Genomic DNA, 72,089 nt, shown 5'->3' with positions numbered 1-72,089 from the left:
TTAGCAATTTTTAAATGAAATAGTTAACTAGCAAATGATTGGTCTAAGCGTTAAGGGATTTGAGTCCCTTAAACATGTATGTTCGAATTAGAGCTTATGTTTATGGAAAAATTAAGTTGAAAATGAAGAACTCACATTTTGTACTCATAAATATTCGAATGGAAATTAATCATTATTAAACGGTGGTGGAAATTTTGTATCGTTAGATAACAAATAAATTGTAGTAGTTATTCCCGTAAAATAGAGGGGTACTTGTATTTTCTTACAGAGTGAAATATAGTAGGAATCATAAGCTGCGGGTGACACTTGGGTGACATAGAATTGGGTGACATTACTCAATCACAATGTTTATGTTTCTCTCTCTTTCACAAATATTATGATTGACCAACATCGCCCAACTCTATGTCACCCAAGTATTATCTCTAGTTACTCCTTAATAAGAAAACGTATGGATATATTATTACCCTGGAAGCCTTGCTATGAAGTTTATGTTTATTTTATCTAGTTTTCCTTTGGCAACTGATTATGAAGTTTGAACTCCCTTTTTTGTTGCTCCAACAAATTATTAGTCATGATTGGGACGCATGACATCCTACCAATCATCATGATCCTGAAACTGGAAATATTAAAGTTCAAATACTATATACTATAGTACATGTACAACTATACATGTTCTTTCAAAATAAAGTATAGATACGTAAGGTTTTCTTTTGTATGGAAATGTTCAGACATGTGTTTATACTCGGCAGAAAATGGTAGTATACATATATTAGGGTGTTTAGGAATATAAGTCAATCCGATCTACTCCCTCCATCCTGGATTAACTGAGCCAAACTCATTTCACACGTATTAAGAAAAATGTATAAATGAGAGAGAGAGAGAGAGAGAGAGAGAGAGAGAGAGAGAAATAGTTTTAAGTACACTTGTTAAGTATTGGTGTATTCTCCACTATCATAAATGTAAAGTGGAAATGATGGAAATAGTATTAATTATAGTTATAAAGGGGAAAAAGTAATTAATATTGTATCGAAAAATGAAATGGCTCAGTTATTTTTAGACATTTTTTTTTTGTGTGCAAATGACTCAGTTATTATGGGACGGAGGGAGTATATAATACAACGTGGGATGGATAAAAAAGACTTGCATTTAGTTTTTGGTGATTCGAACAAGACATACTCGAAAGTTTCTAGAGAAATTTAGTGGAAAACCCTAGGATAAACAAAGGAGTTAGGATTTCCTATATTAGAGCTATCAAGAATATGAATGAAGGGACTCGATTAGTGTTTGGATGCAGGGTGGGATAACCGACGATTTTTCCATAATAATAAAATTGTACCCATGGTCAATACTCAAGATTAAGACCTTATCTTTTTACTTTAATTTTGAATGTGAGGTGGAGACTTGGAGATTTAAAAATGATGCATTGAATGTGTAGTAAGACAAAATATAATTAGATAGAGTTAGGAGTAACACATACAATAGAAAAGATAATGAAAACTTGACTTGAATGGTCTGCGCATGTAGAGAGAATACTACTATTAGATTTTGTAGTAAGGGTGTATATCAAATGAAGAATAGTCAAATCATTAGGGTCAATCAAGATCTAGAAAATTTATAAAGGAACTATTCAAAAAGATTTCAAGAATAATGAATTGGATAGAAATATGATATATAATAAAACATTAAGACGTCGTTTGATCTATAGCTAACCCACTTTGTTGAATAAAGTTTGTTGATTGTTGCTTTTGTTTGGATTGAACCCGATCAAACTGAACTTGTAGTATAAATATATTAGGGTTTTTTTTCACATAAAATATCACCCTACAGCATGGGCGGAGTTAGTGTGAAACATGGTGTGGCAGCTGTCACACCAGATTCTAATCTATTTTTTTTTTATATGCATAATTCATAAATATAAGGCCTGACATGGGAGAAGGAAATTGAAAATTGAAAAACATACAGACAAACACCTTTCTTCTCCTCTTCTCACCCATTCTACTCTCCTCTTCTCAAAAATCACAATTCACAATCAATGAATCAAATATCTTATGCCGTTAGTCCGACGTGTTGTGGATGTGTCTTACACCCTCTCGACGATGAATAATATTTGCCGTAAAAAAATGTTATATATTATTTTTAGTATAATTATATTATAGTTTCTTTAAAAAATTTGCCACACTAATATGCAATGTTTAGATCCGTCTCTGCCCTACAATTCTTAAACTTACATAATTTCAAACACACACGCTTTTCTTTTTTAGAAGAAAGAATTTCAAACACACTTAAAATGTCCTTATATTCGATAATTATTGCAAACATATAATTACTCACTCACAAACGACCTGTGCTATGATCTACTTACAGAAAAATGGTAGCCAAATATGACCATTTATTCAAATTCAACTAAAGTCTATTACGTAACCAAAAAAAACTAAAGTCTATTACAGTAGAAATATCTCAATATTTAGCTTCCACTAACCAAAGAAGGTAAGGAATATCGAATCAAGTTGTATATAAGTCTAGGTAACTCCCCCAATATATATGGAAGAAAATAACTTTTAAGCATGTAGGATAATTAAAAACGGTAAAGATAAACATTTATACATTTGGACAAATATTTTCATTTATTTTCTCATACAAAGACTATAATGTGGATTAGCTCCTAGTGTGGTCAAGATTGCCGTAAACGATTAACATGCTCACAAATCTCAATTATCAACTACACAAATTGAATTACAAGTTAATCAACATAATCCTTCACGCGCAAGTCACACATAGCTTAAAATAGGTTATTGATTCTTTTTAAGGAAAATGGTTAGTGATTAAGTTATAAGGTCATTGTCACGAAAAACATACAAAAAGTACGTACGTAACATATTTTTTCTCTACTAGCTAGATTGGAGCACGATGAAATTGAAATTTGACTCCAAATCTATCTATAAGAAATAGAGGTGTTCAAATCTAAACTGTTCTAAAATAAAACCGTAAATCGATTTAAAATAATCAAAAATCGTAAAAAATTGAATATTTTTAAATACGTTTGGATGTTGTTTCTCAAAAACCGATAGGATCGAATTTTGGACAACTTTTTCAAAACTGAACCAAATCGAACCGAATTGCAAAAGTAAATATTAATATTTATTTATTCATTTATTAGTATTATATATTGTATTATTATGTTGCTTGTGGTTTTTAATCTTATATATTGCACTAATTTCATCTATATTACTTCATTCGTCCCATAATAACTGAGTCATTTCACTTTTCAATACAATATTAATTATTTTTTCCCTTTATAACTCTAATTAATACTACTTTTATCGCTCTCAATTCAATATATTTCACTTTACATTTATGATAGTGGAGAATGCATCAATACTTATAACAATAACACTTAAAACTATTTTTCTCTCTTATTTCATTTATACATTTTTCTTAGTATGTGTGAAATGAGCAAATGACTCAGTTAATCCGGAGAGAAAGTATTAGGAAAATGCTAAAGAGTGCCTTTGATGTATTGGTTAAGAGAACAATAATAAAAATATTGTGTTAGAAACCGGTGAAAAGTGATGAATTCAATTTTTCATAAGTTTGAAAATTGTAGTTTTCAATGCAAAACTACTATTTTTGCAAGACCCATATGTTTAAAAAATAATCATAATTTTCATACTATAATTTTAACTTTTTTAATGTATTTTGCATCAAACCTATTATTTCATCATTTATGTAATATTAATATTAATATAAAAAATATTTTTCTAAAAATAAAAATAAAAAACACTCATATATTGCATTTTAGATATCCAAACCAATCCAAATTAAACCGCATATATTTGGATCAAATCAATTCAAATTTTTATTTTAGATTGAATGATATTTTATCTCAAAACAAATCCCTAATAAAAAAAATACTCTATGAATGGAGACAATAACATATCAAATATGTCATGTAAACATAGCTAAATTGATAGAACAATGCATTATTAAATGCAGGAATCGGAGTTCGAACTTTGGATCCCACTTATTCACTTGTAAAGTGAATTCTGTGCTAACTAACCAAAAAAAAAAATATCAAATGTATCTATAGGAAATAGACAAACTCAAAATAAAATGGAGATAATAACATGTGTAATAATTTTAAAATTAAAAAGGTGGTCAAAAAGGGTAGGTTATTTTTTTTTTTTTATTAAAAAATGGTCGGAAGTTGTGATATGAAAATCTGGAAAACGGCGTCTTATAAATACAAGAAAACGACACGTGTCAAAATGATTGATTTTCACCATATTTACTTTGTCGTGTACCGCACGCGTGATGAATGGTCAAACATCAGGCGCTGTGATAAATATACTTTTCAATATTACTACTTTCAATTTTGTTAAAAAAAATACTCCCTCCGTCCCTAATTATAAGACTCTTTTGTTAAAATTACGGGAATTAAGAAAAGTGGATATTTATATTAAAGTTGTTTGTAATCACTATTGTTTTTACAATTTTATCCTTAAGAGAGAGAGAGTTAGTTTATATTTTCCATATGCTATTTATTGCTGATTGAAGAAAAATATGTATAATAAATAGAGGCATGTATGTAAAGAAATAATTAATGTAGTTGGAAATAACAAAAGGGTCTTATAATAAGGGACAAAAAAAATTCTCAAAAGGGTATTATAATTAGGGACGGAGGGAGTAGTATATTTTTTGACAAAAAATAATAACCATAATATTGTTTTCAATAGTTTCACATATATTTTTATTCAAAAAAAAAAAGTTTCACATATATTTAAAAAATTAATTCACCGTTAAAATATAGGTTAATTTTGATAGGTGTATAAAGTTTATAACATCTCTCGACAAAAAAGAAATTATAACATCTAATTCATCAACATTCTAGAAGTTTATTATAACAAGTCTCAAAATAATTTATAAATTTTATGTAGAATTTTTCGTTAGGGAAAGAAAAAATTGAAATGTTGAGCTAATATAAAAATATAAAACGGACTTATAAACAAAATCTTCATAAATGTAACTCAATTTGTAGAACATCTTATTATATATATATGATTTGAGGTTTAAATCCAAAATACTCTACGTATTTATTTTTGGAGATCATTTGATAAAAATAACAAATGAATCAAGTGTACAATGGTATTGTACATTGTGATGCTCTAGCAATTTTGCCAATTGTTGACTATGACGTTAATGGTAGTCTCACCAACTCGCCACATATATCTGCCAATTTTCAGGAGTGCTGCATCATTATTATTTCTCATTTATTTTGTTTTGACTCAAATGATCATTTTTTTTCATTTATTTCATTACATCACATCCATATAAAAGTTAGTTAAGATCCTATACATTTACCCTGCCTTTCTTCATTTCTTCCGTTTAAAAAGATAAAGACACGTAAAATTTAAAAAAAATTAAAATATAATTAATGATGGTGCAATCCACTTAATGATAGGATCCACAATCTACTATCTTTGTTCCTTTTTAATTGTCACATTTTGACATTTTATACAAACCAAGATAATCAACAATTGATACTACTTTTGATGCAATTAACTATACTTTTACTATAATGACCTTATTCATTTAACATTTATTTCATATATTTCTCTCTCCACAATAAATAACTAAGAACAATATTGATAAAACAACATCTAATGTTGCATTGAACTTTGAAAGTGACAGTTAAATAGGAACAAAAATTTTCTCCAAAAGTGACACTTAAAAAGGAATGAAGGGAATATTTTTTGTATCTCCGAATTGCATACTCTATTTATTTTGCCAAATGGATAGGATCTTACCATGAAAGTTGGGTTTAGAGTTTAGTCCAAAACATACTTAAAATGCAGTTTTTGTCCTGATTTTAATTTCTTGATTTGTAAATATAAAAAAATCGGGTGGCATTTCACATGGGAAAGGCCAATCCTTTCCTACCATGGGAAAGTTGGATTCAATGATTGGATCAAGTGAAGAACATATTCTTATCATGCTCTTTCAACATTAGATTTTTCTTCACACTATATACCAACAATTTTAAAAATTAATTTCCAAAAATTAAAAAAATCGAAAAAAATTCAGATATTTTTTTTTAAATTCTGTAATTTATTTATTGAATGTTAGAAAAAAATTTGAAAAATTGAAAATTTATTTATTTATTTTTCAATAAAAATAAAATTCTGGAAACTAAGATAAGTTTTTATTTTAGTAATAAAATGAGATATTCTGAAAAATAAAATAAAAATCCTTTTTTTTTTTTAAATTAAAGTTTTTTATTTTTATAATTAAATAAAATTCTGGAAAATAGTTTTTTTATTTTCAAAAAATATTATCTAATTTTTTGTTTTTATACTAAAAAAAAGTTTTATTTTGGAAAAAAACTTTTTAGAATGTTAGGAAAAAAAAATCTGATCCTTTTTTAATTCGGAATGGTAGTAAAAGTGTGTGCAAAAATCTAGTGTGAAGAGAGTATGATAAAATTGTTTTATTTATTTCATCTAATAGTTAAATACCAACTTTTCCATTTGTGAAATTGTCTTCGTCTCTGCCTCTAAGATCATCTCCAATTAGGATGTATGGATGTTTAAGTTGATAAATCTGCACTTTAATTTTTCAACCATCATGCTGCAAAATCGATAACATATAAATCGTTGAAGTATTTATATAAAATACGATATTATAAAATAACATTGAATATAGTAAAACTACCTGGTTTAGTTTGGATTTTAGAATGTGTTTCTTGTAAAGTCTTGTTTTGATTCTTCTTGTTCTTAGTTTTGGTGGATCGGTTTAGCTTTTTATTATTATTTTTTTTTTAAATAAAACATTGAATATAACTTAAAAAAAAATACTTCATCTGGTCTCGAATATAAGAAAACATTCATTTTTTAAGTTCATTAGATAAAAGATATATGTGATTTATATTATAGTTCAAATATATTATTTATTGAATGAACTTTAGAAAGAATTTTTTCATGTATTTGAGATCAGAGGGAGTATAAAACATGAGTTAATTAAGAGTTGTGTAATTTTTCTTTTTGTATTGGAGCAAAATAAGCATGATCCCATAAGTAAGATGTGCATTGAAGATCCAATTTTTTTAACGATAAAAATTATTTTGACAAATCGCACAATTAAAGATTATTTTAGAAATTCGACAATTTGAATGATTACTCGTTATCATTCAAGAACAAAAATGACAATTGTCTTAAATAAATAAATAGATGAGGTGTTCTTTGGTATCGATGTGATTTTAATAAAATCACAATAAAAGTTACTTCAATCAAATGCGTTATTAAAATTTGAACAATGATATTTGTGCATCATTACTTTCCATAAATCATTAAACACCTTAGGGTCTGTTTGGTAAAGCCATCAAACGAGCTTATAGCTTATAGCTTATAAGCTCGTTTGATAAAAAAAGCTCTGTTTGGTACTGTCTTTTCACCACGAGCTTATAGCTTATTTCACGAGCTTATAAGCTATTTTTCAGAAGCTATTCCAAGTAGCGTTTGAGCTTATAGCTTATAGCTTATCATCTTTTCTTTCATTTTTACCCTTATCATTTTAATTAAAACCCACTTTTACCCTTTATATATTAAAACACATTTATTACGTTTTCTATGTTTTTTTGTTCCTACGTTTCCAGTTTCTATATACTTCCAATTTAATTAGTACAACTCAACTACTCGAGTACTCTTCAAATAAAAAAAAACTACTGGAGCATATTTTTTGAGCATATTTTTCATATATTCATCTACTCGAACTTACTACTTTTAAGCATAGTTCATCATGTATGACGTTGAGATGTATGTTTTCAATGCTTTGTTACGATTTTTTTTTCTCTTGTAACAATTTTTGTTTTAAAATAAAATTATTTTTGAAAGAAATTTTTAAACTTGAATTTTTTTTGAAGTATAAAAATGGAAATGGAGTAAATTTAAAATAAAACTATAACAAAAAATTAATATTTTTTTGAAAGAGAAAAAATAATAATTTAATAATATATAAAATATATATTAAGAACATAATTTAATAATTTTATTAGAAATAAAAATGTCCTTTTATGTCATTTTACATTTATCAGCTAGTTTTACCAAACACTTTAATCAGCTTATCAGCTATCAGCCATCAGCTATAAGCTATCAGCTAGCTTATAAACTATCCGTTATTTTTACCAAACAGAGCCTTATTGTTTGTCTATCTTTCCTTTTCTATCTCGTTAACAATATATCATATCTATCACATCACTTCTTTTTATCTTTTTCACAAGATGTCAAATGGTTTTGGATGTACACCAATATTTTTCCTTCAAATTTTGTGTGATACACCATTATACCAAGTACTCACTCTGGTCACTATTATAAGCAAAACTCAACTTTCTAGATTCATTCAATAAAGGGTTAATATGCCTTTACCCCTGTAATATAGATCACTTTTGGTTTTGCCCCCTGTAAAATTTTCTTTTTGGAAAACCCCATAGGCTAGCTGACTCTGTATTTTCGTAGATGTGGCATGTTGCATCACTTTTTTTGGATGACGTGGCGCGCTGACTGTATAATTTTTTTTATGGGGTACACGTGGCATTTATGATTTTAAAAAAATTCTTAATTTTTTTTTTAAAAATGAAATAAATTCTGGAAAAATTAAAAAAATCTAGAAAATTTAATTTAAAAAATATGGAAAAATTAATATAAAACAAAATTTTCAAAAAAATTATAAAATAAAATCGAAAATATATTATTATAAAATTCTAGAAATTAATTCTGAAAATCAAAATAATTATATAATAATATAATTTCGATTTTTTTATAATTTTAATTTAATTCAGATTTTTTTATAATTTTTTTGAAAATTTCGGTATATATTAATTTTTTCATTTCATATTCTCAAAGGAGTAAAAATATTAATTAATGTATCTTTCTATGACATTTCATATTTTTATGTTACTTCAATTGCAAATTTAATCAGCTAACGTGTTTGTTATATGGTATATATGGTATGATGAAGTACGGACACTGACACGAACATCAGACACGACACGAACACTGACACATTAACACAAATAATAATTTTAAAAATGACATAATTTAGTATAATTATAGACATCATATCTGTGTCAAATATCGACACGTATCCGACATGAGGAGTTAGGACACACCTAATTCAAGAATGTCCCTACCTCATAGGTTATATGTTATAAAATCACCACCAAACCAACCAAAATAAGTTTAATACTTTTATAAGATCATCCATTATAAACTAATTTATAATCTATTCACAATTTTTACTAAATAGAGGTTATACATATACTAACTAGGGGTCCCAATGGTATATTAATTACCCTTGCTATTATATTTTTGTTCAGAAAAATAAATGTACTTGTGTTTATTCAGAGAATAATAAAATAATAATGTTTGTTGCAGTTGCAAGTACTTGATAGCGTGTAAGTATTGTACTGTTTCTGACTTCTTTATAGACACATTACATTACTTTTGCGTATATAGCTCTGCTTTCCCTATTTCAATTTATTAATAATATACTCTATTATTATTCTATACTATAGTACAGTACTATTCTACTAGTACCATTTTCTTTACCTCTTAATTATTTTTTTCATAAATATAAATACTATAATATAATAAAGCTGCAAGGGTTAGAAGTTGTTGTTGGAAGTAGCATGCACACTGCTTCTTGCTGTTTGAAGCAAAGAGAAAAAAGAGAGAGAATAGAAAAAAGTGCTTTGAGAATTGTAAAGAAAAAACAAAGAAAGAAGGCACTGTTTCAGAGTGTGATGTGATGAGTGGTTTCACTCAAAGGTTGGTTTCTTTTTTATATTTAAAGATAAATAAAAAACCACTCATTATGCTTTGATACGCGTGCTTTGATGCAAACTAATGAAAGTTTTTTATTTTTTCTACTTTTCTTTTTGTCAAAAGATTTGCACTTTGACCTTTTTTAGCAGTTTTTGTTCCTTAGTTCACTCTTTTTCACATTACTTGGATTGTTTTGTTTTTCTTAGACAAACAACAAAATGAGATTCTCATGTTAAGAATTTAAGAATATTAATGATGATGATCAAAATGGACCCTTGTTCTTGTTTTGTACTACCCTTTTGTTTCTTCTACTTTTCTCTCTCAAGTCAATACAAGTTTATTCCTCTTTATTGTGTTTGGTGGTGATGTTGCATGTTGTGAATTGAAGACTAAGATAGTGGTGAAAGTGGAACATGGCTTCCTTAGACGAAAAGGCTAAAAGTGTTGGAGGTGTTGTTGGTGGTCAAACTCTTGTTGCTGAAATGAAGTTGCTCAAAGAAATGCAAGAACATTGTGGTAAGTTCATGTTTCCTTCTCTTTTTCTTAATTTTTACAATGTTTATGTTATATGTTTTCTTAGTAGAAATTGAGATTTTGCTTTGATTGATATTTGGTTTTACTAATTTTTGTTTAGGGGTTAGAAAGACATTAAATTCAGAATTATGGCATGCTTGTGCTGGTCCTCTTGTGTCTTTGCCTCAAGTGGGGGGTCTTGTCTATTACTTCCCTCAAGGACATAGTGAACAGGTAACATTCAAACTCAAGAATCTCTTTTTTATGCTTTAACATTTGTAAGTGCTAGAATTAGCATGATTCTAGGTTTCTATTGAATGGTTGAAACATGTGTTGAACTTTTTTTTTTTTTTTTTTGTGTTTTGTCTTTTTAAGGTTGCAGCTTCTACTAGAAGAATAGCAACCTCACAGATTCCAAACTACCCTAGTCTTCCATCTCAGTTGTTGTGTCAAGTACAAAATGTCACACTACATGTAAGTAGTGTTCTCTCTTGATTTACCACTTTTTGCTTAACCACTCATTCAAACTTCAAATTATCATAACCCCTTTAAATTGTATGTTTTGATAACAGGCTGACAAGGAGACAGATGAAATCTATGCTCAAATGACTCTCCAACCACTGAATTCTGTAAGCTATATGAATTAGTTAGTTCTAGAATTATTGTTGTTGTTATTGTACATCTAAATGTTATTGGTTATGATTATTATTGATGTATTATTTTCCATTTTTTTAGGAAAAAGAAGTATTTCCAGTATCTGAGTTTGGACTAAGCAAAAGTAAACATCCAACTGAGTTTTTCTGCAAAACTTTGACTGCCAGTGATACTAGCACACATGGTGGCTTTTCGGTTCCACGCAGAGCTGCGGAAAAGCTATTTCCTCCATTGGTAAGGCTATATTGCACTAGGTGGTTGCAACCTTCTTTTATGGCTGTACAAGAACCCTCATTTGATTAGTGTGTTTTGGTTTTAGGATTACACAATTCAACCCCCAACTCAAGAACTTGTTGTTCGAGATTTGCATGATAATACATGGACATTTCGACATATTTACCGAGGTGAGGATGTTTTCTGCATCTATGTAGCACCTAGCATATACACTTTAGATTAATGGTGTGTCCGGTGTATGATATGTGTGTCAGAATCGGTCACCGACACATGTAGTTACATTCAATTTTTTTCACGTTTTCTAATTATTGTCAGTGTCGGTTTCATGTGTGGTGTTCATATCTGTGTTTCATAGTTCTACCATGTCTATTGGTTTGGTAAAATATATAGGAATAAATGTTTGTGGCCGTGGATTACATATTGTATTATTTTAACTGCAACTTTATACTTCCTCTTGGCTGATCTTAACCTTCAAAATATTTAGTCTTAAAAGAGCCTGATTGGGTTAGATCCTTACATTTCTTTCCTACATTTTTCATGTAGGTCAGCCGAAAAGACACCTTCTCACAACGGGTTGGAGTTTGTTTGTCGGCTCAAAAAGGCTTAGAGCAGGCGATTCTGTTCTTTTTATCAGGTAAAATTTGTTTGCTTCATTTTTGTCAAGTAGCTTCAACATGATACGAAACTCTGTTATTATCTGAATATAGGTAGAATAACTAGTGTGCAGAACAAAGTCTGCATAATCTTTCTAATTAGACTTGTTTTTTCTCCATGGTTACATTGCAATGTAATGGTTTTCAATATTGGGAAAATTGTGGAAGTCGGATTAGCAACTTATTATTTTAAATTCTGACCAATAATCATCTTCACATAATTTAATACTAAGTGTGATGTGTCATTGTTACAAGGGATGAGAAGTCGCAACTGCGAGTTGGTGTAAGGCGTGCTAATCGTCAACAGACAACACTGCCATCATCCGTACTTTCTGCTGATAGCATGCACATTGGTGTGCTTGCTGCTGCAGCTCATGCTGCTGCTAATCGAAGTCCGTTCACGATTTTCTACAATCCAAGGTATACCTAAATATGTTTATACCTCACCTGACATTAAATATTTTTAGATCTAATCTTGGTACTAATATTGTCTGGAGTGTACTATTTGCAGGGCATGCCCTTCAGATTTTGTTATTCCACTAGCCAAATACAGAAAATCTGTCTATGGGACTCAGCTGTCAGCTGGCATGAGATTTGGTATGATGTTTGAGACCGAGGAATCGGGTAAGCGCAGGTAATTTCCTGAATTCTTCTGAACTGTTTTCTGGGATATGTGCAAACTCCTGAACTAACAAGAATAGTTGATATATATATATTTCTTCTTATTCTGCAGATATATGGGTACAATTGTAGGTATCAGTGATGTCGATCCTTTAAGGTGGCCTGGTTCTAAGTGGCGAAATATTCAGGTAGGTTAAGTTCTAGTAACCCCAGTTGTTAAGATCTACCATTAACGACTAATTATATGGTTAAATCTAATATTTCTATAAAACATACTCTACGTTGGACCTTAATCTTAGTGATATAGTTGGCTTAAGTAAATTTCTTTGTAAATAAACAGGCTGAATGGGATGAGCCAGGGTGTGGTGATAAGCAAAATAGGGTTAGTGTTTGGGAGATCGAGACTCCAGAAAGCCTTTTCATCTTTCCTTCTTTGACTTCAAGCCTAAAACGGCCGTTGCAATCTGGATATTTGGGTAAGTTTCACTATTCCCACCTTATCAAAATGTCTTGTACTTGATCACTAGTAGTAATTTTGGTTCTGTGATGCAGAAAATGAGTGGGGAACTTTGATACGAAGACCCTTTATTAAAGTGCCTGAAAATGGAGGAACAGTGGAGATCTCAAGCTCAATGCAAAATCTCTACCAAGAAAACATGAAGATGTTTTATAAACCACAAGTGATCAACAACAGTGGAGCCTTTTTACCTATCATGCAACAAGATTATTCTCCTACAAGAGTTCCCTTTCAAGATATGAAGTCCACACAGGCTCTAGAGAATCCGAAAGTTCACCTTTCAAGCACAGAGAGCATACCTAATAATACCTTTAACATGCATTCATTGTTGAAAAATGACCAACCGGAAAAGTTGCAGCCTTTGGCCAAAACCGATAATTCAAAATTAGAATCCGAGGTGTTACCTGATCATATATTTGACTTCCCTTCTTTTGAAAGCTGCAGCAACATTGAAAAGGTGAATACAGCAAACCAATTAACATATCATAATCAAAACCAAAGTCAAAATCCATTACTCGCTCATACTAGTCCATGGACTATGCAGCAGCCTCAGTTAGAATCATCAATGTCGCATCCTCAACTTATTGACATGGTCCAACCCGATTCTTCTATTGTAAACAGCATGCTTCCTCAGCTAGACGTCGATGAATGGATGATGTATTCTTCTTGTCAGCCTCAAGTAGTGAATCCCTCTATACCCTCGATGAACCAAGAAGTGTGGGATCAATATGTCAAGAATTTTAACTTGAGGGATCTTTCAGCTGAAAGCAATAACCAAAGTGAAATTTGTGTCAACGTTGATGCTAGTAATAGTGTGAGTACCACTGTGGTTGATCCTTCTACTTCAAACACCATTTTTGACGACTTTTGCTCAATGAAGGATAAAGATTTTCAGCACCCTCAAGATTGCATGGTTGGCAACTTAAGTTCTAGTCAAGATGGCCAGTCTCAGATTACTTCTGCTAGTCTAGCTGAGTCCCACGCCTTTTCTCTGCGAGACAATTCTGGTGGTACTTCTTCAAGCCATGTTGATTTTGATGAAAGTAGCTTTCTGCAGAATAATAATTCTTGGAAGCAAGTAGCTGCACCAATCCGAACCTACACAAAGGTAACATTATTTCTGTAACGATGGCATGAAAATTATTGTTTTTTCCAACTTGTTTCAACCTTGTATATCATGATGGTATTTTATTTTGTGCGTGACAGGTGCAAAAAGCAGGTTCTGTAGGAAGATCCATTGATGTGACTACTTTCAAAAACTATGAAGAGTTGATCCGCGCAATTGAATGCATGTTTGGACTGGACGGTCTGCTGAATGACACAAAAGGTTCTGGATGGAAATTAGTATATGTAGATTATGAGAGTGATGTTCTGCTTGTTGGAGATGATCCCTGGGAGTAAGTTTCTTACCCTTCTTTTTGTAATGTTTGATCTTCTGGTTACATTCTTTCGGACAAAAAAAAAAAGACCCTTTATAGATATTAAAACTTTTGGAACAATGTTGTGATCTTGTGTAGGGAATTTGTGGGGTGTGTTCGCTGTATACGAATATTATCTCCTTCAGAAGTTAAAGAGATGAGTGAAGAAGGGATGAAGCTTCTAAATAGTGGAGCATTGCAAGGAATCAATGTGTGAATAACACCATGCTTTGATTTGTTCTTGTAACCTTGTTCTTGAAAAATGTGCTTGTAATGTACGAACTAAAATGACACTCATTTGGGAATGGGTACGCAATATTGGTTATATATGGACCAAACAAACCTTCAGCGGGGATGAGTCTTTAGTTTATGACAGATTAGAAATTATGAATGTTCAATGAATCAAAAGGTTGCATACCTTAACTTGTAATTTAGTATTGCAAGCAAGTAGAAATATTATGCATGCTTATTACTCTTTGGCTACTATTATACTTGTCCAACAATTGAAAATAGCTACCAACTTAGCCTAATATTTGGCTAACTACTAAACTAGTTTACTCTAAAACCAAAGCCAGAACTTACGCAATAGGAAGTGAAGAAAAAAGATATCATGGAATTTGATCTGAATATCCAAAATGAAAGCTGAATATAGTTTCCCTAAAACCAACGGAGACAATTAACATATACAAAATTATTGCCTAAATTCCTAACTCCTAAGTTGCCTCATCCCAAAATGACAACATTTAATACAATGTTTCATACATCTATCCAAACAAACAAATTTTATGGTAAAATCAGTTTATCCAACTCAACTACAAGTCAAGCCAAAAGAGTAGTTGTGAAACAAGAGTCAGCACAAAGTTTGCATAATTTTTCTAATTAGAGTTGATTTTTCTCCATTGTTACATTGCAATGCAATGGTTTTCAATATTGCGAAAATTGTGGAATTCAGATTAGCAACTTATTATTTTAAATTCTGACCAATAATCATCTTTACGTAACTTAATGCTAAATGTGATGTGCCATTGTTATAAGGGATGAGAAATCGCCATTGCGAGTTGGTGTAAGGCGTGCTAATCGTCAACAGACAACACTGCCATCATCCGTGCTTTCTGCTGATAGCATGCACATTGGTGTGCTTGCTGCTGCAGCTCATGCCGCTGCTAATCGAATTCCATTCACGATTTTCTACAATCCAAGGTATACCTAAATATATTTATACCTCACATGACATAATATTTTTAGATCTAATTGTGGTACTAATTTCTTCTTGAGTGTAATATTTGTAGGGCATGTCTTTCAGATTTTGTTATTCCACTGGCCAAATCTGTTTATGGGACACAACTCTCGGTTGGAATGAGATTTGGATGTTTGAGACCGAGGAATCGGGTAAGCGCAGATAATATCCCAAATGCTGCTGAACCTTTTTGCTGTGATATGTGCAAACTCCTGAAACAACAGGAATAGTTTATATACATTTCCTCTTTTCCTGCAGATATATGGGTACAATTGTCGGTATTAGTGATGTCGATCCTTTAAGGTGGCCTGGTTCTAAGTGGCGAAGTACTTAGGTAGCTTAAGTTCTAGTAACCCCGTCATTAAGATCTATCATTAAATATTTCTTAAAACATACTTCTTTGAACCTGATCGTAGTAATATAATTGGCTTAAGTAAATTTCTTTGTAAATAAACAGGCTGAATGGGATGAGCCCGGGTGTGGTGATAAGCAAAATCGGGTTAGTGTTTGGAAGGTCGAAACTCCAGAAAGCCACCTAATAATACCTTAAACAGGCATTCATTATTGAAAAGTGACCAACCGGAAAAGTTGCAGCCTTTGGCCAAAACTGATAATTCAAAATTAGAATCTGAGGTTTTACCTGATCATATGTTTGACTTCCCTTCTTTTGAAAGCTGCAGCAACATTGAAAAGGTGAATACGGCAAACCAATTAACATATCATAATCAAAACCAAAACCAAAGTCGAAATCCATTACTCGCTCATACTAGTCCGTGGACTATGCAGCAGCCATAGTTAGAATCATCAATGTCACATCCTCAACTGATTGATATGGTCCAACCCGATTCTTCTATTGCAAACAGCATGCTTCCTCAGCTAGACGTCGACGAATGGATGATGTATTCTTCTTGTCAGCCTCAAGTTGTGAATCCCTCTATACCTTCAATGAACCAAGAAATGTGGGATCAATATGTCAAGAATTTTAACCTGAGGGATCTTTCAGCTGAAAGCAATAACCAAAGTGAAATTTGTGTCAATGTTGATGCTACTAATAGTGTGAGTACTACTATGGTTGATCCTTCTACCACAAACACCATTTTCGATGAATTTTGCTCAATGAAGGATAAAGATTTTCAGCACCCTCAAGATTGCGCGGTTGGCAACTTAAGTTCTAGTCAAGATGGCCAGTCTCAGATTACTTCTGCTAGTCTAGCTGAGTCGCACGCCTTTTCTCTGCGAGACAACTCTGGTGGTACTTCTTCAAGCCATGTTGATTTTGATGAAAGTATCTTTCTGCAGAATAATAACTCTTGGAAGCAAGTAGCTGCACCAATCCGAACCTACACAAAGGTAACATTATTTCTGTAATGATGGCATGAAAGTTATTGTTTTTTCCAACTTGTTTCAACCTTGTATAATGATGGTATTTTAGTTTTTGTGTAACAGCTGGAAAAAGCAGGTTCTGTAGGAAGATCAATTGATGTGACTACTTTCAAAAACTATGAAGAGTTGATCCGCGCAATTGAATATATGTTTGGACTGGACGGTCTGCTGAATGACACAAAAGGTTCCGAAATTAGTATATGTAGATAACGAGAGTGATGTTTTGCCTGTTGGAGATGATCCTTGGAAGTAAGTTTCTTACCCTTCTTTCTTCAAATGTTTGATCTTCGACACTTAAGCTCAATAGTCTTATTTTGGTTACATTTTTTCGGACCAAAAAAAAGGACCCTTCTTAGATATTAAAACTTTTGGAACAATGTTGTGAACTTGTGTAGGGAATTTGTGGGGTGTGTCCGCCGCATAAGAATATTATCACCTTCAGAAGTTAAAGAGATGAGTGAGGAAGGGATGAAGCTTCTAAACAGTGGAGCATTGCAAGGAATCAATGTGTGAATAACATCATGCTTTTATATGTTCTTGTAACCTTGTCCTTGAAAAAATGTGTTTGTCATGTATGAACTAAAATGACACTCATTTGGGATTGGAATAGTGGCTGGCAGATATGGACCAAACAAACTTTCATGGGGGATGAGTCTTCAGTTTACGACAGATTAGGAATTATGAGTGTTAAATGAACCAAAAGGTTGCATACCTTAACTTGTAATGTATTATTGCGAGCAAGTAGAAATATTAAACGCAATTGAATCTGTATTGAATCTTCGTCAAATAATCTTCGCCAAATAATTAAACATCAGATATTAAATGCAGTTGGGTTATAACTCATAAGCCTGAAATTAGTGACTAATGGGAGAAAATGAAAACAGAAATACAACCAAGAGAAAAAAAAATAAAAAAATTAAGTGTCCATGAGTCTTAATCGATAAAAATGTGTTGAAATTGTTAGGTCAAACATTATGACTTATGAGACATTATGACCAAAGTTCAAACATTATGACTTTATTTCTTTTGTACTTTTGAGAGCATATCTATATCCTTTTCATTGTCAAATTGGGTTGTGACAACAAGTGGCTGAATGACTAACAATTTGACAATGAAAACAAAAGTTAGAAAGTGAAACCTTCTCTTTCAATCAAACATTTCTGCAACAATGGCAGATTTCCCAACAATTAAAAGAGGTACCAACTTTTTATTTGGCTAACTACAGAGATGCTAAACTAGTTCACTCTAATACCAAAATATAAGCAATAGTAATTGACGAAAAAAGATATAAAGGAATTTGAGAACTAATTTTCTTAGTCTTTTATTGAATACTAGGTTCCTTTTAAGGTCCTATCAGAAGTAACATTACATCCCAAGATAAAAGGATATGGAGACAAGTGTCCACATCCTATTAATTTGCATAAAGAAAAATAAAAATAAAAATAGCTAATATAATTTGTCCTTTATTCAGGTACTAAGGCTAGCTCAATGGTCTTATCTTTGGATCCTTCTAGAGACTCTTTAATCCTTGAATTTGCTAGGGAGCTTGACCGTTCTTTTGGACTTCCTTGTCTTTTGTTCCATTGGGGGTCCTTGCATGCTTCCCTTCTCACTTGTAGCATCATGCGTAACATTAATCTGCATATACAACAAACATAATATCAAATTAATTTATGTTTTTCATTTAGACCGTCGGTAAGATGCAATTAAACTAATAAAGAACGCACTTTAAACATAGCATATACTTCTAACTAATCATAATATCAAATTAAAATCCATCGCTATGAACTCTACAGTTTCTAATGCTTAGGCATGATCAAGGGATGTATTTTGCTTACTATTGCCTTTTGTCTTACTTATCTTTTATCAATGCAACTATCCTTTTAAGAAATTCATCTGTGCTATGTTTTAGTTTTAAACCAAATGGAACTGCTACTTTGAAATTGATTGACCATAAATATATCACATCTGCTATGGTTCATAATAAACTATATCAAACAGTTTTTTATTCATAATATGAACAACTACTTCTCAGCAATACCATTGTTATGAAAGAAAATTTAATTTATGTTTTGCATAGCAGCTCACCATTCAAATATATGTTCTTAGAAAAGTTGCATCAAGATTCTTAAAAACACTAGACACATGAGTTCCAAAACTGATAAGTTTTTGCACTATACAGGTTTATAAAAATACTGATGTTCAAAATTTCGAGTTATACAATATCATTTCTAAAGCAAACTTGATAGACTTAACTTATTATATCAATTAAACTGACATAATATACTTTTTAGAGGCTGTTGTGTTAAACATTAGCAGTTAGGCATCTGTGAAATATAAACATACTTAATCAGTTAGTATAAGTATGATATAAAAAGAGGGCATGTCAAATTCGAGTTTGATTATTTCTGGACTAAGATAGAAGCAGAAAAGGGCTTTGTAAAATGAAAAAGCTGACAAATCAATTATCATATTCATCCCTACATATCTGCACTAATATCTCTAACCATTAATATGTCCAATCTAAATCACTTCTAAGTTTTTATATATCAGATTATACAATCCTATAAGCTATTTAATTTAAAAAAACCAATTTCCTGCATCTCATCACTCAGAATCGAATCTGGCTGATATGAAAAATGGTTTTACACATTTAGCAAGATCTACAAACTGATTTAGTCTTTTCATATCTCAAACACATCCTAAACCTTTCCATATCCCTTAAAACATATCTAACTTAATAACTATATAAACTCAAAAAGAAGGCAGTGGTATTAACAGTTTCTTAAGACCAATTTTGGGAGATTTACAAACTCTTCATCTGCCTGGAGAGGTAAATCACTTCATCTTAATTTTCTTTTACTTAACCTTCTAAACAAACGTGTAGGAATATGGAGAGATTAACCTTCTTTTACTTAATCATTTCACATTCCAGTTTTCTTTTTACATGTTCATAAAATGTTTCAATCTACCTATTAAACTGAAGCAATAGTTTTCCAAATAAGCATATGTTATCTGCAGTTGTTAAAAGTTATTTGTTCCATATCTTATGGACACTTTTGAAAAGTGCAATTTTGGTTGGGAACAAAAATATATCATCTGCTGCAGAACATATAGACAAATCAGATATATTGGCAGAAAAAGGAGTATATCTTTATTCCTTATGGATTGCCTATAGAATATTAGAAACTGATCTTTCGGTTGGCAAAACAGCATGCTCACTTTAGTGAGTTATACGATCAACATTTTCCATTATTACAATTAACCCTCTTAATTGGTCAGTTTGCTTTAAAAAAAATAAAAAATTAAAACATCATTGCAAATAATGAAATCAGTTTTCATTAACTATATAATTTTTTTATCTACATTTTTATTTTAAATTCCTGTTTTACACATTTACATACTTAACTCTAATAAACACAGCTCTTTTCTTGAAAAACATGTATAACTATTTGATATAGATAGATAAACAAAATAATAAGGCAACGGTGGATAACATCATAAAATAAAAGCAATAGTTACCTCAATAAGGCAAAACTTCGAGACTCTCCACAAATGGTTTAGCAAGGAACCGGTTGATACCGCCAGGACTATTGACGAGAGATGTTGTATTGGCAGCAAAATCAATAATTAAACAGTGCTGGTCTCTATTTCCGAATAATGGGATATCAAAATTGAGCCTAAAAGCCACTAGCAAAATATTGTTGTGGAAATGGATCGGTAGAAAACGGCGATGTGACACATGAGGCAGCATTATAGGTAGCACGGTTACACGTAATAGTCCTAAAATGTTATCCACAAGTTGATATATAGACAATGAGTTGAACGCCACATAAGAACAACACAACCTATTGCCTAAAGCGCATAAAAGTGAATGAGATTGATATTCTTCGTGAGGGAGTGGCATATACATGACTTCTGTTTCAAAGTTAAACGAAAGAATCTCGTCCTCATATTCTGGATCCATTGTAAATCTGAGAAAGTACACTACAGTTGAATCACCAAACAGAAATGTATGCTCCGGCACTACGTATCCACTCATCAGTTCTAAGGTGCCAAGGAATCAACTGTTTGGGTCTCCAAGCTTCATCATCAGCACCAACATCATCAGCACCAACAGTGTAAACAACTACATGTGTACCATGATTTTCTATCTCAACCAGACCTAAGAATTTGTACCGACTACCATCATAACCCACGCTCACCATCATATCTTGCAAATCAAGGATAAGAGGATTACCAACTACAGCTTCAGATATCTCTCGGCTGTGAGGGTTGAAAAAACCTTGTGGAAATCAGGGCCAATCCCAAATCCAAGTCCATTTAATGCAGACATCAAGTGAAGATTGTTTTCAATGGGAAATCCACCCTCTCCTGGACTTATCAGAATATTTGGATCGGTCGGAACATCAATTACTGCAACACTTATGTTGTTATGTTCTCCGTTTTGCATAAGAGTCATACGGCGATAACTGACAATGATTCTAGGCCCAATGTCTATGATTGGGGGACGCTTCTGAAATATACAATTTATTTATAAAATTAATTTAATAAATAAAAAATAGAAAAATAAAATTAAAAGAAATTACTCCATATGTTACATAGTAATGGTGAATGCATAAGGGCGCTTAAAACATTTCACTTACACTCCATAAACATTTTTTATTTTATTTTTTTAATAATAGCTCAATTAACCCATTCGGGGTTGGCCTAGTGGTTAGCTTGGGATCTTGGAGTTTGCTCCTCCAGAGGTCTCAGGTTCGATTCCCTCTGGTGCTAATTTCGGTGGGCTAAGTCCATACAGAGCTTGCTCTGACTTTAAACGGGGCCCCCGCAAGTGGGCGGTGGGATTGGTCCCCTCGGATTAGTCGATTCTTGAATCGGATATCGAGTTTTCAAAAAAAATAAAAAATAATAGCTCAATTATTTTAAGACAAAGGGAGTAACTGGTAAAAAGCTGAAACATAAAAACAAAAAAGCTTATACCACACTTTATGAACTCTATGAAGGACTTACTGGAATACTTTATAGGAATATGGAGAGATTAACCTTCTATACTAGTGTTTCTGTAGCATGATTACATATAGCTAACTAAAATCGTTGAACTAAAAAGAAAGGTAGAAAATCCATAAAATCACCTATTTTAATCAAGGAAATCACAGTCAGATAAATTTTGATTTTGTTATCCCAAACGATAGCATCATCATCATCATCATCAGATCTTGAACAAGCTGCATGAAAAATAATAATGAAATTAAAAGATGAAAAACCAAGATACGAGAAAAGCAGAATCTATCTCAGATCTAATGAAAAAGGGAAAAAGTTGCAGAAACATACATGTTCGTGACAGATTTACTCAGTGGCTTTGTGAATGGGTTTTGTGGTTTTGGGAAGATGAGGAAGATCTGGTTGAAGAAGAACAATATGAACACATATCTGTGTTGATTTGATGGAGTTTCTTAGCATTAGTTTGGTTGCCCGGTGAAAGCAATACAAAGCGCGTTTCACCTGTCAAAAGCAATTTCAAAGTGTTTGGTTCACCAGCAACACTGTACCGCCGTCGTACGTTTGCTTTTCCAGAATCGATTTTTATAGAAGCTGCTTTCCCTAGCTTCTCAGAATCGAGTATCTTTACCGTGAAACTATATACCCCCATTTGTCTCTTTTACCCTTGAATCTCATCACTTTCTTTCACATATCTTTTTAAATTTGACAAATCCCTACCGCTACATGAGAAATTCGTTGCTTCATCTCACTGATTGTTGTATGTGTGCTATTTTTATTGCTACGAAGTTGTTTTTTTCCAGAAAATAAGCATAAGGTTGAAGAAGACATTGTTGATGGAAGAAACTGTGTTATCGCGACTCTGTTTGTTTCCTAGCTACATGGAAACCTATCAATATCCTTTTTTAATTGCTCTACGACCTCAGCCGCTTGGAGCCCAATAAATTTTACATTTTATAAAATAATAAAATAACTAGTAGTTTCTTAATAATCTTTTTCGTAGAATTTGTCAAAAAAAAAATCTTTTTCGTAGAAAGTTTTTTTTAATAATTTTTAAACAATTGTATTAAACTTAAACAATTAACTAAAAAATGAAAATGCTCTAAAAAAACCTAAAATTGGAAATCATTTTTGTAGAAAAAATAAATGAAATTTGTTTTAAATGTACATATAGGAAAAACCCATTTTGGTCATTTTCATAACTAAAAGCAATTTTGACACAAAATATCCAAACAACATTTTTCATATGAATCACTTCTATCATAAAAGTATCCAAACAAAAATCACTTTTCATCCAACTCACTTTTATTCATAATCAATTATGTAAAATCAATTCTATCAAAATCAATTCTCGTCACCGCATAACCAAACACACACTTAGTTATGTTATTTTAATGGTTGAACAATTTTCTACACACATCACTCTTTCATGGTCAATAATATCATTGCATATTTATTGCAAAGAGAAAAAAAAATTAAATAATAAATGGTTATGGGTATTACGGAAAACACACATATAATTTCACCAAAAATAACAAAATTTATTTAATATACAATTTCTTTAAAATGGATATGTTTGAAACGGAGGGAATATCATTTTCCTTAAAACAATGACCATGAGTGAGGTAGAATTTTTTGAAAAATTTATAAGAACTAAAACTTTTTTTGACAGATAAGAACTAAAACTTAAAATTTAAAATTTTTATAGAACATAAAAACATATTTAATCCATAAAAATATTCCACTCACCGATCTATTTATGTGATTTTATGGATACATACGTTTCTATCATAATTTTCCTTTATCTTTTTTTTCTTCTTCTTGTTTTTGAACAAATTAAAATGACATTAAAATTAATAAAGATGAATCATCCCACACAAGACGTGAAAGGGAGAAAACACCAACCAATATTTACAACATTCACATGCTACAGAAAAGCTCCAATTAAACAAACAGACAAAATTACATAATAATGCCCATACAAGAAAGCAGATGTTTCCATAAGTCATGGTAACTCTAACCGAAGGAAACATGCTTTGATTTTAACCATAAGAACGAATGTAGCTTAACCTTTTCAATAAGCGTAAAAGGGGTAGCAACCGTATGCTTTGTATCTTTATTTTAGGCTTAATTGCACTTTTGGCCCCCTATCTTTTCAAAAGTTGCAATTTTGGCCCATAACTAATTCAAATACAAAACAGGCCCTTATATATTTGATCATTGTCACTTTTGGCCTCCAAGGACAATTTTGACTTGGTCTTCGCTGATGTGACACCCACATCACTTAATTTTTTTTTAAAAAATAAAATAAAAATATTTTTTTAATAAATAAATATTTAAAATAATTTTTAATCGTTTTTTTAATTAAAAATATACTTTTTTAAATAAGTAAATAAAAAAAATAAAAATTACAAAAAAAAAAAAAAATTAAATAATTAAAAAAAATACACGTGTGCGTTGATCAAATCAAAATTGACCTTGGGGGCCAAAACTGCCAAAGATCCAATACAAAGGGGGCTGTTTTGTAATTTAATTAATTAAGGGACGAAAATCGCAACTTTTAAAAAGATAGAGGGCAAAAAGTGCCATTAAGCCTTTATTTTATCAATCAAACAAGGCCTATAGAGTGTAAGGATTAATTTGTCTCGATTAATCTTTGTGATGGATTAAAAATTGCTTTTATTTTTTCGGGACTAAAGTGAATCTTGATAGTTTTTCAAGGATTAAAAGAGCCTTCACTCAAAAATTAATAGCTAAATTATACGTAGATATATAAGATGGTAACAAAAAAAAAAATTGTTCTTGATTTTTAGTTATCTAAAATTACTTAATACTACCTCCGTCCCTAATTATAAGACCCTTTTGAGAATTTTTTTTGTCCCTTTTTATAAGATCCCTTTGCTATTTCCAACTACATTAATTATTTCTTTACATACATGCCCCTATTAATTATAATCTTTTTCTTCAATTAACAATAAATAGCATGTTGAAAACATAAAACATCTCTCTCTTAAAGGATAAAACTGTAAAAACAATACTAATTACAAACATATTTAATACAAATACCCACTATCTTAATTTCCGTTATTTTTTCAAAAGGGCCCTATAATTAGGGACGGAGGTAGTAGTGTTTATTGTTGCTGATTTATAATTGTTTCATCATTTGGTTGTTGATGTGTATTTCTTTTTGTTTTGTTTGGCAGGATTCAGCTTCAATGTATTGCATATCATTTTAACATGGAAGTTGGTTATTTCAAACTTACATAAATATGCTATGTAGCTCTAACTTGTTTTTCTTACTGTCATTCATTTCCTTTGAAATAAAGTGGGCACTCTAGTTGTAAGGTTCTCTTAGAGCAAAATTACCTTACAAACTGTCTTAAGTGAATTGCTATCAACAACATCAAAGATAACACACTTACACAATAACATAAACAACTTTGTCCACTTGATCTGAATTCTATCAGAATCACAAGTCAGAAACACACTTGCCATTAACTTTTGATGAAGATTTAGGTCACCAACATGCAATCATTGTCTCAAGTATAACCATCAGATATCTAGTTTCTAATTTTAATTTTGTTATTGGCCTTCATCAATGCCACCATTTAATACATGATACCAACAAAATGGTAATTATTATATATATTTTTTTTTTTAAATGAATAAAATTCTAATATTAACAATAAAATGAAAATTGAATGTATGTTTTTTTAAATGAATAAAATTCTTAGGAAAAAATACCATGATAAAAAAAATTCTTATGAATGTCAATAACAAACATTAAATTTGCTGAAGAATCATTTAGAATTCATTTTTATATATCGTAGATAAAACAATTGGTTATCTTAATCAAATGATTTGGATAGTATAACACAAATAAAATTATCTTCAGATTATTTTTTAGTATTGAAAAGCTTAAATGGAGGAAAATATGATTAGATGGTTTGGGCATGTAGAGAGAAGAATTGTAGATGTTATAGTATGAAAAGTAAATCATATGAAAGAGTGTTAGATCAAAAGAGATAAAAAGGGACCTAGAAAAACTATAAGAGAAACTATTAGAAAAGATTTAGATGTTAATGAGTTGGATCTAAATATGGTTTATAATAGAACATTATGGTGTAATTTGATTTATGTAACCGTTTACACTTAATAGGATAAGGCTTGGTTATCACCTCTTTCTCATTTAAAATTAATTACATTTCTTGATTAATGTAAAATGATTAACAAGTGCATTTGATATCTCACATTTCCTATTAGAATGTACTCCTGTTTGGCAAAATATTCAAAAAGCAACAATTAATAACTTCATTGCTTTTATATTTTTTTTATCAACACATTTCATTATTAGCCTAGAGAATAAGGGTCATGTACATTCAGAGAAAAGCCACATATAAGCCTCAATTTGTAATCATTTTTCTTAGTAATTAAGCATCCAAATTCTCTATCCTAATCAGCCAAGCCAAGACAAACTATTCTCTATAATATATTTTTTTTGATAAGCAGGCTCTAATATTTTAGGTTGAATGCAGAACTATGAATAGGCAAAAAGAGAAAATTCATGGAATATCAAAACTTCAGTAGCAATTATGCAACTCATCATATTAGGCATTAGTATTTAATATCTTCATGACTTTTGCATTACCTAAGGCATTTTTCACTTGGAGACAACCAACATTCATGTGAATTGATCAATCAGAATCTTGGTTCAAAACAGTTAGTATGTTCAATAAGAAAATACTATATTTGTAAGTGAATAATCACATTGCTGTTTGGTACCACCAATAGATCAATCCCAGAATCAAGTGTTTCTAAGGGAAGCTAGGTGCCATCAAAGTTAAAAGGCCATTGTCATTGGATGGTGCCATGAAGTGAATAATATAAGCTATTTCCATAACAAAAGATACTAACAAGTCAAACTATTTTCATAAAACATAATAGTTGTTTTCATAAGTTACCTTGTAGCTTATCAAAATAAGCTGAAAAAAACTTATGGACATGTCATAAATTGTTTCCATATAAACTCAAATAACTCGATCCAACCATGAATTAAGGTATAGTTGTTTAACTCACTTTTGGCAGGTCATATCACTTATAGATTGTAGTGGTTGTGTCTAAAATGGAAGTAATATGGAATGGAGAAACATATGATTGAATCCATCACAGTCAAGAATGAAAATTCAAAAATGTAATTCAGTATTTATTGTGTTCCATTTTCCAACAACTTATAAATTACAAAACCCATCTAGAACTGAAATACAGAACAGGATATAGAACATAACTAAAATACATGATATATGTCACCTCAAAATGTTGGTCTACAATTGGTAAGGAAACAATTCTTGTACTTATAATCCACACCTTATGAGATTTGATGATGATGTTGAAAACAATTTCATTCGCACAAATTTCGCGCGAAAGAGATATAGCAGAATCAGATTATTCTCACTTGTGGCTACATTTGTTGTATAAGCTCCTAACCTTTAACCCCTAACTGGTTTCTGAAGAACAGCAGACAACACAACTTCAGATTTTCCTGATCCAAAACTATCAACTTTCTCTCCCACAACCCATTTCAATTTCTTATATCCAAATCTTTCAATCAACCTTGTTAGAGTTTGTTTCTTCTCTTCACTAAAACAAAAGAAATTATCAAGCCAAAACAAACCACCGGCCCGCAAAACTCGATCGATATCAAACATTAAAAACTCCAATTTTTCAGCCTTCCCTCCAACATCCAATGCACTTGAAGCATGAATCAAATCAAACACATTGTCATAAAATGGAAACCTATGATCTAAGCTCAAGTAAAGTGGAAAAAGTCCTCTTGCAGCAATGAATTCACTAAATGGTGCATCAACATTAAGAGTATTGGTAATCACAGTAACATTTCTATCAAACATTCTAGCAGCAAAAGAACCAGAACCACCACCAATATCAAACCCCATTCTAATTCCACCATTTCCTAATGCTAAAACATCATCAACCAAAAAATCATTTTTACTTTTTGACTTCACAAATCTCTGATTCTCATTTCCACCACTAACCAAATCAAAACAATTAACACAATCTCTACTCAATTTCTTTCCTTTCAAACATTCAAAACTCTTACAATTCAAACCACTCCAATTAAAAGTGTTATTACCAAGAGGCTTCCAAAGAGAAACAGGAAAAGGAAAAAAACCTGATTTTGAAACAGTTTTTGAAAAACACCTTCTTCTAGGTAAAGGCTCACACCCTTTTAAGATCAGTTTCTGAGCTACACTCCAATCATCAGGACAAGCTCCAGAAGCCTTGTAACTCATGAACTGTGACAACAAGTCTGCACTTTTCTCACAAGAATGACCAACTGATGACACCATTTCAGTGATCCCAGTTCTTGAATCCTTGCCTAAAGGAAGTTGATGTCTTTGGAGGAAGATTTTCAGCTCATTTGCAATGTTGGGTCTTGAAAGATCAATGCTTTCATAACCAAGAAGCTGTTTTTCCATCTGGGCTAGTTTCTTTTGAGACAAATCTATCTCTCTGAGTATGAGTGAGACTTGTTCTGAGACAAGAGAGATGTTTTTGTGAAGATTAAGGTTACTGTTGTTGGTGTTGGTGGTGGTGTGGTTTTTTGAGGAAGATGAAGTGAAAGCATAGAGAGCAAAGAGATTGGTTGTGATGACACAGAAAATCATGAGAATGTTAACAGCTGAAGAACAAAGTGTTGCTCTTTTGAATCTTGCTGTTCCATCTCCAATTTTCAGTGAAACTGAACCCATCTTTGTGAGATTTGCAAGTGAAGCACTAGATTTGGATGAGTGAAGTAAGAAAAGCTTGGTTTCAAAGAAACCAAATCTCTATGGAACCTTTGTGTCGGTTTGTGTTTGTAACATTTTTCATGTTACCTTAATTTCATTTTTCATGTTACTTTAACTATTTTGTATGTCTTGTTTGTAAAAGTGTTATTGAATGTTAATTATAATAAATTAAGCCAATGGTCATGTAACTTTTTGTGTGAATTTATTAAATGACCTTTCTTAACACTGATTAAGAGATCTATCATCAACTTGGAGTTATTTATGTACAAAAAAAAAACGTTACCAGTTGTCATGTGTGAATTTAATAAATGTTAGGTAGAAAATATAGTACTAGTCCAACACTTGCAATCAAAGTGAATTATTACTACATAGGTGAATGATGTGTGTGATATTAATGATTTATGATGTGAATTTATGAATGTTGAAAAAATCAGTTAAAACAAATACTCCCTCCGTCTCTAAATTATAATTTATGCACGATTATTAAAAAAATAATTAATTGTGTTGATTTCAATGGTGAAATTAATATCATTTACTAAAATACTCTTATTAATTGTAGTTAGTGGAATAGTTAAGTTGAATGAAATTCAATAAATAAGGGTATAATAATGGAAAAAAATAATAAATGATGCATTATTATTGTAAAGTGACAATTATTTTGAAAAAAAAATAAAAAATTGCTAAAGAGACAATTATTATGAGACGGAGGGAGTACGACCTATGTCTATAACTGAAAAAAATCTTAGTGCTCGCGTTAAAATGGAGACTAGCATTGCTCAAATTCTAAACTCAATGTCTATTATTATACTCCTTTGTTTTTTTTGTTAATCTATTTCTTTATTTTGCCTAATTTTTTTTTACGACTATATCAAATTCTTAGAGTTGAGATATGGCATTTCTTTTAATAAAAAAAATATTCTATTGGTAAACATTCAATTACAAAATAATATTTGAATCATTTTCAAGTAGCATGGTTAATAGTTATCAACTGAAAATGTATTTGTAAGGAGAAGATTATATTTTCTTACATGGAATAATAATCTGTTTGAGATATTGTTATTAACAATAAAGCAGGGCAGGGCATTTTAGAAATCGTATTGAATTGATTTAAATAAGTTACTTTGGGGAGTGTTTTCCGATAGTGCACCAGTACGTTACATCAAGAAAGAACCAATGCAATTATGCAAATAATAATGAGACGTAAAGGTCAAACTTTGTTAAATTATTACAATAATAATTGATGCCTGTTTAAAGGGAAGCACTTGTCTACATACTCTTCATACTTGTACCACTTTAAGAAATTTCTATTTTGACGCAGAATATAACAATTTTATAATACACGAAGATCGCCACCTAGAGGAGATAGAAACCTACACTAGGAGACTTAAGAAATATGTGGAAATTAGTGTTTTTTTTTGTCAGTCTAACATTAATATCAATTCATCTATTTAAGTGTAAAATTCAACAAACTGACTGCCATGATATATAAAAAATAAAGATCTTTTGCATCCTTTCAGATAGACCAGCAGTACAAATCTCAACCTGCTAATAGAATGCTGCAATGTTCTACATGTCCTACAACATGATGAGTTGTTTTCCCAATACATGCTGAGACAGGGCTCTGCTATAGTAATGACTTGTCTTTCCCTATAGTTAAAAGCCATTCCAAAATAGCAAAGCATGAAGTAGTAGTTCATCACCACTAATCATCCAAATCTCCCCACCCCCACCATTTTACTCTGGCACCACTAGTAGGTCATACCATCATTGATTTAGCTTCCATAAATGAAAACCCCACAAAAACAGACTAATAACCAGATGCTAGATCCGCAAGAACAAAACACAGTTCAAGACTTAAACAAAAAGGTGACAGAGCAATCCATCCCTTGCCAAACATCAAACCAAAATCTTCCAAAGAAGGGCTCCAAAGACAAAAAGAAAACTAGTTATGAACAACCAAACTGGTGAAAACTAGTTAACACAGTTGTCCGAGAACACAACACAAAAGGAAGACAAGGTTGAAGAGGGTGGAGGAGGTAGGTAGCAGACCTGGGTTGCAAGAGATTCACATTCAATCTTGTTTCCAACCCTAATAGTTCTATTTTTGTATTAGCTCATATACCACAGAATTGCCATTAATTAAAATACGGTGTCCTCTGTGATTCCCTTCGTTTGCAGGAACAAAACTTTAGATCACTCCATAGAGAAACCCAGTCAAACAGGAAGAAAACTTTTGAGAGAAAAAACAACTTGAAAGCTTGGTAGACGGATGAGAAAACATGCTGCTTAAACACAGGACATACATAAAATGAATCACATTGGACAATAAAAATCAACAAAATCATGTGTCAAAAGCAAACGAATAGGCAATGTAACCATTGTTTTTAATATTTGTAGAACGACCTCTTGAGCTTTACTAAAAGTGCTCAGCTCTTCACTTAAAACCTATATGTAATGAATCAATACTAGTGAATAAAAAATACATTAAGAACATAACAACCCTGGACCTGGTGTTAGATTTTAACCATATAAAAACAAATATAGCTGAACAAAAGCATATCATTTTCATTGCAATGGTTGAGCAAATGAATAGTTTCATTGCTTAAAAAAGTTTACATAGTTTGAAGTGATGAGGAAAAGTACAACACATTCTCTATTAATAATCATTTAAAAGATTGATATGGTTTCTTTGAGCATTGAGAAAGTTCGAGTTTTTTTTTCTTGCATATTAGCAAAGTTCAGTGGGGGTTTTATTTATTTTTTAAAACTCAGGGTAAATAGCACATCAACCAATAGCCACGGTGGGCATTTTGCAATTATCTCAAACATAATGAGGAAAACTAAATACTAACTTCAAAATTTGGCTTCCTCTCAATTCTCAGCTGTGTACGATCAGCTCCTAGAAAGATTATATTTGATCACTACGAGGACACATAAGAGAATGTGAAAAGCAAAAATACCTTGCAAACTGTTTCAAATGAATTGCTATCAACAGCATCAAAGATAACTTCAACAGATCGCAAGGATTTAGAGCAATATGAACAGGGGAAGGTGAGGGAATATCTCTAACTGCTTGCTCAAATGCTTGTATCTGTGGAAATTCAAAGCAAAGATACAACATAGTTGATTTAGACGCAGAAGACAAAGTTACAAACCCCCTGCATAGCATACACACTTGCATGTATAACACACTTGCACAATAACATAAACAATTTTGTTCACTTGCTGTGAATTATATCAAAATCACAAGGCAGAAACACAGTTGAAATTAACTTTGGTCAAATATTAAATCAAAACTGAATTTGCATAATACAATGCCTAACAGATCAGCGAATAATTTGGATGACGATTTAGGTCATCAACATACAATCATTGTCTCAAGTATAACCATCAGATATCTAGTTCCCAAATCTAATGTTGTTATTGGCTCTACCATCGATGTCACCAATTAATACATGATAACAACAAAAAGGGAATGGCTGTGGAAACTAATATCCTAAAAAACTAAACAGACATGTATTCGATAGACCAGCTCATTGCCAGAAAAAGAGAATCATCTTGAACAGCACAAAGAAAACTCAAAATAGAAAGCATGTAAACGAAATCACTCAAATCTAATTCATAAAATTGTCCAAAAGGAAGCAAAATGTCTTTTGTTGATTCAAAATCTGGCTTTCTCACCAGTGAAAAACCTATGTGTGACAAATGAAGCACACTTTCTCACCTAAACTTGAATGAATCACTTAATTAACTTATGAAGTTACAGCCGATGCTACTATGTAAAAAAGCTTCAATGCATGATATGTAGTGTAACTAAAGGGCAGTCAAAAAATTACGAGTTATATCAAAATGGAACTTTTAGTATCATAATTAAGTTTTACTAGCAACACCAGCAAAAATATGTCAAAAATTCCATTTAACTCATAATATAAGGAGAAAACTTACATTTAAAACTAAATCCAACATAAATGGTATCCGGCACTTAGCATGAAGTGAAACCGAGAAAGCATATCATGCACGGCGTTTACTCAAACGCCATGAGTTTGGCTCGTGGTATCTATCATAAAGTGGTTCAATACGCTCTTGACGCTTCCGTTTGCTCATCTTTGTGGGATCGGCAACTTTGAAGAATCTTGGAGCCAATTCAACAAGCCATTTGGGGTCTATGACTGTGACTTCGCGCATATATTCCTTTGTTGTCATTACAAGCTCGTGGTATATGACCCAGTCTGGTTGCCTCTGGAACAAAGCTGAACTTGGATGGATATACACAGGCTGATTCTCAACTAGTGTTCTGTAACCTTCCTGGGGGTCCTTTCTTGCTGCATGAAAAAAGAACCCTGCAGTGATAGCCTTCCTAATCTTTGTGAAGTTTTTTCCAGCGCTCACAACATCCAATTTGTACCTGAATATCAGAGTTAATGATTTAGAGTACAATTTAATTTGAGTAAATGATAATGATAATTCAGAAGACTAATGTCGTCAACATAATAACCACAGCAAAATATTGGTTACAATAATGGCAACAATAAAAAAATACCTAGTTCGTTTATAAACAAAGATAAACGAACTTAACCAAAATATTGGTTACAATAATGGCAACAATATAAGGAGAAGAATTTTCCCTTTTCATTTTATAAAGAATATAATATCTAAAACAGTGCATCAGTGAAACTGTGGGAGTCTAAAAAAATCTGTGCTGATCTCTCTGTGCAAAATTTTAACTCTAGTGATGGGATGAATATATATTGTATGTGTTGATCATTCTCTCTGATGTTCTAACAAAATTTAATATAACATCAATATGAAATTTAACATTTTTATCTAGCGTCAAGTGCTATCTTTGACTCTTTTTCTTTGCTAATGTTAAATCATATACGGCGACACAGAGGCCTTTAAGACTTGGGGGAAGAATTCAGAGCCATGACATCAAACACCGTCACAAAAATAAATATTGGTGTCAAGTCACATATTGGCTCCTGCCTCTTGGTTTGGCTAACTCCTACTATTAAGACACTTTCAGCAGTAAATTCACCAAAAAACCTTCCTTCACTAACCAAATTACAAACAAGATAATTATAGGCTCAGGTGTTAGTTATTTCCAGCTTATTTTTCAAGTAGCAACTATAGTTTACTTTTCCTATACAACTCTGATGCGATTCACACACCAAAATAGCATTAGCAGCCTATAATTTTTGCTAAAGAGAAAATAAAACTGTTAAATGCCTTTGCGATTCACAAGTACAGGTTTCCCATCCAAAATAATAAGTATAATTCACTGAACAACATTTTGTTACATCCTGATTTAAAAAACAAATGCAGAAAATAGAACAAAGAAACCAAAATATTAGAAAGATAGATATCTTACTTATCCATGATGGTGAGAAGTTGTTTCCTTACATCCTGCGCTCTTCTCAACGATCGAGATTGAACAAAGTTCTCAAAACACCAAGGTCCAGAAAAGTTTTTATTTTTCCAGGATTCATAAACAGCAAGAAGCGTAAGATGGTCACCCTCTGGCTGGAAAAACCTTGCCCTTTTCTGATCTGCTTGGGCTTGTTTCTCCCTGGGCCTGTAAAATATATTGCCAGTCTGGATCATGGCAATTATGGTCAGAATCTCATCACTGCACCCAAGATCTACACTGGCAAGCAACATCTTGGACAGTGGCGGATCCAAAGGAAACTCAGCCATTTTCCTCCCCAATTTGGTTAGAAGACCCTCTTCATCCAAAGCTCCAAGACTGTAAAGCTGCTCCATGGCGGAAATAAGTGCTTGAGGTGATGGTGGATCCATAAAATCAAATGACAGAAGATCATTTATGCCCATGGCTTTCATGCTAAGAGTTGTCATGCCTAAATTTATCCTTTGAATCTCTGGAATAGAAGTAGGAGACATTTCATTTCTATATGCACTCTCGGTATAGAGGCGATAACACTTTCCAGGTCCAGTACGCCCTGCACGTCCAGCTCTTTGTTTGGCAGACGCTTGTGATATCGGAGTTATCACCAAGGAATCAAGACCTTGCTTCGGGTTATAAACATTTTGCTTAGCAAACCCCGGATCAATAACATAAAATATTCCGTCAATAGTCAAAGATGCCTCGGCAATGTTTGTAGCCACAACCACTTTCCGTTTCCCGGGAGGAGCAGGATCGAATATCCTAGATTGCATTTCACTAGGAAGGGCACTATAAACAGGTAAAATGATCAGCTCTGGGACATTCTTACCTAATCCTTTCATTCGCTCATAGAGAGACTGGCAAGCAAAATCAATCTCCTCCTGACCAGTTAAGAAGAGAAGAATGTCTCCTTCAGGTTCTGTCAAATGAATCTGTAGGACAGTGATCAAAGATGCATCCAAGTAATCGCTTTCTGGCTGTTTAGTATAAAGTATCTCCACAGGAAAAGTTCTTCCAGGAATTGTGAAGATGTTACAGTTAAAGAAATATCCTGAAAACTTTTCAGCATCAAGAGTAGCTGATGTGACAATCAATCGCAACTCGGGTCTACGCTTCACCAGCTGCTTCAGTAGTCCGAAAAGAACATCCGTATGAATAGTTCTCTCATGGGCTTCATCAAGCATTATAACAGAATACTGCGACAGATTCTCATCAACCAATATTTCTCTAAGAAGCATACCATCGGTCATGTACTTGATTACAGTATCAGGCCCAGTGCAATCCTCAAATCGAATGGCATAACCAACTTCCTCTCCTAATCTACACCCAAACTCTTCGGCAACTCTCTTTGCAACTGACATTGCAGCCACCCTACGGGGTTGAGTACATCCAATTTTACCTCTGGTGGTGTAACCCGCTTCAGCAAGATACTGTGTGACCTGAGTAGTCTTACCCGAACCGGTTTCACCAATCACAACCAAGACCTGATTATCATGGACAGCCTGAATCAACTCTTTTTTTAACTTGTAAATTGGCAAACTCTGCCTCTGTTCTTGAATAGAAAGCTTCGACCTTTGCCCAAAAGTAATGGTTTTCCCATAGGCATCCTTCTTCCATTCAGGCATATCATAGGCCGATAAACCAACACCCCTCAACTCCTGAGCAAGATGCCTTTCACCTGACTCTGGCATAGGATCTTCCCAAGGACGATTGAGATCCTTTGGAATAGAATCAAGCATGGTACGCTGCTGCTGTTCTCGTACTTCCCTTCTCTCCTTTATAAGGGCGGACTGTAGTGCAGCAGCACGGCCTAGAGAACCTTCAGGATTCTTAAAGATCTTAACAGGAGACATATCCATCGAGTATCTGCTCTGCCCTTGCAAAAAAGCGGGCTCATCTTCATTCATCTCAATCTCAAGCTCTTCCTCAGCACCTTCTTCTTGGTACATCACTCCATCTCCCTCGTCATCATAAGTCGGATACTCTGAAACACTCAAAACCCCTGAAGCAATCAACTGTTTCGCTTCCCATCTCTCAGGAGAGCTCATTCTCTTCAACGGCCTACGCGAAGAACCCATATCATCCTCCTCCACAATCCTAATCCCAGAAAGCCCAGTTCTCGCCACCGGCCCATCCTTTGAATCTTGTGGATTCGTCCTAAAAGCCTCCTCCTCCGAACTCTTCTTCAACGGAAGTAAATCCTTCCCACTATGCTGATCAACATCCCTCATAGACAAACTCAACTTCGACCCAGAAACTGATATCACCTTCACATAAACCTGTTGATCCCTCTTAACAACCTCCTTAGCATTCGCAATCTTCCTAGTAGCCATCTGAGAAACATGAACCAAGCCCTCTTTCCCTCTAAACTCATCCAACGAAACAAAACACCCCGTATCCATCACCCTTGAAATTCTTCCTTTATAAACCATATACAACTCCGGCTCACCAGAACCACCACCACGCCTCGTATCTCTTCCTCCCCTCCCTTTCTCATCACCACCATTCTCCTCCCTCCCACCTTCGTCCTCCTCATACTCATCTCTCCTTCGTCTCTCATACCAATCCCTATCCCTATCCCTATCTCTATCATTCCCCCTTTTATCATCTCTTTCATATCGATCCCTATCCCTATCATCTCTTCTTTTATCATCTTTTTCATACCTATCTCTATCTCTAGCATTGCCTCTTGTATCATCTCTATCGCGCCTATCACCACGATCTCTATCACTCCCCCTTTTATCATCTCTTTCACGCCTATCTCTATCTCTATCATTCCCCCTTCTATCATATCTATCTCTATGTCTATCTCTTCTATCCCTATCTCTATAACCATCATCATCTTCCATTGGTGGCTTCTGTTTCTCTCTAGCTTCAATTTCAATCTCTTCTCTCAGCTTCTCAGCACGACCCCTATCATCTGAAATCGCCAAAGCCTTAAACTTCGTGTTCGAATTGGCATTCTCTTTCAGATTTTCTCTCTGCTTCTTAGGTTTTGGAGGAAGAATCGCATGAATTATAGTGAGAAGCGTTCTGACAAAATAATCGGGCATTTCAGCACCGTTTTCTTTCAATTTAGCGTCGAATTCTTCGACGGAGTTGGAAGAGTGACCTAAATCGGTGATGAATTCGGCGAGAACTTTGTCGCCGGTGCCGGTGTGAGATTCTAACTCGGTGCATACTTTGGATACGAGTGAAAGATACTCCAGTTTCTTCAATCCATCTTGTGGAATATCGGAACCCATCGGAGCGGTGGCAATGTGCGCGGTGGCAATGTGCGGCGTTGCAAGTTGAGCGGTGGCAATCTGAAATCGGAAACAATGTCACCGGTGGAAGGGTTAGGGTTTACGACAGTGAAGATTGTTCTGGAAACAAATTGATGTGCGATTTTGGGGTTATTTTTTATGCTGGTTTGAATATTGAGCTCCAAAATAATACTACGGGGTCACAATAATATTTATATACGTGCGGGAACTAATTTTTTTTTTTTTTTCTTTTTGAAGGTGAAACTAAATCTTTGATGAATATATGAATAGGATTAACCGCAATTTTGATCCTCTGAGTATGATTTTGACCCTCTATAAAAAAACAATAACACATCAGCCTTCTAAATTTACACTTTTTATACTTTTGACACTCCAGACCAATTTGACTGATTCAATGCTTACATGACACCTATATCACTTCATTTATTAGGTTTAATTGCAGTTTTGACCCCATAAGTATTATAATCTTACGATTTTGGCCCCCTACAAAAAAATAGAAAGTGCAAAAAGGTCTGGGGCCGAAAGTGCAAAAAAGGGTAAACTTCGGGAGCTGATTTGTTATTATTTTTTAAAGGGAAATGTTAACGAGTGCCTCCGGGTCACTCTTTAAAACCTTTAAAAGGTAACTTTTTTTGAAAAGTTATATAATTAATGCATTGGAAATTGAAACATTTGACTTTTTTTTAAGAATATTTTCTCCTTTTGTAATGTTTAAAGAGTGCCACGAGGATACTCGTTAACAAGACCCTTTTTTAAAAGAGGCAAATCGCAAGATTGTGATACTAAGAGAGGCAAAACTGCAAATAAGCCTATGAATTAAATCTTTTTTTTTACTTATAAAAAAACATAACTAAAATAAAAAATTATATCATGTGCAAATTTTCATAAATCAAGAAGTTAGAAGTAATTCTTTAAAAAAAATGCCGTTTTTAATAAAAAGAAAATTCATTTTTAGTTGTATTAACATATGCAATATTGCATATGATAGATAAACCAATAAACAAAATGTAAAACTATGAAAAAAAATGTTAATAACACAAAAAATATGATTATGCGAACAAAAAAATAAATCTTCTAACAAACTCACAATGTTTATGTTAATAACACAAGACAACAAAGAACATAATTTTACAAACACATTTGTTAAATGATGAAAGGAAAATAAATAAAGTTCATCAAAAGTTGTTCCAAAAACGTTAAGAATTTTTTTTACAAAGGAACGTTAAATAGGTTATTAGCACCAACCTTAATTAATATTTAATTTTTATTAATCTATTATTGACTTAATATTAAACTTATAGGGCCAAACACAAGTGTGTATTATAATATTTTTCTAGAGAACTATTTTTCATATTTATTTCTTTGAAGGGAGAACTACTCTTTATATGATGATTATTAAATCAGAGAATTTAATTAATTTATGAAATATTATTGTGTTTTTGTTAGTACTAAAAGAATACAAATAATATATAAATTGAGCATATTTATTTGGAAAATATTTGATGGAATTCGTCGCGCGAGCTTATCTTAATTGACAAAGACATACATATTATATGCATAAGTTAAAATTTGAATCTTAAACACTCTATTTATTTACTTTTAAAAGGTAAATCTTTAACCAATAAACTGCTAAAGAAAATATTGTTGGAATTCTTTACGGTTGAATGTTTTGAAAATGCGTATATTTTCATGCAAACATAATAAAAATAAAACAATATGAAAAACGTGAAACGGTATTTTGAAACTTAAAAAAAAGTGTGGATCCTCATTGGTTTGGTTGGCAAGTCCAAACATGCTAGTCAATATGTTTCGGTGCACAGAGAATAAAGTAAATGAGATAGATAATCATGTTTATAATTTCATGAATTGAAGGTAATTAATAAATATAATTCAATTTTTGAAAGAATGAGGTGTAAATCACATGCTTAGTGAAGGAGATGAAAAAATTGGATCATTTTGAGATGAAAATAGTAACTAATCATAAGAAAAAAACCTATCAGGGAGATCTACATTACCCCCGATGAATTTGGGGTAGTTTAGTATGATCCGATTCTGAAAAGGAGATGGAGATCACATGTTAAACAAAGAAAATGAAGAAATTTGATGTTCTTGAGATGAAAATAATATATGATTGTAAAGATAAAATGAAGAAAAATGATTTTTTTTATAAGGATAAATTATCCTCAATTCATCAAACGTAGAAAAAACAAAAAAGAATACCACTTCAGCCTTGCATTGCATGTTGGAGAATTACATATGTTTATTTACTTCAGCTCAGCAATGAATACGTAGTGCGAGTGCGATACATACATATATGTAGATATGCAAATTTTTAAAAATTTAGGATATGATACAATTAATATAAATTAACAACAAAAAAAAAAGTATAATTAAAAATGATTTTTTTATAAGGGTAAATTATCCTCTACAAGAAGGCTGTCATGGTTGAGCTAATTTTACCAGAATAACCAAGTCTAAAATCTTCACATCCAATGTATCGTCTACTTTTACTATGCCATCAGTGCCATCCACACCAATCAACTTGCCAGTGGAACCACACAACTCCCCACCTATTATCTTTATTTTATCGGATTTTCTTGGCACTACAGCCTCCACTTCATTGGAAAGGGCCGATATTGTTTCACCATTTCCGCTAGACCCAAGAGCTACCCTATAAGAACCATCCTGGAGAAAACAACAATGCACGTGTCAATAATATCAATACTGGAAACGCAAACAATTGAAATGAATGATAACGAAAAAAGATAGTTTAATACATTAGCAACATAAAATAGTATTATCTGTTTGAAGATGTTAAATGAGACTTTGAATTACAATCACGGTTTGATATTGATGTATGATGATGAAATGAAAACTAAGCACTAATCTTTATTCGCATCGACTCTTTAAGCATAGAGAAGCAAGCATGGCAACAACAGATAAATTTTAAAACCAAACCTAAACGTTATAGTACTAACATAAAACAAAGCTTCTAGGCCAACATACCGGAAGAACTTCTTTTATAACTCCAACAGACTCCTCTCCGGCCCTGTGTACATTGACCAATATGTCTGGCATAAACGAAGGCCCTTCATTGTCCCCACCTACAAAATGTTAAAACATTAACAAATGTATGTGGAAGAAATCACATGCCACTTCAAATCTTGCAGATAAATTGATGATCCAAACCACTTAGTGATTAAAGAAATAGATCCAGGAATATGCTTGGTAAGCGATAAGATAATCTCCACATAAAACCACAAAACCACGGGTTATCCCATGATATACAACAAAAATGTTAAGGCAAACAATTGTCCTTATGTGGATGTCTAATGCAAGATGTTCACAACACGGGGGTAGTAGGAACATATGGTGTAGGCGCGCGAAAATCACCCGAATATAAATTTCTTCCGTCCCATATTGAGTATCACGTTGACAAAAGAATGTCCCAAAAATTAGTGTCACTTTATTATGTTCCCAATGCATTAATCATTATACTCTACCTGTAAATTAATAATATTGTGCACATAATAACTCCCATGTTCACTGTAATCCACCATACATTCATGACAATGGTTAACGCCTAATTGTTAATAAGGATAGATAATACATTGGTAAAATTGTTACACTATTTCATTTATTTACAACTTTTTTAACAATCTGAAATAACCTAAAGAGACAACCTCTATGGGACAGATGGAGCAGTGGTGTTAAATAGCGGGTATAGGGGGGCCATGGTGCTATGGCATAGCAGAATTTAAACAAATTGTTATATCAGTGGTGTTACATAGCGACTATATGGGGCCATAGCGCTATGGCATAGCGGAATTTAAACAAATTTTCATATTCCACAATACGCTATTTAGTATAAAATATTGTCAAATAACGGCCATATCATTGTTACGTGACAGATTTGAACAAACTACTATTTTCTATAACTGGCGGTAGATAACACTAGGATGGAGAAGATATTGATAGGAAGAAGAGATATGATGTTTTAACTAGAATATCAACTCCTTTAAATCATATTAGACTGGCAACTGCATTCAAATAAGACAGAAACATACAAGTGGCCATCGAAATACATGTGAGTTCTAATCAATGTCATATTAAATGCACCATAACGAGACCGTGCTTGTCATAGGCTAATGTTGTCATAGATCACGAGAACGAGGTCTATCACAAATTTGCGGTGTGATGATCTAACTAAATAAAAAAGTTGCAGAAACAAAACTCCGTACACACTAAATCTGTAGGTTGACAAAATAGAGAAACTTACCCAATACTGGGGACATGACGTCCAGACCACCAATTCCTGGAGTCATAGGTTGTCCTCCAGGGGTGCCAGGAAGGTAAGACGCAGAACTTGGTGTCATAGGTTGCCCTGGTGTTGATGGTAAATATGGGCTTGGAGCATTCGTTGTAATACAATCCGCATCGGTCCAAATAGAATTAGTAAAAACTCTAAAACTACAAATATTCTAATGATTTCGGGGGGCAAGAGGCAGTGTTACCGTAGGCAGAACTGTCCCGTGGTGTTCCAGCCTCACTATAATTGCCACCGGAAGTACTAGCCCAACCAGCACCAGGAGTTGGGGCTTCATATGGCTGGGAAGGAGGGCTTCCTGGCTGGAAAGATTAAACAGAAGGAAAAGATGATAAAATAAAGATCAACATGGTTCAATATGGATTCTTAAATGAATTACAGTTACAGAGTAGAGTGTCTGAAATTAGCTAATATTTCTGACCTGGTAATGTGGGTTGGCCCCCCAAGAGCCTGGATTTCCATCTTCCCAGTTATCCCTGAATTGATTTCAACATCAGAATTTGTAAACCACATATACTATACTACACTATAATATAATATGACGGTGCTGCAGTCTGTAAACTAACAAAAAATGCATTTAAATTTAATTAAACTACTGAATTTGGTACAACCCTTGTTCTAGACTTCTAGTAGAGCTTGAATTTAGAATACTTATATCTATTAAAGCGTCGAGTGTCTTTATCCTTCAATGGAACAAGAGAACACTTATAGAAAGCCTCAGCAATCAGCATAGAAACTAGAGAGAGGAAAAGTCATGGTATATATTAAGCTCAGAGGAAAAGGATGATGTTAGCACTAACCTAGGAGGACTCATTGGTGTATAAGGATTCCAAGCTCGGTCACGCATAGGTTGATGGTGAGAAAAAACACAAGGGGGGGGGGGATTGAATTGTGTTTTCTTTTTCTTTTTCTCTCTCTCTCTCTCTCTCTCAGATTTGAATCTTCTTCTATTAGTACCTCAGAGGCAGATTGAACCGCTTCTGATGTAAAAGTTCAGAGTCAGATGCACAGCGGAATAAGAACAGAGAAGAGATAAGAAAGAAAGGACGCAAGCAATTTATACAGGTTCCTTCCACAAACCGGAAGTAGCCATGTCCCCCTTGCACTTCCAAGGAGAGTTTCACTAAAAATAATCACACAGATTACAATTGCTCAATACTACAACAAGTATGAGACTTCCTTTGCTCAAGCACACAGCAAGAGACTTCCTATGCTCAAGCACACAAGCAAGAGTCTTCCTATCAAACAGAATTACAAAGAAAATTGTTTGAGGTTGAACACTTGATATACAATCAGGGGTGTTCACAATACAATGCAATGAAGAACTTAAGAATTTCTAAGATATATCAAATCAGTACAGAAATTCTAAGTGCTTTTGATGTGAAACAATTTCAATAGAGTTTTGGCGCTTTTTAAAATTGTTGTAAGTCTTTTAATGATCTTCAGGTCTTCACTCCTTTATATAGAGGTGTGAAAGAGACGTTGAGATCCTTAAGCACATCAGAGAGTGATTCTGAAACCTTGAATAATCACCATTGATCCATTGTCTGATTTGGTTGTTTTCCTATGAAGGATCAAGTTCAAATCCATTCTTGTTCTGAGGGAACATTTCTGCAGGCAAAGCTGTTTTTCTTGTCATGTAGCGAAGGCAATAGCAGAGTAGTGGAGGTAGTGGTTGTACACTTTGTATAAACGTACTTTGTCAACGCTCTTTGAAGGATAAGCATCAAATGCATTCAAATCCTTTCAAATTAACTGTTGCTACTCTTCTTCAGTCTTATGCACTCTTTAGATGAGTTTGAATCCATTAAACAACTTTTGAAACTGTAGGTTGCATCTTCTGATGAACTGCAGCTTCTGGTGATATATGGCTTCTGATGAAACAGCTTCTAATAAACTTGCTTCTGATGAACTTACTTCTGATGACGTCATCAGGAGCGCTGAGGATTTAGGAGCATTCTTTTCAGACGCAGTTTTCTTCAGATGCTATAGGCTTCACTTTAATAATTCCGTAACTCTCTTTTGTTCTTCCAAGACCTCTTAAAGATATCAAATTTTGTTTAGGGTCCTGTACACTTGAACAAATATTAGCAATAACCAATTGATAATTTTTAATACTTTGTTATCATCAAAACTCTTAGGGTTTATTGTTAATCACATTTTGTTCCAACAATCTCCCCCTTTTTGATGATGACAAACAATAGTATTTAAAATATTCAATTGTTAATCTAATTAACAAGTGACTTCTTAGGTGAGGTTTGTAAGCTCCCCTTGAGTCTAATAGTCCTTTTGGGTGAGGTTTGTAAGCTCCCCTAAGTTCTATTCATAGTCTTTTAAGGTGAGGTTTGTAAGCTCTCCTTAAATTCTATACAAGTTAATTAAATTCCAATAAAACGGTACGCTCAGAATGATCTCACATTAATAGACTAAGAGATGAGAAGTTGATCCTATTAATTTAACTTGATTAAATTAATGGAGCTCAGAGCCTAAAAATACTATACATTCACTCCCCCTTTTGTCATCAACAAAAAGTGTTAAAAGAAAGACAAAAATGAAGAGAGTAAAAAAAAAAAAAGAGAATTCATTCAGAAGGTGAGAACAAAAACATTTGTAACGGAGCAAAATAAAAAATTGATAGAAAAAATAAGAAGCAATACTCAGAAGATAATGATTTTCATAGATATGTTCAGAAGCAATAAATAGAGTACAACATTTTAGCAAGATAATTTTTTACAGAAGAAACTAAACAAACAATAACAATAATAGATGTGCAACTAAGGGCTTGTTTAGAGGCTGCTTCCATCAAGAATTTCATGTTATCTGAGAGCTTCTGTCTTCTGCTTCAGCTTTTGAATCTCTTCATCCTTAGCTTGAGGATCCAAATGTCTTCTTTTTCACAACTTCTCTACCTTCCTGCATGACAAATACATTTTGTAAATAAATGGAGACTCCAATTTTCAACGAAATTAAACATTCAACAATAAAAATCATGCATTCAACAGGACAGAAACATTTCATACCAATTTGTTTGCGAGAGCTTGTAAATCTATCCTCGGAATTAGTTTCACGGTAACCTTCTGCCGTACATTATCAACATTCACTACCTGTTGAAAGGGATATAAATTAGGTGACAAATTAAGAATAGGGATAGAATGATGAATGTCCAAGAATACAGTACATACTTTGGCAAGGTCCCCCTTGTATGTCCCAATCTTCATTCTAATCCAAGTATCTCTAGCAAGATCAATGGCCTTGCTTTCAACTGACAGCACATCAGTCATTTCTCTTATTGGAACAAGAGTTATTTGTCGTCCAATATATTGCGAAGACCTTTGCAAGCCTGAAACACATGTAAAAAAAAGTTGACAATTTTATCATATGATGTATGTGTGATAAACAACAATAGATATTTCATAACCCACTTGGGTTGGCCTAGTGGTATTAACTAGGAATTTGGGAGTGTGGTCCTCCTCTAGGTCTCAAGTTCGATTATCTAAAATGTCAATTTAGGTGGGCTAACTTAGCTTCTTCAAACAAAAAAAACAGTAGATATTTGACACAATACAATACCTCTCTAACATGAGCTTCTTTATCTGCTTCGACATATATATAGTTTTTGAGATGATCAAGAGCAATAGCTGATCTGATTTGCAAGTCTGACCCCTTGTTTATGTACTTTTGCATGAGGCAAACAGCGGATTCACGCTCACGGCCAATCACACATTTGACCATCCAGAGCTTTGGGTCTCTAACAGATGGCAAAAGTGATTGTTGTTCTACATCTGTAGTTTCTTCATCATATTCTTCAGCCAACCGCTGCTTTCCATATCTCTCATGTATCCTTCTTTCCATCTCTTCAAGCAGTGGCGGAGCCAGGAATATTGTAAAGTCCGAGCAAAAAAAAATTTGCAACACATTTATAGGGCGTACATAAGAAATTGCAAGCAAATAATAAAAAATGTAAAGAAATTGCCCAATTTATAGGGGTTTATATAAGAAATTCATAAGGATTTACACAAGAAATTGCAAAAAAATTTGCTCGGAGCCCGGGCGAGTGCCCGGGGTCGCCGGGCCTTAGAACCGCCCCTGTCTTCAAGGTCTTCATGATCTTCTTGGTGTGGTGGCTGGTGATGGTGATGCGCTCTCCCTCTATTAGTATTATCATCTTCGTCTTGCACATCACCGATAATGAAGCCTGCATGCATGCGATACAAAACGTACTTACCTTCTTCGAATTCTTCTTCATCCTCCTCCTCATCATAATCTTCATCATCGTCATCATCATAATCATCCTCCTCATCATCTTCATCGACCTCCTCCGCATCACCATCGATAAAACTCGGCCTCCTCCGCTTATTTCCACCGCCGCCGCCTCTTTCATCCTCTTCATCTTCATGCATTCGTCGACGACGACTCATCGCTGCAAACCCTAGATTGAATTTTAACGAATTTTGTTTTTGTTGGAAGCTTTACGATTGGAATTGGAATATGGAAGCTTTACGATTGGAATTTTGTTCTTGAAACGAGGGTGAAGGAGAATGGTAGTGGAGAGTGATCGAGAGATTGAGGAAGAATAGATATAGATTGGAGGTTAAGAGTTGGAATTTAAACACTCTCACTTGAAATTCTTGCATGCAAATGCACCTAACGTATAAGGTTTTACACACACATCATTAATTTATGTTATAAATATATTAAAAAAGAAATTTAGAAATATTGAACCGCTTTTGATATGACACCAAGGCTGTGTTGGGATTACTTGAAACTAACCAGAAACAAAAATTTCATTATATTGTTTAAATATTTTATGACGGAGTGGAGATCTAACTTTCCACTCTATTGTTTGGATAGTAAATGGAACAGAACATGTTATAAATTTTTTATTCTATTTTTGCCCTTTAGTTTAAAATCATCAATTTGTTGAATGGTCAACCTCAAATGTATAGAGTAGTAACTAGTTTTTTTTTTTTTTTTTTTTTTTTTAAGTTAGAATTGAAAATAATTATGGAGTGTATTGAACTACACAGTTTTGTAACCAAAAACACAGTTTAAATACCGAAATCAAATTAAAGGAAAAATAAGGCACGATAAAAATTAAAAACGTTTTTAAATTTTGGCTTCCCTGAAATAATACGGCTCCTGCATCATTTACAGTTGTTGTATTTCCATTTGGCAGCTTAAACTTCATAGGCTTAATTCTAGCTAGTAAAATTAGGAGAAGCATTGAGAAGTTAGAAAACTTGCGTACGAATCTAATATCGAGTATACTTGTCTACAATGTAAACTGCACTTGTTAACACAAATTGTTTGCCTGTCATTTTCTTTGCTATAGTAAAACAAACCTGTAGCAAACAAGATGGAAGAGATTTGCAAATAATACTTTATCGATTGATTGGATATTAATTAAAAGAAGTGATATTAAAAACAGTAAGTTGTAGAAGATGATAAAGGCACCAAGGAATACAAAATGGTGAACAAAAAATAAATAAAAAAGAAAAAAAAACGAGAGAATGAGAAGCAGATGATGAAATATAAAAGGTAGGGGCAAAGTTGTGATTGTATTATCAATGTTTTCCATTTCATTGGATTCACTTCAAATTGGATGAAATGAAAATTTGGTTAAATGGATGGGTATTGGAAGGAATGGGTTCCATCACACTCTATTCCATTCCATTTATTTTTTACAAAACTAAACAATGGAACATGGTTACATCCCACTCTATTCCATTCCACCACTCTCCATCAATCCAAACATAGCCGAAGAGGTGCACTCTAGCTATTTTTTAATTCCTTTTCAATTTCTAATTGTCGCCACTTTTTCACCATATTCTCAAATGCCACAAAATTGTGTGAGGCATGTTGTATTTTGTGCAATCTCTCCCAAAACACCAATATTAGTAGGGAAGATGTCACATGGATACCCTTTATTCTCGTACATCTTTGTACATCCCATGCAACAGGAAGAGAGAAGAGGAGATGAAAAAGAAAATATATTTGTGTGGGGTCCACATAGCCACGTGTCATATTTTTATGTAGGTGTCAATGGATGTATTGTCACATAAGGTTGTCAATGTATCATAACTCTATTAGTAGCAACGTTCAAATATAAGTATTTAGTATAGGTACAATTGGCAGCAAGATCCCTATTTTGCATTTTGGTTCGTGACCAATTGTTTCAAACTTCAAAGTGTGCTGTTTAGCAACGTCAATTACGCAGTTGGTTATTTGTAATGAAATGATCTCAACCATCATCTAAAATGATAAAATTAAGGCCAAAAAACATGTACAAAATCATATATAATATTTTTAATACAACAATAACTAAATTTTATCCCACTGATTACCGTCGGTCACATGAATCAAATAGTGTCATATTATTCTATCAGCAATGCTAAATAGCGCTACTTATACATGCACGAATTCTTAAAACAAGTGCTCTATGTTTTTTTTAAGACTGCACATCCCACATCTAAAAACAAAATATCAAACAAAAACATAGTATCCACCGCTCCACATGTTATCTTTTGTAAGACTGCACTCTGGGTTGCTACTTGTTATACGCCACCACACCACTTCTACAATCACCTTTTTTTTAGAGAAGTAGCTACAACCACTTGATAATATTAACTCTTTAACACTTAATCTTAAAGAGTCTACTTTTTTTTGGGGAATTATAAAGAGTCTTAAGCACTCTTAGATATTTAAAAAAGACAAGAGAGTATAAAATATTGGCGTGTGTTTGCCGTGTAAGTCATTCGTGGGTTACACGCGAATTTGTTTTCGGACACATGAGCATTTTCCTTATGCATAATATTTTTCACGGTCACCATCTTTTATGTATAATGTTTTTCACGGTCACATAAAATTGGCAAAGCATGCGCAACATGTTTCTTCTAGACGAAAAAATCAGGAGTTAAACGTAATAAAAGACAATTAAAACAATGCTTTTACTTCTAAAAACTACCATAACCATAAACTAAAAATTCTCAAACAAATCCAACAAAATGGATTTAGTCAACATTACAAAAAACGTTCCAAACAATAATATAAAACTGCATTACAGAATCCTAATAACATACTAATACATTATCACTTGCTCAGGGCCAAAATTTTAATTCCAAAGTTCGAATTGATAAAAAGGAACAAGAACATACAGACGTAAGAATGTTATAAGTTTCATCCAAACGGTTATAAGACATTGCCACAGTTTTATAGGTATAGCAGTCCTTGAATTCAATGATCAAATAATCTAACACCATATTCCAGTGCCATGCCTACTACTTTTTAGGTTTTTGCCTTTTTTGTATGTTAGCTACCATTTTATGCAGAGCAGTAATTTCAAAGTCCTTTTTTCTCAACTGTTCCCTCGATGATTCAATCTCCGCTTCACTTTCTTTCAATCGTTGATTCAGTGCTTCAATCTCTTTCAAGTGGGCATCCTTTTCAATTTCATGATCCACTTTTACTTCCTTGGAATCATCCACTTGTAAGTCCTTTTTCCTCAACTGTTCTCTCAATGATTCAATCTCCAACTCACTCTCTTTCAATCGTTGATTCAGTGCTTCAATCTGTTTCAAGTAGGCATCCTTTTCAACTTCAGGATCCATTTTTACTTTCTTGTTCTCGGGAACATCAACCATCTCGCCCTCTGGTAAATCTCTCTTAGATGGCATTTTTTTGTGGTGATCATCAATTCCCATTTTCCGAACAAATAAACTGACACTCATGCCCGTACTCAGCCGACATGTGACAAGTTTCTGTAGACGCCCATTTGAGTCCTACACAAAGTAATGCACAACACTGGTTTGAGATTGAACAAAAAAGGGGACGCAGCATGCCCAAAAGGGATTAACTATGCTTCAGTGGTTTAAAACTACAACATCAATTTATGATAAGAAACTTGATATAGAAAAAAGTATATCCATTTTTTGAACAGGCCTAGTTATTTTGCCATCAGATTTTGGAAGGAGAATTACATAGATGTCTAACTCCAACCCTTTAAACATTTATATTAGAAATAGAAAATATGGATTCATTGTGGTGGTGAATGGAATTCACGTTTATGTATTTCTTTCCCTCAGCTAATCAACAAACGAACTACGTGATACCAAAGTAGCAGGCATTGAGCATTGGTATATTGTATATGTACCTTTGTTTGGCTGCCTTGGACATTTTCATATGCATCATGTGCCTCTCGTTGGTTCTTAAAAATAGCTAAGGCAGAATACTTATCTCCTTGACCGTTTCTGGAAGGCTGAAGCAAATTTTACAATAGATCAGAACTCAAACAAGAAAAATAGCCCAGTGACTGAATGTCAACAAGAGTACCGAAGGATAAATTTTAAAGTCCTCAAATTGAAGACATTCATGTTATTCCAATAATTACGGATGAACCTCTTCCTCGGAACAGTGGGATGCTTAAAGGACATACTAATATACTATACCTTCCGTTCTATTGTGAAGTCTCCAGGAACAATTTCGTGTAGTGCTTCAGTGTTCACAGTGGTTGGTATTCTGTGAATAAGCAGCTTCGACATCTCACTTTCTGAAACCTAAAATGAGAGAACAACAAACAGTGATGACAATAGTTACCAACCAGTTTAACTGCATAACTACAACTCGGCACTGAAAAAGTATACAATACAATGATGACTTACAGGCTCTTGAACCAATGTTAATGGAAATGGCTTATCAACACCATGTTTGATCTTTGCAAGAACAAGTTTCATTGTTGCACATGCATCATCTAGACAATCATGCGAAGCACCCTTTTTCCGAACTTCATAGCCCAAAACAGACTGTTACAAAGATAACAGTGAATTTCATTCAGTATATGCTACATTCATCTTTCATTTATCTTAGCTCCGTAATTTGCTTGTGAGTTTGTATGGTGTAATGTTTTAAATTCCAAAGCATAGACAAGCATGAATGTACAACAAACAGACTTCATTCAAAATAACAGAGTGTAATGAAATTCCTCCAAAGGAATAACTATATGACCACAACTCATAATAATAATTCATAAAGTAGATGGTGCGTAATACAGAATCATAATGTTCGCATTGCGGGTAAATAATTTGCTACTTGCCTGACACAAACTATTCAACGAAGGTCTCCTGTGAATAGAGCCATCCAAGGGTTGGAAGATGTATGCAGTGTCGACCACTCTAACATAATCAAGCTTCAGCACTGCAAATGAATGCAATTAGTAAATAAAATGAAACAAGAAAAAATAACACAATGGAATGCTCTTCATCTACAACGAAATTAGCAGTGGGCCATTCAAAGACAGCCAAACAAAATGTTCATGACACTTACCACGTAGATCATTATATAAACTGTGTCCAACTAATATGGTTCCATTGTATAACAACTTCTTCATCGATTTCTGCAATAGTACAACACACTCCTTCATTAAGCATTTGAAAGGAAGATAAAGGAAAACTACAAAATGAAACATAAAATACCTGTATATCAGCTAAGGAGCAAGTCACTGTCTCTAGATCTTGAGCAGAGACACCGGTAATCTCTGTTTTGTAGTCTTTGATTGCTTTCTCCGGTTTAACAAGTTTGTGTAATTTGACCTGAAAAGTTCTGAAATCATCTATCTACACCCCGAAAAGAAATTGTTTCGTTTGAACAGAAGCTCAATGCCTCAATCTTTGGGCAGGTAGTGAAGAAGGGGAATAACGAGTCACGGAGTAAAGGGAAGAACCATCATTAAATTATATTACCTCTAAATTGTGATCTACAACACAGACTTTGACCAAAGCTTCAGTCCCATCTTCACAGAGAACCATTTCACAATCAACAGCAACCATTGTGGTAGATTTTATCCCCTTGGCCTTTTTCTTAAGGTTTATCACTAACCATCCCTTCATTTTCCACAGCAAAAAAGTGACATAAATAATTGATAAGCAAAAGCCGTGTATTACTAAGAATATACAGAACCCGTATGCTTATAAACTGTAGCAGACCATCACTAAATAAAATTAACTAAAGCAAATTAAATAGCAAAAGGTGCAAGGATAATAAAAAACTCAATTCTAAACATGACCAATTGAGAAATCAAGGACAATGGCAGTAGCATATTTCAAAATAAAATCAAGCCCATGCAATATCTATCAAAATTAATAAACTACTCCCACCATTCCAGATCTATCAATATTTAAGAGGGTTACAGATCAAAAAATAATAAATTGTATATCTTTGGACGAAAATATCCTCATTTAATTTCCCGTTTTCCTAATATTTATTGTTAATTGCATTATAGATTGCTAAGGTCTCTCTCCAAACAGAGGCTACAGTTGAAAAAAAGACATTAATTAGACACGAATTCTAAAACATCAATAGTTTTGAAAGAAAAAAAAAACTATAGATATGGAATACAGTGGATAATAACAGCATCTAAAATTCCTGAAAAAAATTAAGGGTTTGATAAATTTCATCCACAGACAATGGTGGCACTTTTTTACTTCTGCAATAAAAAAGGTGCATATTGACATGCTCATTTTATTATACATTTCTTATTAAAAGCAATAGCAAAAGCACAAGTGACTAATTTATATATTGAGATGTTTATGCATCCGTATGAAAAAGTAATTTCAATTTTTCTGAACCATTTCATTTTCAAGCACTGAAAATATGAGCAATGAAATATCAATAATTGCCATAAGCTTTATTAAAGAAAATAAGACCATGTTTTTTTTTTTAGGTTTTTAAAAAAGACCATGTTTTTTTAAGGTCCACTTTTCTCTGTTATTTTCTGAAGCATTCTGTTATATCCTATATTTCTCAAGGCACTTCTTTAATGGCACTTTTTATCCTTGACATATTTATGACTATTTCACAAGTCAAGCAGTTCACATTAGGCAGTGTGTCTATAAGTTCAACAAGGACTAGTTAGCATTTTGAATGCACCTAGGCTGACCAGAAAATAGGAGATCAAAGTTAATCATAACAAACCTCATCAATAGATGGCAGCGAATAATCCATTGGATACATAGGGTGCTGGAGAGTTACTTGGACTAGCCTCTGTGATGCCAAAAAGTTACGGTTAGAAAAACATAGTAGGATCATCAATAAAAGCAGATTATTAATTGAGATTTTTTAACTAATTGACTTTGAAAATCATGTAAATCCCATCATCAGTCACAATTCACAAACACAGTAGGAAGCATAAAAATAATTGGCAGCAGAAAGTAATATTAGAAGACGGCTTTGCTAAATCTAAGAGATTATGCATCAGACAATTATTAGTTGTGGTCTCTTGAATTTTAGGTTCTACAATCAGATTTGGCTCCAGCAACAAGACATATTCAACTTGTAAGTCAAATTATAACAATGGAACTAGGGATTTTAAAGATAATGCACAAGGTACAATGGAACTAGTAATGAAAAAGTGGCGGCCATTATAAAATTTAATAAAAAATGTTGAACCCTTAAGGATGGTGAAGTAAGAAAGCCAAAGACACAAGCAACCGGGTATGGCTTTAAGGGGAAGAAAAATAAGGCCTCGAAAAAATACACAGGAAACAAGATGCTCAATATTTGAGTCAAAACTGGTAAAATCTAGAAATACTTGTCAATTATTGGTACTATAACTGGTAAAATATAGAAAAGATGGTTCAAGTGCAAAAATTATCATGATCTCCAACATAACAATTATTATGAAAATATACCTGCTCAGGGGAATCCTGAGATCTATCTTTCAGTCGCTCTAATGTGTATTGATTTGAATGATGCCGCATGATGTTACCAAAAAACTGATCACAAGAAGAAAATGAGTAAGACTGAACTGGAGGGCTATTAACTTTATCTTTAGGAAAGGATATAAATGACTTACCTTCAAATCCTCATCCTTTGAGAATGTCTTTAGAAATGCAGCCAAAACCTCATGGGACCTCTTTGATGGATCACTCATACCTGCCCCAAATTTTTTATCATTGCTGTTCAGGAATTCCTTCCAGTCTCCCATTTTACCCTTCATGCCTTTCTTTTGTACCAATTTTACAATATCAACCAACACCTACACACATTAAAGCTTTAGTTTGCCGGGGTTAAGGAGAAAACTAGACCGGAAAAACAAAACACTTACAAAGGTGTGAGATTTCATTCATCTAAACTAGCAGGTGAATACATCAAAAACTATCAGAACGAATCAACATAAGTGTAACTGTGCAAGAAACAACTATTACATCCTTATTGACATTTATTATACTAGTTTTTTCCCTGAGATATGATTATCCAAAATACACTTTGAATCTTGATTTGCTACTGATCTGATCTGAACTAGGTAAACCCACTTACGGAGACAAAACTGCCATTGTTTTCAAGGTTTTAAATTCTGATTGAAGCCACGGTTGCAAGTGTGCTGCAATCTCTTGAATTGCGAAAAATTGTGAACAAATGTAGCCACAATTACGGTCATGATGCTGGTGCAATAGCTTCTAAAACTTTTATATTGAAGTTGCAAACTGTAATTCAATATATTTTCTCCATTTACAAAACTTGAACCCATATAGATAACTCCAGTTAGTGAGAAAAGTCCTTTCCGTTTCAGTTGTTTATCTATCAAATCTCTTTCCCATTACAATGTCAAAGGTTCAAAACCAAAGATATTGATTGCATTTTAAAAACAAAACAAAAGGTTTACAAAAACATGTTCAATCTGAGACACTCATGTCATGGCTAAAGTTCAACTGAAAGTCTACGCTGATCACCTTTAAAATCTTGGAGTCATTTTCAAGATTTTCTACTATGGGTGCTACCCCAACTCTTGTCTAGTCTTACCACACATCTCCACTACGCTTATTTTATTCTCGTATTGGGTCTTAACCGCCCAACACTCTAATCAAGCAATAAAATGGGATGCATTTGCAACAGAATAGAACAAAGAAGCAATTGCAAAACAAAGCAGATACAGTAGGATAAGAAAGTTACCTTCTTTTCCGCGGTGTCAATCTTCTCATCCATATCAACAATACCTGATCATACAAGTAAAGCAGTCAATATGAGTCCAACTAACCCCATTTCTAACTCATCACTAAATTGGTTGACTTAACTTGTATCAATTAAAAAACTTGTAATAAAGTCTCTCTTAATATAAGAAGAGAAGATGTTGTGGAAATCCTATTAATGCCCCAGCCTGGTTAATTGACAAATCACCAAAGTAAGGGTAAAATCTGTCTTTAACTTACTTTATTCAACCAAATTACCACAATTAACTAAGATGATGTCATGTAACTACAAATAACTAATAGTTTAGTTCATTTGCTCTTCATAAACTCTTACCCGGCGCGGTTGTTGCAAGCTCCGGCGAAGGTTGTCCGTTCCTGATATTTTTAAATGGGTTTTGTAGAGAAGATGGAGGGGACTCTTTTTATGGTGATGGATTTTCAAAAGCTTGTACGTGGATGTCAAGATCTAGCCGAAAAGATGGTCGTAGGGAAGTTTGATAGAGTATAATTACAGATGAAAAGGAGAGGATGAAGATGGTGGAGCAATGTAACGACCGCCGGAGAAACACTGAAGGAGGGAGGAGGCGGCGGCTAGGGTTTGTTTGAGAATGAGAGAGTTTTCCAGATTTCTTTGGTGAAGAGAGAGAAAATTAACTTTGAAATAAATATGGTGTGTGTGGAATAAAGTTAAATGACAAAAAATAAAATAAAAAGAAAATTATAAAAAAATACTCTAGGTTTGTACGAGATAGAAAGGGGTAAAGGGGTATAGACTTTTTTTATTGCAAAATTAGTGTAACATAATAAAAATAAAAATAAATAAATTCTTTAAAAAATAATAAGAATTTCTTTATCAAATAATAAAAAAATAGTAGTAGTTTATTTAACCTCTAAAAATATAATTTAATAAATGTTATTTTACACACGCACATATATATATATATATATATATATATATATATATATATCTAACGACGTGTTTTTTTTTTACAAGATCTAAAGACGTGTTGTTACATTAATTAATGAATATTAAAATTTAAATTTTTTTTTATATTCATAAAAACATAAGGTAAATATATTTCATTGTTGCATAAAAATAACGGTAAAACATTGATCGTTTGATACGTAAAGCATACCAAAGAGAGTAGTAGAAAAAGAGTGATGTGTATAGATTTGAAGTGAGGCAGTAACAGACGATGTATAAATAGTTTAAGAGACAAGTTTTAAAAAAGATTGACAAAATATATTATACAAGGGTCAACTCATCACTTCAAAATTTTAAAATAATTGTTGTAAACGAGACAAGTTGTCACTTCGCAAAATTTTTAAAAAATTATTATAAACAGGACATGCTAATATAAATTTTAAAATAAGTATTGAACATATTTTGGTAGTGGTCGGAGTTTGAATCCCGGATCTTGGATATATTATGCATTATCCAAATCAACTGAGCTAAACTCACGAGGACAGAAGTGTTGAACACATGATTTGTCATCAGTGATATATATTATAAAATAATTATTATACACGAGACAAGAGATACACTGATATATATTATTAAACATTATTCTCCTTCCTTCAAAAAAACATTATTCTCCTTTTTTTTCAAACCATAACGTAAGTGAAAAACTAACTTAAAAAAATAATTGAATTATACACAGCATTTATTATCATTGAGTACAAATTCAAAATAATTATAACACAAAGAGACAAGTTTTAGCCGATATGAATTTTAAGATAATTATTAACCATGCGACATGTCATCACTGATATATATATATATATATATATATAATATTTATTATACATGAAACAAGTTGGTATTGTTAACTTAAAAAAAACTTTAATAATTATTATTATGGCGAAATTGTCACTGATACAAATCTACTAACATCTACTTCTTCTAACAATATCTAAAAAACGAAGTTCAGCAAAATAAATAAATTAGTCTACAGTTATCAGTGGAAATTAGTTATACATGACCATTATCTGTAATTAATTTAAAAAAAAAAATTAGAACATAATAAACAAGCTGTCGCTCGAATAAATTTCAAAATAATTATTAACCATGCGACATGTCATCACTTATATATTTTTTTTTTGAAGAAAATCACTTATATATATTATAAAATATTTTTTTTGAGGGATTATATTGTAAAATATTTATTATACACGAAATAAGTTGTAATTGTTAACTTTAAAATTATTATTATACATGGGCGAAGTCGTCACTAATATCTACTTTTTTTTAGGGAGACCGATACAAATTTACTAACATCTAATTCTACTAACAATATATATATAATCGAAGTCCTTCAAAATTTTATAACCGTCCTTATTAAAATTCACTATCTTCTTAATTTCATGTGTTAACTTTAAAAGATTTATTATACACGAAACAAGTTGTCACTGTTAACTTTAAAAATTACTATTATACACGGGCGAAGTCGTTACTGATACAAATCTACTAACATCTACTTCTACTAATAATTATTTTTATACACGGGCGAAGTAATCAGTGATTCAAATCTACTAACATCTACTTCTTCTAACAACAATAACAATATATAAAAATCAAAGTCCACCAAAATTTCATAATAATCCTTATTAAAACTCATTATCTTCTTAATTTAATGTGCATAATTGCATTTTTCAAAGTTTAATTTATTTTTTTAAAAAAACTAATTACGGACAACGATCATCACAAGTGTAACTAATTTCTGCTAATAACTATGTTATTTATTTATTTATTTTGATGGACTTCGATTTTTATATATATCTCTCTTAATATAAGAAGAGAAGATATTGTGGAAAATATATTTATGCCCTACAATGGTTGATTGCCACGTCCTAACAATGGGGGTAAAACATGTCATAAATTTATTTTATTGAACTAAATTACCTCAAGTAACTTTAATGATGTCATGTAACTAATAAAAAGTACCGGTTTAGGTGATGGCATGAGTAACTATGATGATATCATGCAAGTTGAATAAAGTCTTTAGTTTAGTTACTTTTGAATCTAAAATTTACCTTTTCTAACCGATGACGTCATCTAACTATTATTATTACTTTATGGTTTCAAATTTTTACACATTTTTCACCAAATGCCTTGAATAAATCTAACTGCCTTTCCCATTCCCATAGTTCCATTACTTTTAAAAATTTCCCATTTTTCAATGAAAAAAAAAATGTCATTCATGACTTACATCATGTCATATCACATATTTCAAATTTCAAAACTCCCCCCTAAATTTTAAAACACAAAGATTTTGAAACTATATATTCAAAGTCACTTTCACTCATATTTGTCATTCTCAACTTCTTTCTCCCAAACTACAAATGTCAATACCTTTTCTTCTTTTCAAACTTTCTAATCTCCAACTACTATTTTAATTTTATTTTGCAGGAAACTTGAAAGCTGTTCATTTTACAACTAAACAAGTAGTTGAAAGTCCTACAAAAAAAAATAAAAAAATTATCAAAGATCCACAAAGGTATTTGATGTATAAAATTTACTCTCTTCATTATCTAATATGTACCTCTTTTTTGTTTTTCTTATCTTCATTATTTGTCATAATCTTCAACTATCTCTTCAGCAAACTACAAACAAAGAAAGGAGACCCAAGTAAGTAATTCACTCTTTTCATAATCTATCATGTACCTCTTTGTTCAAAAAAATAAAATAAAATATGTACTTCTTCTTTGTTCTTCTGATCTTCATTATTTGTATTTATCTTTAACTACATATTTTGAAAAGACAAATTAATTAATTTAGTACATATTATATAAATTTTTGCTGAAAATGATGAATTAGTGTCTTGTATGTTGCTAATAAAATTGAAAACTATTATATTTTGCAGGAAAGTTGAACGGTGTTCTTATTGTAACGCCCTCTCTAATTATTCGAATATTTTTAATGAGTTTAGAATACACTTATATGATTTGTATAATTTATATGATTTATTTTGATGAGTGATATTTTGTTATGATATATGTTGGTATTTATTAGTATAACATATATGTTATTTGGTTTAGAAATATAAATGTTATTTGGTTTAGAAATATAAATGTTATTTGATTTAAAAATATAAATGTTATTTGATTTAGAAATATATATGTTATTTGATTTAGAAATATATATATATGTTATTTGGTTTAGAAATATAAATGTTATTTGATTTAAAAATATAAATGTTATTTGTTATAGAAATACATATGATTTGTTGCAGAAATAAATGTGATTTGTTATAGAAATAAATGTTATTTGGTGTAGAAATACACATGATTTGTTGTAGAAATATATGTTAATTTGTGTAGAGATATATGTTATTTTGTGTAGAAATATATATATGTTATAGAAATATATTTGTTATAGAGATATAATTGTTATTTGTTGTATAAATATTTTATATATATATTAGAATAGAATATTGAGATTTTGGTAGGCAATCTAATATATTTTTGTACTGAATAATATATTTTTGTACTTAATATGATATATTTTGGTACTCAATTGATATATTTAATTACTAGATCTAATAGGTGCATTACTTGTTTCTCACTTATTAGTTGTAAATTATCTCTATAAATAGAGAACTCACACAGTGCATTCTACACACCGAAATTCACAGTTGATACTTCCTGTGCTTTTCTTCTCTTCTCCCTCTTTTGACTTGTGTTGACGAGTCTTTCTTCTTTTTCTACTCCTTTCTGTCCCTTCGGAATTAAAAGTGTTCTTAAAACTATAATCCCTCTTCGGTTTAATATCCTTTTAGACAAGAGAAAACAGTAGAGTCCTTCGTCGATCAATCCAAAGGTAAGGGTGAGACTAACTTTGCAATTCTATTAAGTATGTGAATCAATGGTTAGGTTTAACATGATGTAGGATGAGTTTTTGAGGAATTGAAAAGTATGTTAAAATTGTAGAATTAATGAATAAATGGTGGAAACTTGTTAAAAAGATGTAGAAATTGTCCTTAGACCTTAGATAATGATTAAAATGATTTGATGATATTTATAATGTTATATAATTAGATATATATTGCATGAATTATGTTTGATGATTGAGATGTTGATGACGTGCATTTATAATTGTTATATATGATGATTATCATTATTGATTGATGCTATTTTGTTGTTATAATGAATATGATTTACTTTGATGATATGATTAATGAGAGAATATTATATACTATGAATTAATGATTAAATGCATTACTTGAAATATTATTGATATATATTGCATGAATTATGTTTGATGATTGAGATGTTGATGACGTGCATTTGTAATTGTTATATATGATAATTATCATTATTGATTGATGTTATTTTGTTGTTGTGATGAATATGATTTACTTTGATGATATGATATTATATACTGTGAATTAATGATTAAATGCATTACTTGAAATATTATTGAATGATCAAGATGTTGAAATGAATTGTTATTAAGTTTGATATGAATTGATTATGCTGCAATTGTTATTTAACTAAGTTGCAAGAATATGAATAAGTTGATGACGTTTAGCTCCAAATTATTGGATGCATGATAATATGTTGATTACGATGATTACGGTGTTTTGTTGTTAAGAGTCCATGCATAGCATTTCATTGAGCTTTGTCCTCACCACGTTTAGGAGCTTTGTCCTCCGCACGATTAGGAGCTTTGTCCTCCGCACGATAAAAGTATATTAATACTTATGATGACGATTGGTACCACATGCATATAAGTGTCTAAGTTGCATTGTCGCATTTGTCGAGTCAAGGTCGTTGTTGATGAATTATCATCCATGAGTTGTTAAGTTGTCGATGAATTATCATCTATGAGTTGTCGAGTTGTCTTCTACCTATGTGTTGTTAAAGAAGTACCTACGAAGATTATACGATGTTCATGATGTGAATTATATGATATTATTATGTTGCTATGTTGTTTAACATATTGATTATGATATTGTTATGTTGCTATGTTGTTTAACATGTTGATTATGATATTGTTACGTTGCTATGTTATTTAAGATAATGATTATGATATTGTTATGTTGCTATGTTGTTTAACATGTTGATTATGATATTGTTACGTTGCTATGTTATTTAAGATAATGATTATGATATTGTTATGTTGCTATGTTGTTTAAGATGTTGATTATGATATTGTTAAGTTGTTATGATGTTGTATATAATTGTTACTATTAAGTGATGGATATGTTGTACTATATATGATTAATTATTATTAAGTGAATGCTATGAATATGTTGTTGTTATGATTTCATAAGATGATGAATACGTTGTTGTTATATTATTATAAAGTGATGAATATGTTGTTCCATATATAATTAATTATTATTAAGTGAATATTATGTTATGTTATTGATGATGATCGAACGTTGTGATTACTTGGTAATTGTTTATCAAAGATGCTATTGTTTAAGATGATTATGTTTAAGATGTTTATGTTAAAGATTTATGATGTTAATTATGGTGTTAGTACGTGTTGTTATATTAATATAAAATGATAGATATGTTGTTGTTATATATTATAAGATGATGATTACATGATATTATCTATGAGTTGTTAAATGTACTTGATGATGTTTATGTTAAGTTGATAAGTTCTTTTATTCATGAAATGATAATGAGATGTTTGATGAATACTTATTATTATGAATTAATGATGTTGTTATGTTGTATATGAATTATGATTAAGATGTTATGTTGAATATGAACTATGAGTATGATGTGATGATCTATGTTGTTATGATTTGGTTAATACGTGTTATATGATTATGTTATAATGTGGTGAATATGAAGTAAATGATAATTAGAAGTTGGTTGGACTATTAAGGATTATACATGAAGAATTATTATTACTAATAGATGAAATTATTGTATTGTTAAATATAATTATTGAATTATATGCTTGATATTATTGTTTTGTGAAATCTCACCCCTTCTGCTTGAAAATGTTGCTCTTCGTATGAGTAACTTGCAGGTATTACTGATTAGTAGGAGTGGTGGCTCAAGTGTCCTTAGGTGCTCTGATACGTAACGGGATGGGAACTTTGTTATTGCTTTCTATTCCTTACGTATTGTTTTTGAAGAATTATGATTATCTTTTTAGAATGGATTTTTATGACATAATTGTAAAGAGGCCTTAGTGCCAAAGACTGTTTTGATTATTGAATAATTTCCGCTGCGAAGTATTAAAGACTTTTTTAGTTATTAAATTTTAAAGGATAAATAGTTATTTATACAGTTTATGATTTTAAGAAAAGAATGTAGCATTCCGTTTAGGTGAATTACTCTGATTAAATAAATGAAATTTTTATGTTGGGAAAACGGGGTGTTACACTTATCACTTTAACAAACTACAAAGAAAGAGATGCTTAAATACAAGATAAAGGAAAACCGTGAAGAGTTTGATCAGTATATTTTTTGTGTGATTAAATATTGTTTTGAAGAAATAAAGATAAATACATAAGAAAAAAGTTTAGTTGTAATCCGTATACATAATTTTGTTTAAGGAAGTGGCGTCTATGACTGTAATTATCTACTAATTATATTTATTGTACAAAAAACACTATTAGTTTTTTAGAACACTTCATTAAAAAAAATTATGGTTAATGAGGAACACGGTGTTTAGTTTAGTTAGCATTATATATTAAATGTCTGGTTCATATGTTTATTCCACCGAAATGGCAACTTTTTGGCTTGAAAAAAGAAATATCGTATATTAATTTGTTTTTAGATCCAAAAAAATTATTTATGTTATTTAAAGAAATTAATAAATTTTTCTCAGATCTAGAAATAAACAAATGATTTTTCAAACAATACAACTTAAAATAAATTGAGAAAGATGTATCTGTAAAAATACAAAACTATGTGGCTTGACGGATAAAAAATGGTTTAAATTATCAACAAAGTAATTTCATTATATATATAACAACACGAACAAATAGAAAGTTGAGAGAATATCTGAAATTGTAGATTAAAACTAAAAATTTTGGAGAAATTTAAACATTTCAAAAATAAATGATTGATCTACAGTTTCAATACTTGTGAAACTTATTTATTAAAAAAATCTCAAATCCAAACCAGATCTGATACATATAGTCACTTATGGTGTTGTTTTTGTTGTTGCATGCATAAAGTTGAGAAGAAATTACACAGATCTGATACTTATCTTTTAGTGTCTCTTATGTTGTTTTTGTTGTTGTTGCATGTATGAAGTTTGAGAAAAAATTGCACTCCATTGATGTAGTAGATGCAGAAGAAGAAGTATTGTGCATATATTTAGGTGCTATAGGACAATTTCAGTTAATAGGCAGTCAAAAACATGGTCTAAACTCTAAAGCATCCTGAAACATTTGAGTTTTGTACTGAGTGATGGGGTAAACGTGGTAATAATTTACAAAGAAACAACGAAAGTGTTAGACAACACAAATCTCAAAATTACTAATTTTCAAGATTCCTCCTTTTGCAAATATAATTTGATAGAAAGATAGAGGAGAAAGAGAGCTTCAATAGTATGCATTTCGTTTGGAAAAAGAAGGCTGGTCGGAGTGGTTAGTCGCCAGAAATAGGGTGGGAGTGGCTAGGGTTTCTAATGCGGGTGGAGAACACTTGAATGAGAGAGAGAGAGAATGAGAAGCTGAAATGAATATTTGGTTTGGTTTATGATTTTCTTTATTTTAGTGTTATAATTTAGGCTATTGGCTATTAACAGGCCGAAATTTAAAGAAGCCCGTCCTATTTTCTTTTAACTAATTTAAAAACAAAACTTTTTTATCTCAATATTTTTTTTGAAAGTTCCTTTTAAAATTTTGACAAAAACATAAATAAAAATTCCCTTTCAAACATATGGTATACGGGAGAGAGAGAGAAGCCGTTATCTTCTCTTTCAAAATTAATACCACTCAATTAATTTTTATTATATATTTAACTATTTAAAAATATTAAAATTATAAAAATAATATATTTAACTATTTAAATTTCAAAATTATTTTTCTCAAAAAAATAATAATATTAAAACTATGGTTATACATGTGACTATTCACCAATATTTTTGCTCATGTTAGTTATTGATCAAAAATTTAAAACTATGGTCATACATGTGACTATTCACCAATAATATAATTTTAAAGTGATTATTATACATTGGACAAGTCGTCAGTGTAACACCCCGTTTCCCAAAATTACTTAAATAGTAATAATACAAAATAATCAGAGTAATCATAACGAGCATGCTACATTTCTTCATTTTAAAAATTGCTAAATAGAGGATATATAAAATCTATTTAATCAAACATCGCTCATAAAATTATCATTAAACTCGCAGCGGATTATTTTCATCATCATTCAGTCTACAATAATTATCCTTGGCATAAAGGCCATTTCAACATAAAAGTCAACCACCAAATAACTACATCAGTTATAATTCAAAATCGATACATAGGAAAGAATTCAAATAATAAAACCCCATCCCATGTATCAGAGCCCTAGACTTTGTGAGCCACCACCTACTACTCAGGATCACCTGCAAGTTACCCATAGGAAGGGCAACATTTTCAAGCAGAAGGGGTGAGATTCTCCAACAATAATAATAATATATAATAACATAATGAATCTAACACCCTATCATCATAATCATTCAACAATCATAATACAACATTTATTATCAACTTCATCATTCAACAATCATAATATAACAGTAACAATGACTCATGCGACTACTCGACTTCACTTCTAAGACTCATGCAAGACATGTCAACTCTTCTAAGACTCCTCAACAAATGCAATTATGCATGTGGTACCATATCAGAGCCGAAGCTCTCATCGTTATAGAATGGTTAAAGCATTCTTTATCAGGACATGAGTCCTCATCGTTAACATCGTTTTGAACAACATCGTGTTCCATCGTTTTGAACGACAAAGCGCTCCAGAACCGAAGTTCTCATCGTTTTTTATGCTTATGCAACTGACTCCACTTGTGTATATCTGCATACAACTCAACAACAAATGCATATGTACTCATACGACTCAGCACCTTTTCAATGCAACATGTTCATCTAATTGATTCAAGCATTCCAACATTCAAATTCATAAAATTAACCAACTAATTATCATCATGATTTTGGGTAGGACTTTAAGTCTATACAAAGGTTATACAAGCTGTAAGGAACATCTAGAAATACTCAAAAGGATCCCTTAGTGTGTGAAGCAAGATTCAGAAAAAGACTAACTAACACTCAGTTCGCTTAAGCGACCAACTTACAGTAGGTCTGGGTTCAGTTCGCTTACGGGTCGCTCACGGTTCGCTTGGGCGAACTTTGGACAGAATCAAACTTAATTTTCGCTTACCAGTTCGCTCACTGTTCGCTTAAGCGAACGGGTAAAATCACAATCTGGGTAGTTCACATGAATGTTCGCTTAAGCGACGGATGCTTCGCTTAAGCGACCAATCGTCTGGGCAGGGTAAAAGCTACGATTTTCAGACCTCTCATCACTCCAAAAACCCAATTTTAATCCCCAATTCACCCAAAACGTTTTCCTGAAATGTTTACAAGTCCTATGTACAACCAGCTATCAAAAGAACAGCAATTCAACATCAACAACCACAATTCATTCAAATCAAACATTCATTCAGAACTTTCAAAACTTCATCCATTCTATTCTACCTTCATCCAATCATGATCAACATCAACAATACAGAGTAGGAAATCATATTAATCATCAAATACAACATTATAAACCTAAATCTTACACATTTTCTTCAAAATTGCCATTAACCCTAATTTCCCAATTTTTACCATAAAAACAGTTAAATTACTTAATTTTCAGAAATCATATATTATCATTATTGAAAGATGATCCCACCCTTACCTTAGAATTGCAAAGATAAAGTGCAGCAAACCAATTTCTAAGCTCTTCTCTCTTGGTCATCTCCTTTGCCTAGCTTTTTCTTCTCCCACTTGTTTTCACGTTCAAACAGTTTCTCACTTTTTCTTTCCTTTTCTTTCCTAAAGTGTAACTCCTCTTATTACATTAAACCTCCCCTAAATTCTATTAATTTCTAATTAATCCCTAACCTCCTAATAATTCTATTATTCATTTTATTCTATTTATATTAAATTAAATCATATAAATAAAATAACACATCAAATAAGTCACACATAATTTCATAAAATGCATAAAAGACTCTAAATAACTCTAAAAATAAATAAATAACGACTAGGGCGTTACAACTCTCCCCAACTTAGAGAATTTCGTCCTCGAAATCTTACCTCAAACAAACAACTCCGGATACGATACTTGCATCTTACTTTCCAGTTCCCAAGTCAAGCTTTCACCGGTTGCTCCACCCCAAACAACTCTTACAAGAGGTATCTCTTTACCCCTCAAAGACTTCACCTTTCGATCGTCAATCCTCAAAGGTAAGGTCTCCACCGTCAGGTTATCTCTAACTTGCACATCATCTCTCGGAATAACATGTGAAGGATCAGGTACATACTTCCGCAACTGTGACACATGAAACACGTCATGCAAATTCGAAAGATGAGGTGGCAAACCAATTCTATAGCCACAGTTCCAACTCTTTCTGAAATCTGATAAGGACCGATGAACTTAGGAGTCAACTTCCTCGACTTCAATGCACGTCCTACACCTGTCATAGGAGTAACTCTCAGAAAAACATGATCACCTTCCTGAAATTCAAGGTCTTTCCTACGCTTGTCATGATAGCTCTTTTGTCGACTCTGCGACGCTTTCATCTTCTCCCTGATCATCCTGACTTTCTCCGTAGTCTCATGAACCAAGTCCGGCCCCAACACAACACTTTCTCCCGACTCAAACCAACATAGAGGGGTTCTACACCTCCGACCATATAAAGCTTCAAATGGTGCCATACCAATACTCGAATGGTAACTGTTGTTGTATGTGAATTCTATCAATGGTAGATGACTATCCCAAGCTCCACCCTGCTCAAGTACACATACCCTTAGCAAATCCTCTAAAGATTGGATTGTCCTTTCCGACTGACCATCAGTCTGCGGATGATAAGCCGAACTCAACCTCAATTTCGAACCCAACGCATCTTGTAAACTTCTCCAAAATCTCGAAGTAAACCTTGGGTCTCTATCTGACACTATACTCGACGGAACACCATGCAACTTCACAATATTCTGGATGTAGATTTCCGCCAACTGAGCTACTGGATAACTTATATTAATCGGAATGAAGTGCGCCGACTTCGTCAACCTGTCAACCACAACCCATATAGAATCATGCCCTCTCGGAGTATTAGGTAAACTTGTCACAAAATCCATGGAAATACTATCCCATTTCCACTCCGGTACATCCAACGGTGTCAACAAACCTGCGGGCCTCTGATGTTCAACTTTAGACTTCTGGCAAGTCAAACATGCATACACAAACCGAGCGACATCCTTCTTCAAACCAGACCACCAAAACAACTTCTTCAAGTCATGATACATTTTCGTAGCTCCTGGATGAATACTCAAATTACTCTTATGGCTTTCTTCTAAAATCAACTTCTTCAATTCTTCATTGTCGGGAACACAAATTCTGCCTCTAAATCTCAATACACCTTGTTCATCAACTTTGAAATCACCATCTTCAGCTTGATTACTATCAACCATTAAATCCACAAACTTGATATCAACTTGTTGTGCTTCTCTGATGCTATTCAAGAAATCACTATTGATCTTCAGCATACCCAACTGTACACTTTGCGATGACAATTCACACACTAGACTCAAGTCTCTAAACTGTTCAAGCAATTCAAATTCCTTTACCATTAAGGCCGACATGTGCAATGTCTTCCTACTCAACGCGTCTGCAACTACATTAGCTTTGCCCGGATGGTAATTCAAACCAAAATCATAATCCTTTAATAACTCAAGCCATCTCCTCTGCCTCATGTTCAATTCTTTCTGGTCAAACAGATATTTCAAACTTTTGTGGTCACTAAACACTTCAAATCTTGAACCATACAAATAGTGCCTCCAAATCTTCAAAACAAATACCACTGCAGCCAACTCCAGATCATGAGTAGGATAATTCTTTTCATGAACCCTTAGTTGTCTAGAAGCATAAGCTACCACCTTACCATCTTGCATCAACACACCTCCCAAACCAAACTTGGAAGCATCACAATAAACTACAAAAGGTTCTTCCGGCTTCGGCAAAATTAGAATAGGAGCAGTTGTCAATCTTTGCTTCAACTCATTGAAACTACTCTCACACTGAGCATCCCATACGAAAGATTTCCCTTTACAAGTCAACTGAGTCAATGGGAGTGCCAACTTTGAAAATCCTTCTATGAATCTACGGTAGTAACCAGCCAAACCCAAGAAACTTCTGATTTCGGTCACCGACTTCGGAGTTTCCCACTGAGATACTGCATCAACTTTCGAAGGATCAACCGCGATACCGTTACCAGAAATAACGTGGCCTAGAAAACTCACTTCATTTAACCAGAACTCGCACTTCGACAACTTAGCATACAACTTCCTCTCTTTCAATATTTGCAACACAATCTTCAGGTGTTCGGCGTGTTCCTCTTCAGTTTTTGAATAGATTAATATATCATCTATAAATACCACCACAAATTTATCCAGAAAAGCATGGAAAATTCGGTTCATATACTCCATGAACACACCAGGCGCGTTAGTAACACCGAAAGGCATCACTTTGTACTCGTAATGACCATATCGTGTCCTAAAAGCCGTCTTCTGCATATCTTCGTCCTTCACTTTAATTTGATGGTAACGCGACCTCAAGTCAATCTTACTAAAAACTTTAGCACCTACCAACTGGTCCATCAAATCATCAATCCGCGGAAGTGGATATCTATTCTTTATTGTAACTTTGTTCAACTGACGATAGTCAATGCACAACCTCATACTTCCATCTTTCTTCTTTACCAATAACACGGGCGCTCCCCACGGCGAAACACTGGGTCTTACAAACTTCTTGTCAAGCAAGTCCTCCAACTGTTTCTTTAACTCAGCCAATTCAGAAGCTGACATGCGATACGGCGCTATCGACACTGGTTTCGTTCCCGGAACAAGATCAATCGAGAACTCAACTTCTCTTTCTGTTGCACATCAGGAATCTCATCTGGAAAAACTTCGGGAAATTCATTCACCACTGGTAGTCTGTCGATCACAGCTTGATTCTCTAACGACAATGATGCCATCAAAGAAAACATAAGAATTCCATCTCGTTCCAACTGCTTCAACTGTTTAGTAGTTAGAAACTCTGCTCCACTATCTTCTTCCACAGAAGAAAAGTGCACCGTCTTGTTAAAACAATTAATACAGACTCGGTTATACTCTAACCAATTCATCCCGAAAATAACATCCATCCCCAACAACGGTAGACACACTAAATCGACTTCAAAGTCTCTACCAAACATAGACAACGGACACCTTAGACACACCAGAGAAGTAGTTACTGAACCCTTAGCTGGAGTTTCAACAACCATTTCTCCTTTCATATCAGATACAATCAGACCCAACTTATATGCACACTCTAAAGCAATGAAACAATGTGTAGCACCGGTGTCTATAATAGCAATTAAAGGAGTACTATTAAAGAAACAAGTACCTCTGATAAGTCGATCCTCATTGGTAGTCTGCGTACCAGTCAAAGCAAATACTTTTCCTCCAGTCCTGACCTTCTTAGGTTGAGTGCACTGCGAACTAATGTGGCCCTCATCCCCACAGTTAAAACAAACAATATCTCCACGCTTGCAATCAGCCAACACATGACCCTTCTGACCGCATCTGAAACATTTCTTCTCATCTTGAGTGCAAGCATTACTCTTGTGGCCCTTCACACCACATTTGTAACAAACAACCTCAACAGGAGCATTTTTCCCTTTTTGTGGTCTCTCATCATTCAATCTCTGTTTGCCTTTGTTAGCAGGAGCACTGTATGGCTTCGGGCGGCTACTCTGACCCTTATTCCTCTTCTCGCTCATCACCTTGTAATGAGCCTTCGTATCCTCCTCATAAATTCTGCAGCTACTCACCAATTCTGAGAAAATTCTGATCTTCTGATATCCTATGGCTCTCTTAATATCAGCCCTCAAACCATTTTCGAACTTGATGCATTTGGAGAACTCAGCTGTCTCCGCAGTGTAGTGAGGGTAAAACTTTGCAAGTTCCGTGAACTTAGCTGCATACTCCGTGACTGACATGTCACCCTGTTTCAACTCCAGAAATTCTATTTCTTTCTTCCCTCGGACATCTTCTGGAAAGTATCTATTCAGGAATTCTCTCCTGAACACAGCCCATGTCACTACTGCTCCGTCTTGTTCCAACACAGGTAAAAGACCTACCCACCAATCATCTGCTTCTTCAGCCAGCATGTGCGTCCCGAACCGCACCTTTTGCACCTCCGAGCATTGCATGACTCTGAAGATCCTCTCTACCTCCTTCAACCAGGTCTGAGCTCCATCAGGGTCATACCTTCCCTTGAATGCTGGTGGATGGTTTCTTAGAAAAGTCTCCAGCATCCTCACTTCTCCATTAGCAGCAGCTGGTTGCTGTCCTACAGCTTGAGCAACAGCCTCAAGTGCAGCAGCAACAGCATCGTTACGACCAGCCATTTCGAGATTCTACATAAGAGATAGAGATCAGAAAACAGCAAAGACAACATTAGAGTTAACACTCTATCCTAGGTGGCTCAACAAGACTCTTCTATACGGTCGGACGGACCAACCTGCTCTGATACCAATTGTAACACCCCGTTTCCCAAAATTACTTAAATAGTAATAATACAAAATAATCAGAGTAATCATAACGAGCATGCTACATTTCTTCATTTTAAAAATTGCTAAATAGAGGATATATAAAATCTATTTAATCAAACATCGCTCATAAAATTATCATTAAACTCGCAGCGGATTATTTTCATCATCATTCAGTCTACAATAATTATCCTTGGCATAAAAGCCATTTCAACATAAAAGTCAACCACCAAATAACTACATCAGTTATAATTCAAAATCGATACATAGGAAAGAATTCAAATAATAAAACCCCATCCCATGTATCAGAGCCCTAGACTTTGTGAGCCACCACCTACTACTCAGGATCACCTGCAAGTTACCCATAGGAAGGGCAACATTTTCAAGCAGAAGGGGTGAGATTCTCCAACAATAATAATAATATATAATAACATAATGAATCTAACACCATATCATCATAATCATTCAACAATCATAATACAACATTTATTATCAACTTCATCATTCAACAATCATAATATAACAGTAACAATGACTCATGCGACTACTCGACTTCACTTCTAAGACTCATGCAAGACATGTCAACTCTTCTAAGACTCCTCAACAAATGCAATTATGCATGTGGTACCATATCAGAGCCGAAGCTCTCATCGTTATAGAATGGTTAAAGCATTCTTTATCAGGACATGAGTCCTCATCGTTAACATCGTTTTGAACAACATCGTGTTCCATCGTTTTGAACGACAAAGCGCTCCAGAACCGAAGTTCTCATCGTTTTTATGCTTATGCAACTGACTCCACTTGTGTATATCTGCATACAACTCAACAACAAATGCATATGTACTCATACGACTCATCACCTTTTCAATGCAACATGTTCATCTAATTGATTCAAGCATTCCAACATTCAAATTCATAAAATTAACCAACTAATTATCATCATGATTTTGGGTAGGACTTTAAGTCTATACAAAGGTTATACAAGCTGTAAGGAACATCTAGAAATACTCAAAAGGATCCCTTAGTGTGTGAAGCAAGATTCAGAAAAAGACTAACTAACACTCAGTTCGCTTAAGCGACGGCTAGCTCGCTTAAGCGACCAACTTACAGTAGGTCTGGGTTCAGTTCGCTTACGGGTCGCTCACGGTTCGCTTGGGCGAACTTTGGACAGAATCAAACTTAATTTTCGCTTACCAGTTCGCTCACTGTTCGCTTAAGCGAACGGGTAAAATCACAATCTGGGTAGTTCACATGAATGTTCGCTTAAGCGACGGATGCTTCGCTTAAGCGACCAATCGTCTGGGCAGGGTAAAAGCTACGATTTTCAGACCTCTCATCACTCCAAAAACCCAATTTTAATCCCCAATTCACCCAAAACGTTTTCCTGAAATGTTTACAAGTCCTATGTACAACCAGCTATCAAAAGAACAGCAATTCAACATCAACAACCACAATTCATTCAAATCAAACATTCATTCAGAACTTTCAAAACTTCATCCATTCTAT

At 32.9% G+C, this 72,089-nt stretch overlaps 5 protein-coding genes, 1 long non-coding RNA gene and 2 pseudogenes across 7 annotated transcripts; 3 read left to right on the top strand and 5 right to left on the bottom strand.

Moving 5' to 3' along the window:
- Positions 1-9,660: 9,660 nt before the first annotated feature.
- On the top strand, positions 9,661-14,897 carry LOC25482193 (auxin response factor 5). 2 transcript variants are annotated; one of them, XM_024775427.2, is made up of 15 exons: positions 9,661-9,818; positions 10,204-10,331; positions 10,450-10,562; positions 10,704-10,802; positions 10,901-10,957; positions 11,064-11,216; positions 11,302-11,386; positions 11,760-11,850; positions 12,125-12,289; positions 12,381-12,503; positions 12,603-12,678; positions 12,831-12,966; positions 13,043-14,115; positions 14,214-14,404; positions 14,525-14,897. In XM_024775427.2, the coding sequence occupies exons 2-15, from the start codon at positions 10,229-10,231 to the stop codon at positions 14,640-14,642; spliced, it is 2,583 nt and encodes an 860-aa protein (XP_024631195.1). In that variant the 5' UTR covers positions 9,661-9,818; positions 10,204-10,228; the 3' UTR covers positions 14,643-14,897. The 2 variants fall into 2 exon arrangements, with proteins under 2 accessions (XP_024631195.1, XP_024631194.1); XM_024775426.2 differs by lacking the exon at positions 9,661-9,818 and having other exon boundaries at positions 9,959-10,331.
- Positions 14,898-15,337: 440 nt separating this feature from the next.
- LOC120577923 (auxin response factor 5-like) lies at positions 15,338-15,828 on the top strand (annotated as a pseudogene).
- Positions 15,829-16,033: 205 nt separating this feature from the next.
- On the top strand, positions 16,034-17,558 carry LOC112418724 (auxin response factor 5). Its single transcript, XM_039829934.1, has 4 exons — positions 16,034-17,026; positions 17,109-17,121; positions 17,230-17,294; positions 17,441-17,558. The coding sequence occupies exons 1-4, from the start codon at positions 16,470-16,472 to the stop codon at positions 17,556-17,558; spliced, it is 753 nt and encodes a 250-aa protein (XP_039685868.1). The 5' UTR covers positions 16,034-16,469.
- A 775-nt stretch (positions 17,559-18,333) lies between these two features.
- LOC25482192 (uncharacterized) lies at positions 18,334-22,956 on the bottom strand. The gene is made up of 4 exons (XR_003008781.2): positions 22,383-22,956; positions 22,184-22,276; positions 20,568-21,561; positions 18,334-18,683 (listed from the first exon to the last, which is right to left on the bottom strand). It is a non-coding gene; the product is annotated as an uncharacterized lncRNA (long non-coding RNA).
- A 4,244-nt stretch (positions 22,957-27,200) lies between these two features.
- On the bottom strand, positions 27,201-28,977 carry LOC25482191 (uncharacterized). Its single transcript, XM_013610716.3, has one exon. It carries the CDS (start codon positions 28,814-28,816, stop codon positions 27,536-27,538), a length of 1,281 nt encoding a protein of 426 aa, XP_013466170.1. The 5' UTR covers positions 28,817-28,977; the 3' UTR covers positions 27,201-27,535.
- A 1,072-nt stretch (positions 28,978-30,049) lies between these two features.
- LOC25482189 (probable pre-mRNA-splicing factor ATP-dependent RNA helicase DEAH5) lies at positions 30,050-37,698 on the bottom strand. Its single transcript, XM_013610714.3, has 4 exons — positions 34,224-37,698; positions 32,801-33,260; positions 31,816-31,946; positions 30,050-31,137 (listed from the first exon to the last, which is right to left on the bottom strand). The coding sequence occupies exons 1-2, from the start codon at positions 37,499-37,501 to the stop codon at positions 32,867-32,869; spliced, it is 3,672 nt and encodes a 1,223-aa protein (XP_013466168.2). The 5' UTR covers positions 37,502-37,698; the 3' UTR covers positions 30,050-31,137; positions 31,816-31,946; positions 32,801-32,866.
- A 2,263-nt stretch (positions 37,699-39,961) lies between these two features.
- LOC11428072 (putative transcription elongation factor SPT5 homolog 1) lies at positions 39,962-45,704 on the bottom strand (annotated as a pseudogene).
- Positions 45,705-48,832: 3,128 nt separating this feature from the next.
- On the bottom strand, positions 48,833-55,500 carry LOC25485770 (small RNA degrading nuclease 1). Its single transcript, XM_024775479.2, has 13 exons — positions 55,143-55,500; positions 54,792-54,835; positions 53,695-53,877; positions 53,531-53,614; positions 52,815-52,883; positions 51,584-51,724; positions 51,317-51,433; positions 51,168-51,237; positions 50,938-51,038; positions 50,507-50,647; positions 50,294-50,401; positions 49,999-50,103; positions 48,833-49,627 (listed from the first exon to the last, which is right to left on the bottom strand). The coding sequence occupies exons 2-13, from the start codon at positions 54,822-54,824 to the stop codon at positions 49,127-49,129; spliced, it is 1,653 nt and encodes a 550-aa protein (XP_024631247.2). The 5' UTR covers positions 54,825-54,835; positions 55,143-55,500; the 3' UTR covers positions 48,833-49,126.
- Positions 55,501-72,089: the final 16,589 nt, after the last annotated feature.

The sequence above is a fragment of the Medicago truncatula genome, chromosome 1 (genome assembly GCF_003473485.1).
Source record: "Medicago truncatula cultivar Jemalong A17 chromosome 1, MtrunA17r5.0-ANR, whole genome shotgun sequence".
Lineage (NCBI taxonomy): Eukaryota > Viridiplantae > Streptophyta > Magnoliopsida > Fabales > Fabaceae > Medicago > Medicago truncatula.
This window is presented reverse-complemented; position numbering and strand designations above follow the sequence as displayed.

Excerpts from the sequence above, each read along its gene's own strand:
- LOC112418724 (XM_039829934.1), top strand. The coding sequence starts at position 16,470 with ATGTCACATCCTCAACTGATTGATATGGTCCAACCCGATTCTTCTATT. Across the intron at positions 17,295-17,440 it reads GTTGGAGATGATCCTTGGAA|GGAATTTGTGGGGTGTGTCC; the intron begins GTAAGTTTCTTA and ends GAACTTGTGTAG.
- LOC25482191 (XM_013610716.3), bottom strand. The coding sequence starts at position 28,816 with ATGGGTTCAGTTTCACTGAAAATTGGAGATGGAACAGCAAGATTCAAA.
- LOC25485770 (XM_024775479.2), bottom strand. The coding sequence starts at position 54,824 with ATGGATGAGAAGATTGACACCGCGGAAAAGAAG. Across the intron at positions 53,615-53,694 it reads CAAAGGATGAGGATTTGAAG|TTTTTTGGTAACATCATGCG; the intron begins GTAAGTCATTTA and ends TCTTGTGATCAG. Across the intron at positions 51,238-51,316 it reads GCTCCTTAGCTGATATACAG|AAATCGATGAAGAAGTTGTT; the intron begins GTATTTTATGTT and ends GTACTATTGCAG.
- LOC25482193 (XM_024775427.2), top strand. The coding sequence starts at position 10,229 with ATGGCTTCCTTAGACGAAAAGGCTAAAAGTGTTGGAGGTGTTGTTGGT. Across the intron at positions 10,332-10,449 it reads AGAAATGCAAGAACATTGTG|GGGTTAGAAAGACATTAAAT; the intron begins GTAAGTTCATGT and ends ATTTTTGTTTAG. Across the intron at positions 12,504-12,602 it reads GAGGAATCGGGTAAGCGCAG|ATATATGGGTACAATTGTAG; the intron begins GTAATTTCCTGA and ends CTTATTCTGCAG.
- LOC25482189 (XM_013610714.3), bottom strand. The coding sequence starts at position 37,501 with ATGGGTTCCGATATTCCACAAGATGGATTGAAGAAACTGGAGTATCTT. Across the intron at positions 33,261-34,223 it reads CTTCTCACCATCATGGATAA|GTACAAATTGGATGTTGTGA; the intron begins GTAAGATATCTA and ends TCTGATATTCAG.